The sequence below is a fragment of the Petromyzon marinus genome, unplaced genomic scaffold, assembly GCF_048934315.1.
Source record: "Petromyzon marinus isolate PM22_M1 ecotype Great Lakes invasive population unplaced genomic scaffold, UKy_Petmar_22M1.pri1.0 PM_G_Scaffold_1, whole genome shotgun sequence".
Lineage (NCBI taxonomy): Eukaryota > Metazoa > Chordata > Hyperoartia > Petromyzontiformes > Petromyzontidae > Petromyzon > Petromyzon marinus.
In genome coordinates, this window is record NW_027422650.1 from 3,464,643 (window position 1) to 3,536,731 (window position 72,089).

Below are 72,089 nucleotides of genomic sequence, written 5' to 3' on the forward strand. Positions count from 1 at the left end.
AATAAGCCTAAGTTGCTGAAATAAGCCTATTTAATAAGTCTAAGTTGCTGAAATAAGGCTATTTAATAAGCCTAAGTTGCTGAAATAAGCCTATTTAATAAGCCTAAGTTGCTGAAATAAGGCTATTTAATAAGTCCAAGTTGCTGAAATAAGCAGATTTAATAAGCGTAAGTTGCTGAAATAAGTATATTTAATAAGCATAAGTTGCTGAAATAAGCCTATTTAATAAGTCTAAGTTGCTGAAATAAGCCTTTTTAATCAGCGTAAGTTGCTGAAATAAGCCTATTTAATAAGCCCAAGTTGCTGAAATAAGCCTACTTAATTAGGCTATTTAATAAGCCTAAGTTGCTGAAATAAGCCTATTTAATAAGCGTAAGTTACTGAAATAAGTCTATTTAATAAGCCTATTTAATAAGCCTACGTTGCTGAATAAGCCTATTTAATAAGCCTAAGTTGCTGAAATAAGCCTATTTAATAAGTCTAAGTTGCTGAAATAAGGCTATTTAATAAGCCTAAGTTGCTGAAATAAGCCTATTTAATAAGCCTAAGTTGCTGAAATAAGCCTATTTAATAAGCCTAAGTTGCTGAAATAAGGCTATTTAATAAGTCCAAGTTGCTGAAATAAGCCTATTTAATCAGCGTAAGTTGCTGAAATAAGCCTATTTAATAAGCCCAAGCTGCTGAAATAAGCCTACTTAATTAGGCTATTTAATAAGCCTAAGTTGCTGAAATAAGCCTATTTAATAAGCGTAAGTTGCTGAAATAAGGCTATTTAATAAGTCTAAGTTGCTGAAATAAGCCTATTTAATAAGCCTAAGTTGCTGAAATAAACCTATTTAATAAGCCTGTTTAATAAGCCTAAGTTGCTGAAATAAGCCTATTTAATAAGCCTATTTAATAAGCCTATTTAATAGGCCTATTTAATAAGTCTAAGTTGCTGAATAAGCCTATTTAATAAGCCTAAGTTGCTGAATAAACCTATTTAATAAGTCTAAGTTGCTGAAATAAGCCTATTTAATAAGGCTATTTAATAAGCCTAAGTTGCTGAATAAGCCTATTTAATAAGTCTAAGTTGCTGAAATAAGGCTATTTAATAAGCCTAAGTTGCTGAAATAAGGCTATTTAATAAGTTTATTTTGCTGAAATAAGCCTATTTAATAAGCCTAAGTTGCTGAAATAAGCCTATTTAATAAGGCTATTTAATAAGTCTAAGTTGCAGAAATGAACCTATTTAATAATGCTATTTAATACGCCTAATTTGCCTAAATAAGCATATTTAATAAGCCTAAGTTGCTAAAATAAGCCTATTTAATAGGCCTATCTATTAAGTCTAAGTTGCAGAAATAAGCATATTTCATAAGCATATTTAATGAGCCTTAGTTGCTGAAATAAGCCTATTTAATAAAGCTATTTAATGAGCCTAAGTTGCTGAAATAAGCCTATTTAATAAGCCTAAGTTTCTGAACTAAGCCTATTTAAAAATACTATTTAATAAGCCTAAGTTGCTGAAATAAGCCTATTAAATAAGCATAAGTTACTGAAATAAGGCTATTTAATAAGCCTATTTAATAAGCCTACGTTGCTGAATAAGCCTATTTAATAAGCCTAAGTTGCTGAAATAAGCCTATTTAATACGTCTAAGTTGCTGAAATAAGGCTATTTAATAAGCCTAAGTTGCTGAAATAAGCCTATTTAATAAGCCTAAGTTGCTGAAATAAGGCTATTTAATAAGTTTATTTTGCTGAAATAAGCCTATTTAATAAGCCTAAGTTGCTGAAATAAGCCTATTTAATAAGGCTATTTAATAAGTCTAAGTTGCAGAAATGAACCTATTTAATAATGCTATTTAATACGCCTAATTTGCCTAAATAAGCATATTTAATAAGCCTAAGTTGCTAAAATAAGCCTATTTAATAGGCCTATCTATTAAGTCTAAGTTGCAGAAATAAGCATATTTCATAAGCATATTTAATGAGCCTTAGTTGCTGAAATAAGCCTATTTAATAAAGCTATTTAATGAGCCTAAGTTGCTGAAATAAGCCTATTTAATAAGCCTAAGTTTCTGAACTAAGCCTATTTAAAAATACTATTTAATAAGCCTAAGTTGCTGAAATAAGCCTATTAAATAAGCATAAGTTACTGAAATAAGGCTATTTAATAAGCCTATTTAATAAGCCTACGTTGCTGAATAAGCCTATTTAATAAGCCTAAGTTGCTGAAATAAGCCTATTTAATACGTCTAAGTTGCTGAAATAAGGCTATTTAATAAGCCTAAGTTGCTGAAATAAGCCTATTTAATAAGCCTAAGTTGCTGAATAAGGCTATTTAATAAGTCCAAGTTGCTGAAATAAGCAGATTTAATAAGCCTAAGTTGCTGAAATAAGTATATTTAATAAGCATAAGTTGCTGAAATAAGCCTATTTAATAAGTCTAAGTTGCTGAAATAAGCCTTTTTAATCAGCGTAAGTTGCTGAAATAAGCCTATTTAATAAGCCCAAGTTGCTGAAATAAGCCTATTTAATAAGCGTAAGTTACTGAAATAAGGATATTTAATAAGCCTATTTAATAAGCCTACGTTGCTGAATAAGCCTATTTAATAAGCCTAAGTTGCTGAAATAAGCCTATTTAATAAGTCTAAGTTGCTGAAATAAGGTTATTTAATAAGCCTAAGTTGCTGAAATAAGCCTATTTAATAAGCCTAAGTTGCTGAAATAAGCCTATTTAATAAGCCTAAGTTGCTGAAATAAGGCTATTTAATAAGTTCAAGTTGCTGAAATAAGCCTATTTAATAAGCCTAAGTTGCTGAAATAAGTATATTTAATAAGCATAAGTTGCTGAAATAAGCCTATTTAATAAGTCTAAGTTGCTGAAATAAGGCTATTTAATAAGTCTAAGTTGCTGAAATAAGCCTTTTTAATCAGCGCAAGTTGCTGAAATAAGCCTATTTAATAAGCCCAAGCTGCTGAAATAAGCCTACTTAATTAGGCTATTTAATAAGCCTAAGTTGCTGAAATAAGCCTATTTAATAAGCGTAAGTTGCTGAAATAAGGCTATTTAATAAGTCTAAGTTGCTGAAATAAGCCTATTTAATAAGCCTAAGTTGCTGAAATAAACCTATTTAATAAGCCTGTTTAATAAGCCTAAGTTGCTGAAATAAGCCTATTTAATAAGCCTAAGTTGCTGAAATAAACCTATTTAATAAGCCTGTTTAATAAGCCTAAGTTGCTGAAATAAGCCTATTTAATAAGCCTATTTAATAAGCCTATTTAATAGGCCTATTTAATAAGTCTAAGTTGCTGAATAAGCCTATTTAATAAGCCTAAGTTGCTGAATAAACCTATTTAATAAGTCTAAGTTGCTGAAATAAGCCTATTTAATAAGGCTATTTAATAAGCCTAAGTTGCTGAATAAGCCTATTTAATAAGTCTAAGTTGCTGAAATAAGGCTATTTAATAAGCCTAAGTTGCTGAAATAAGGCTATTTAATAAGTTTATTTTGCTGAAATAAGCCTATTTAATAAGCCTAAGTTGCTGAAATAAGCCTATTTAATAAGGCTATTTAATAAGTCTAAGTTGCAGAAATGAACCTATTTAATAATGCTATTTCATACGCCTAATTTGCCTAAATAAGCATATTTAATAAGCCTAAGTTGCTAAAATAAGCCTATTTAATAGGCCTATCTATTAAGTCTAAGTTGCAGAAATAAGCATATTTCATAAGCATATTTAATGAGCCTTAGTTGCTGAAATAAGCCTATTTAATAAAGCTATTTAATGAGCCTAAGTTGCTGAAATAAGCCTATTTAATAAGCCTAAGTTTCTGAACTAAGCCTATTTAAAAATACTATTTAATAAGCCTAAGTTGCTGAAATAAGCCTATTAAATAAGCATAAGTTACTGAAATAAGGCTATTTAATAAGCCTATTTAATAAGCCTACGTTGCTGAATAAGCCTATTTAATAAGCCTAAGTTGCTGAAATAAGCCTATTTAATAAGTCTAAGTTGCTGAAATAAGGCTATTTAATAAGCCTAAGTTGCTGAAATAAGCCTATTTAATAAGCCTAAGTTGCTGAAATAAGGCTATTTAATAAGTCCAAGTTGCTGAAATAAGCCTATTTAATGAGCTATTTAATAAGTCTATTTAATAAGCCTATTTAATAAGCCTATTTAATAAGCCTATTTAATAAGCCTATGTAATAAGTCTATTTAATAAGTCTATTTAATAAGTATTTAATGAGCCTATTTAATAAGCCTATTTATTGAGCCTATTTAATAAGCCTATTTATTGAGCCTATTTAATAAGCCTATTTATTGAGCCTATTTAATAAGCCTATTTAATAAGTCTATTTAATAAGCCTATTTAATAAGCCTATTTATTGAGCCTATTTAATATGCCTATTTAATAAGCCTATTTATTGAGCCTATTTAATAAGTCTATTTAATAAGCCTATTTAATAAGCCTATTTAATAAGTATTTAATGAGCCTATTTAATAAGTCTATTTAATAAGCCTATTTAATAGGCCTATTTAATAAGTCTAAGTTGCTGAAATAAGCCTATTTAATAAGCCTATTTAATAGGCCTATTTAATAAGTCTAAGTTGCTGAAATAAGCCTATTTAATAAGCAAAAGTTTCTGAATGAGCCTATTTAATAAGCCTAAGTTGCTGAAATAAGCCTATTTAATAAGCCTAAGTTGCTGAATAAGCCTATTTAATAAGCCTAAGTTGCTGAAATAAGCCTATTTAATAAGTCTAAGTTGCTGAAATAAGGCTATTTAATAAGCCTAAGTTGCTGAAATAAGCCTATTTAATAAGCCTAAGTTGCTGAAATAAGGCTATTTAATAAGTCTAAGTTGCTGAAATAAGCCTATTTAATAAGCCTAAGTTGCTGAAATAAGTATATTTAATAAGCATAAGTTGCTGAAATAAGCCTATTTAATGAGTCTAGGTTGCTGAAATAAGGCTATTTAATAAGTCTAAGTTGCTGAAATAAGCCTTTTTAATCAGCGTAAGTTGCTGAAACAAGCCTATTTAATAAGCCCAAGTTGCTGAAATAAGCCTACTTAATTAGGCTATTTAATAAGCCTAAGTTGCTGAAATAAACCTGTTTAATAAGGCTATTTAATAAGAATAAGTTGCTGAAATAAGCTTATTTAATAAGCCTAAGTTGCTGAAATAAGCTTATTTAATAAGGCTCTTTAATAAGTCCAAGTTGCTGAAATAAACCTATTTAATAAGCCTAAGTTGCTAAAAAAGGCCTATTTAATGAGGCTATTTAATACGTCTATTTAATAAGCCTATTTAATGAGTCTATTTAATAAGTCTATTTAATAAGTATTTAATGAGCCTATTTAATACGCCTATTTATTGAGCCTATTTAATAAGCCTATTTATTGAGCCTATTTAATAAGCCTATTTATTGAGCCTATTTAATAAGCCTATTTATTGAGCCTATTTAATAAGCCTATTTAATAAGTTTATTTAATAAGCCTATTTAATAAGCCTATTTAATAAGCCTATTTATTGTGCCTATTTAATAATCCTATTTAATAAGCCTATTTATTGAGCCTATTTAATAAGTCTATTTAATAAGCCTATTTAATAAGTCTATTTAATAAGCCTATTTAATAGGCCTATTTAATAAGTCTAAGTTGCTGAAATAAGCCTATTTAATAAGCCTATTTAATAGGCCTATTTAATAAGTCTAAGTTGCTGAAATAAGCCTATTTAATAAGCAAAAGTTTCTGAATGAGCCTATTTAATAAGCCTAAGTTGCTGAAATAAGCCTATTTAATAAGCCTAAGTTGCTGAATAAGCCTATTTAATAAGCCTAAGTTGCTGAAATAAGCCTATTTAATAAGTCTAAGTTGCTGAAATAAGGCTATTTAATAAGCCTAAGTTGCTGAAATAAGCCTATTTAATAAGCCTAAGTTGCTGAAATAAGGCTATTTAATAAGTCTAAGTTGCTGAAATAAGCCTATTTAATAAGCCTAAGTTGCTGAAATAAGTATATTTAATAAGCATAAGTTGCTGAAATAAGCCTATTTAATGAGTCTAGGTTGCTGAAATAAGGCTATTTAATAAGTCTAAGTTGCTGAAATAAGCCTTTTTAATCAGCGTAAGTTGCTGAAACAAGCCTATTTAATAAGCCCAAGTTGCTGAAATAAGCCTACTTAATTAGGCTATTTAATAAGCCTAAGTTGCTGAAATAAACCTGTTTAATAAGGCTATTTAATAAGAATAAGTTGCTGAAATAAGCTTATTTAATAAGCCTAAGTTGCTGAAATAAGCTTATTTAATAAGGCTCTTTAATAAGTCCAAGTTGCTGAAATAAACCTATTTAATAAGCCTAAGTTGCTAAAAAAGGCCTATTTAATGAGGCTATTTAATACGTCTATTTAATAAGCCTATTTAATGAGTCTATTTAATAAGTCTATTTAATAAGTATTTAATGAGCCTATTTAATACGCCTATTTATTGAGCCTATTTAATAAGCCTATTTATTGAGCCTATTTAATAAGCCTATTTATTGAGCCTATTTAATAAGCCTATTTATTGAGCCTATTTAATAAGCCTATTTAATAAGTTTATTTAATAAGCCTATTTAATAAGCCTATTTAATAAGCCTATTTATTGTGCCTATTTAATAAGCCTATTTAATAAGCCTATTTATTGAGCCTATTTAATAAGTCTATTTAATAAGCCTATTTTCAAGCCTATTTAATAATTATTTAATGAGCCTGTTTAATCAGTATATTTAATAAGCCTATTTAATAGGCCTATTTAATAAGTCTAAGTTGCTGAAATAAGCCTATTTAATAAGTCTATTTAATAGGCCTATTTAATAAGTCTAAGTTGCTGAAATAAGCCTATTTAATAAGCCTAAGTTTCTGAATGAGCCTATTTAATAAGCCTAAGTTGCCGAAATAAGCCTATTTAGTAAGTCTAAGTTGCTGAAATAAGCCTATTTAATAAGCCTAAGTTGCTGAAATAAGCCTATTTAATAAGCCTAAGTTGCTGAAATAAGGCTATTTAATAAGTCTAAGTTGCTGAAATAAGCCTATTTAATAAGCCTAAGTTGCTGAAATAAGTATATTTAATAAGCATAAGTTGCTGAAATAAGCCTATTTAATGAGTCTAGGTTGCTGAAATAAGGCTATTTAATAAGTCTAAGTTGCTGAAATAAGCCTTTTTAATCAGCGTAAGTTGCTGAAATAAGCCTATTTAATAAGCCCAAGTTGCTGAAATAAGCCTACTTAATTAGGCTATTTAATAAGCCTAAGTTGCTGACATAAGCCTATTTAATAAGCGTAAGTTGCTGAAATAAGGCTATTTAAAAAGCCTAAGTTGCTGAAATAAGCCTATTTAATGAGCTATTTAATAAGTCTATTTAATAAGCCTATTTAATAAGCCTATTTAATAAGCCTATTTAATAAGCCTATGTAATAAGTCTATTTAATAAGTCTATTTAATAAGTATTTAATGAGCCTATTTAATAAGCCTATTTAATAAGCCTATTTATTGTGCCTATTTAATAAGCCTATTTAATAAGCCTATTTATTGAGCCTATTTAATAAGTCTATTTAATAAGCCTATTTAACAAGCCTATTTAATAATTATTTAATGAGCCTGTTTAATAAGTATATTTAATAAGCCTATTTAATAGGCCTATTTAATAAGTCTAAGTTGCTGAAATAAGCCTATTTAATAAGTCTATTTAATAGGCCTATTTAATAAGTCTAAGTTGCTGAAATAAGCCTATTTAATAAGCCTAAGTTTCTGAATGAGCCTATTTAATAAGCCTAAGTTGCCGAAATAAGCCTATTTAGTAAGTCTAAGTTGCTGAAATAAGCCTATTTAATAAGCCTAAGTTGCTGAAATAAGCATATTTAATAAGCCTAAGTTGCTGAAATAAGGCTATTTAATAAGTCTAAGTTGCTGAAATAAGCCTATTTAATAAGCCTAAGTTGCTGAAATAAGTATATTTAATAAGCATAAGTTGCTGAAATAAGCCTATTTAATGAGTCTAGGTTGCTGAAATAAGGCTATTCAATAAGTCTAAGTTGCTGAAATAAGCCTTTTTAATCAGCGTAAGTTGCTGAAATAAGCCTATTTAATAAGCCCAAGTTGCTGAAATAAGCCTACTTAATTAGGCTATTTAATAAGCCTAAGTTGCTGACATAAGCCTATTTAATAAGCGTAAGTTGCTGAAATAAGGCTATTTAATAAGCCTAAGTTGCTGAAATAAGCCTATTTAATGAGCTATTTAATAAGTCTATTTAATAAGCCTATTTAATAAGCCTATTTAATAAGCCTATTTAATAAGCCTATGTAATAAGTCTATTTAATAAGTCTATTTAATAAGTATTTAATGAGCCTATTTAATAAGCCTATTTATTGAGCCTATTTAATAAGCCTATTTATTGAGCCTATTTAATAAGCCTATTTATTGAGCCTATTTAATAAGCCTATTTAATAAGTCTATTTAATAAGCCTATTTAATAAGCCTATTTATTGAGCCTATTTATTGAGCCTATTTAATAAGCCTATTTAATAAGTCTATTTAATAAGTCTATTTAATAAGCCTATTTAATAAGCCTATTTAATAAGTATTTAATGAGCCTATTTAATAAGTCTATTTAATAAGCCTATTTAATAGGCCTATTTAATAAGTCTAAGTTGCTGAAATAAGCCTATTTAATAAGCCTATTTAATAGGCCTATTTAATAAGTCTAAGTTGCTGAAATAAGCCTATTTAATAAGCCTAAGTTTCTGAATAAGCCTATTTAATAAGCCTAAGTTGCTGAAATAAGCCTATTTAATAAGCCTAAGTTGCTGAAATAAGGCTATTTAATAAGTCTAAGTTGCTGAAATAAGCCTATTTAATAAGCCTAAGTTGCTGAAATAAGTATATTTAATAAGCATAAGTTGCTGAAATAAGCCTATTTAATAAGGCTCTTTAATAAGTCTAAGTTGCTGAAATAAGCCTATTTAATAAGCCTATTTAATAAGCCTATTTAATAAGCCTATGTAATAAGTCTATTTAATAAGTCTATTTAATAAGTATTTAATGAGCCTATTTAATAAGCCTATTTAATAAGCCTATTTATTGTGCCTATTTAATAAGCCTATTTAATAAGCCTATTTATTGAGCCTATTTAATAAGTCTATTTAATAAGCCTATTTAACAAGCCTATTTAATAATTATTTAATGAGCCTGTTTAATAAGTATATTTAATAAGCCTATTTAATAGGCCTATTTAATAAGTCTAAGTTGCTGAAATAAGCCTATTTAATAAGTCTATTTAATAGGCCTATTTAATAAGTCTAAGTTGCTGAAATAAGCCTATTTAATAAGCCTAAGTTTCTGAATGAGCCTATTTAATAAGCCTAAGTTGCCGAAATAAGCCTATTTAGTAAGTCTAAGTTGCTGAAATAAGCCTATTTAATAAGCCTAAGTTGCTGAAATAAGCATATTTAATAAGCCTAAGTTGCTGAAATAAGGCTATTTAATAAGTCTAAGTTGCTGAAATAAGCCTATTTAATAAGCCTAAGTTGCTGAAATAAGTATATTTAATAAGCATAAGTTGCTGAAATAAGCCTATTTAATGAGTCTAGGTTGCTGAAATAAGGCTATTCAATAAGTCTAAGTTGCTGAAATAAGCCTTTTTAATCAGCGTAAGTTGCTGAAATAAGCCTATTTAATAAGCCCAAGTTGCTGAAATAAGCCTACTTAATTAGGCTATTTAATAAGCCTAAGTTGCTGACATAAGCCTATTTAATAAGCGTAAGTTGCTGAAATAAGGCTATTTAATAAGCCTAAGTTGCTGAAATAAGCCTATTTAATGAGCTATTTAATAAGTCTATTTAATAAGCCTATTTAATAAGCCTATTTAATAAGCCTATTTAATAAGCCTATGTAATAAGTCTATTTAATAAGTCTATTTAATAAGTATTTAATGAGCCTATTTAATAAGCCTATTTATTGAGCCTATTTAATAAGCCTATTTATTGAGCCTATTTAATAAGCCTATTTATTGAGCCTATTTAATAAGCCTATTTAATAAGTCTATTTAATAAGCCTATTTAATAAGCCTATTTATTGAGCCTATTTATTGAGCCTATTTAATAAGCCTATTTAATAAGTCTATTTAATAAGTCTATTTAATAAGCATTTATTTAATAAGCCTATTTAATAAGTATTTAATGAGCCTATTTAATAAGTCTATTTAATAAGCCTATTTAATAGGCCTATTTAATAAGTCTAAGTTGCTGAAATAAGCCTATTTAATAAGCCTATTTAATAGGCCTATTTAATAAGTCTAAGTTGCTGAAATAAGCCTATTTAATAAGCCTAAGTTTCTGAATAAGCCTATTTAATAAGCCTAAGTTGCTGAAATAAGCCTATTTAATAAGTCTAAGTTGCTGAAATAAGGCTATTTAATAAGCCTAAGTTGCTGAAATAAGCCTATTTAATAAGCCTAAGTTGCTGAAATAAGGCTATTTAATAAGCCTAAGTTGCTGAAATAAGTATATTTAATAAGCATAAGTTGCTGAAATAAGCCTATTTAATAAGGCTCTTTAATAAGTCTAAGTTGCTGAAATAAACCTATTTAATAAGCCTAAGTTGCTAAAATAAGCCTATTTCATGAGGCTATTTAATACGTCTATTTAATAAGTCTATTTAATAAGTCTATTTAATAAGTCTATTTAATAAGCCTATTTAATAAGCCTATTTAATAGGCCTATTTAATAAGTCTAAGTTGCTGAAATAAGCCTATTTAATAAGCCTATTTAATAGGCCTATTTAATAAGTCTAAGTTGCTGAAATAAGCCTATTTAATAAGCCTAAGTTGCTGAATAAGCCTATTTAATAAGCCTAAGTTGCTGAAATAAGCCTATTTAATAAGTCTAAGTTGATGAAATAAGGCTATTTAATAAGCCTAAGTTGCTGAAATAAGCCTATTTAATAAGCCTAAGTTGCTGAAATAAGGCTATTTAATAAGTCTAAGTTGCTGAAATAAGCCTATTTAATAAGCCTAAGTTGCTGAAATAAGTATATTTAATAAGCCTAAGTTGCTGAAATAAGCCTATTTCATGAGGCTATTTAATAAGTCTATTTAATAAGTCTGTTTAATAAGTCTATTTAATAAGTCTATTTAATAAGCCTATTTCATGAGGCTATTTAATAAGCCTAATTAATACACCTATTTAATAAACATATTTAATAAGTATTTAATGAGCCTATTTAATAAGTCTATTTAATAAGCCTTTTTAATAAGACTATTTAATAAGTCTATTTAATAAGACTATTTAATAAGTCTATTTAATAAGTCTATTTAATAAGCCTATTTAATAAGTATTTAATGAGCCTATTTAATAAGCCTATTTATTGAGCCTATTTTTTGAGACTATTTAATAAGCATATTTATTGAGCCTATTTAATAAGCCTATTTATTGAGCCTATTTAATAAGCCGATTTAATAAGTCTATTTAATAAGCCTATTTAATAAGCCTATTTAATATGCCTATTTATTGAGCCTATTTAATAAGCCTATTTAATAAGCCGATTTATTGAGCCTATTTAATAAGTCTATTTAATAAGCCTATTTAATAAGCCTATTTAATAAGTATTTAATGAGCCTATTTAATATCTCTATTTAATAAGCCTGTTTTTAATAGGCCTATTTAATAAGTCTAAGTTGCTGAAATAAGCCTATTTAATAAACCTATTTAATAGGCCTATTTAATAAGTCTAAGTTGCTGAAATAAGCCTATTTAATAAGCCTAAGTTGCTGAATAAGCCTATTTAATAAGCCTAAGTTGCTGAATAAACCTATTTAATAAGTCTAAGTTGCTAAAATAAGCCTATTTAATACGGCTATTTAATAAGCCTAAGTTGCTGAAATAAGCCTATTTCATAAGGCTATTTAATGAGCCTAAGTTGCTGAAATAAGACTATTTAATAAGCTTAAGTTTCTGAACTAAGCCTATTTAAAAAGGTATATTTAATAAGTCTAAGTTGCTGAAATAAACCTATTTAAAAATGCTATTTAATAAGCCTAAGTTGCTGAAATAAACCTGTTTAATAAGGCTATTTAATAAGCATAAGTTGCTGAAATAAGCTTATTTAATAAGCCTAAGTTGCTGAAATAAGCCTATTTAATAAGGCTCTTTAATAAGTCTAAGTTGCAGAAATAAACCTATTTAATAAGCCTAAGTTGCTAAAATAAGCCTATTTCATGAGGCTATTTAATAAGCCTAATTAATACACCTATTTAATAAACATATTTAATAAGTCTATTTAATAAGCCTATTTAATAAGTATTTAATGAGCCTATTTAATAAGCCTATTTATTGAGCCTATTTAATAAGCCTATTTATTGAGCCTATTTAATAAGCAGATTTATTGAGCCTATTTAATAAGCCTATTTATTGAGCCTATTTAATAAGCCGATTTAATAAGTCTATTTAATAAGCCTATTTAATAAGCCTATTTAATAAGCCTATTTAATAAGCCTATTTAATAAGCCGATTTATTGAGCCTATTTAATAAGTCTATTTAATAAGCCTATTTAATAAGCCTATTTATTGAGCCTATTTAATAAGTCTATTTAATAAGCCTATTTAATAAGCCTATTTAATAAGTATTTAATGAGCCTATTTAATAAGTCTATTTAATAAGCCTATTTAATAGGCCTTTTTTAATAAATCTAAGTTGCTGAAATAAGACTATTTAATAAGCCTATTTAATATGCCTATTTAATAAGTCTAAGTTGCTGAAATAAGCTTATTTAATAAGCCTAAGTTTCTGAATGAGCCTATTTAATAAGCCTAAGTTGCTGAAATAAGCCTATTAAATAAGCCTAAGTTGCTGAATAAGCCTATTTAATAAGCCTAAGTTGCTGAATAAACCTATTTAATAAGTCTAAGTTGCTGAAATAAGTATATTTAATAAGGCTATTTAATTAGCCTAAGTTGCTGAATAAGCCTATTTAATAAGGCTATTTAATGAGCCTAAGTTGCTGAAATAAGACCATTTAATGAGCCTAAGTTTCTGAACTAAGCCTATTTTAAAAGGTATATTTAATAAGTCTAAGTTGCTGAAATAAACCTATTTAAAAATGCTATTTAATAAGCCTAAGTTGCTGAAATAAACCTGTTTAATAAGGCTATTTAATAAGAATAAGTTGCTGAAATAAGCTTATTTAATAAGCCTAAGTTGCTGAAATAAGCCTATTTAATAAGGCTCTTTAATAAGTCTAAGTTGCTGAAATAAACCTATTTAATAAGCCTAAGTTGCTAAAATAAGCCTATGTAATGAGGCTATTTAATACGTCTATTTAATAAGCCTATTTAATAAGCCTATTTAATAAGCCTATTTAATAAGCCTATTTAATGAGTCTATTTAATAAGTCTATTTAATAAGTATTTAATGAGCCTATTTAATAAGCCTATTTATTGAGCCTATTTAATAAGCCTATTTATTGAGCCTATTTAATAAGCCTATTTATTGAGCCTATTTAATAAGCCTTTTTATTGAGCCTATTTAATAAGCCTATTTAATAAGTCTATTTAATAAGCCTGTTTAATAAGCCTATTTAATAAGCCTATTTATTGAGCCAATTTTTTAAGCCTATTTAATGAGCCTATTTATTGAGCCTATTTAATAAGTCTAAGTTGCTGAAATAAGCCTATTTAATAAGCCTAAGTTTCTGAATGAGCCTATTTAATAAGCCTAAGTTGCTGAAATAAGCCTATTTAATAAGCCTAAGTTGCTGAATAAACCTATTTAATAAGCCTAAGTTGCTGAAATAAGGCTATTTAATAAGCCTAAGTTGCTGAAATAAGCCTATTTAATAAGCCTAAGTTGCTGAATAAGCCTATTTAATAAGTCTAAGTTGCTGAAATAAGGCTATTTAATAAGCCTAAGTTGCTGAAATAAGCCTATTTAATAAGCCTAAGTTGCTGAAATAAGGCTATTTAATAAGTCTAAGTTGCTGAAATAAGCCTATTTAATAAGCCTAAGTTGCTGAAATAAGTATATTTAATAAGCATAAGTTGCTGAAATAAGCCTATTTAATAAGGCTCTTTAATAAGTCTAAGTTGCTGAAATAAACCTATTTAATAAGCCTAAGTTGCTAAAATAAGCCTATTTCATGAGGCTATTTAATAAGTCTATTTAATAAGTCTATTTAATAAGTCTATTTAATAAGTCTATTTAATAAGTCTATTTAATAAGCCTATTTAATAAGCCTATTTAATAGGCCTATTTAATAAGTCTAAGTTGCTGAAATAAGCCTATTTAATAAGCCTATTTAATAGGCCTATTTAATAAGTCTAAGTTGCTGAAATAAGCCTATTTAATAAGCCTAAGTTTCTGAATGAGCCTATTTAATAAGCGTAAGTTGCTGAAATAAGCCTATTTAATAAGCCTAAGTTGCTGAATAAGCCTATTTAATAAGCCTAAGTTGCTGAAATAAGCCTATTTAATAAGTCTAAGTTGATGAAATAAGGATATTTAATAAGCCTAAGTTGCTGAAATAAGCCTATTTAATAAGCCTAAGTTGCTGAAATAAGGCTATTTAATAAGTCTAAGTTGCTGAAATAAGCCTATTTAATAAGCCTAAGTTGCTGAAATAAGTATATTTAATAAGCCTAAGTTGCTGAAATAAGCCTATTTCATGAGGCTATTTAATAAGTCTATTTAATAAGTCTGTTTAATAAGTCTATTTAATAAGTCTATTTAATAAGCCTATTTCATGAGGCTATTTAATAAGCCTAATTAATACACCTATTTAATAAACATATTTAATAAGTATTTAATGAGCCTATTTAATAAGTCTATTTAATAAGCCTTTTTAATAAGACTATTTAATAAGTCTATTTAATAAGACTATTTAATAAGTCTATTTAATAAGTCTATTTAATAAGCCTATTTAATAAGTATTTAATGAGCCTATTTAATAAGCCTATTTATTGAGCCTATTTTTGAGCCTATTTAATAAGCATATTTATTGAGCCTATTTAATAAGCCTATTTATTGAGCCTATTTAATAAGCCTATTTAATAAGCCTATTTAATAAGTATTTAATGAGCCTATTTAATATCTCTATTTAATAAGCCTGTTTTTAATAGGCCTATTTAATAAGTCTAAGTTGCTGAAATAAGCCTATTTAATAAACCTATTTAATAGGCCTATTTAATAAGTCTAAGTTGCTGAAATAAGCCTATTTAATAAGCCTAAGTTGCTGAATAAGCCTATTTAATAAGCCTAAGTTGCTGAATAAACCTATTTAATAAGTCTAAGTTGCTGAAATAAGCCTATTTCATAAGGCTATTTAATGAGCCTAAGTTGCTGAAATAAGACTATTTAATAAGCTTAAGTTTCTGAACTAAGCCTATTTAAAAAGGTATATTTAATAAGTCTAAGTTGCTGAAATAAACCTATTTAAAAATGCTATTTAATAAGCCTAAGTTGCTGAAATAAACCTGTTTAATAAGGCTATTTAATAAGCATAAGTTGCTGAAATAAGCTTATTTAATAAGCCTAAGTTGCTGAAATAAGCCTATTTAATAAGGCTCTTTAATAAGTCTAAGTTGCTGAAATAAACCTATTTAATAAGCCTAAGTTGCTAAAATAAGCCTATTTCATGAGGCTATTTAATAAGCCTAATTAATACACCTATTTAATAAACATATTTAATAAGTCTATTTAATAAGCCTATTTAATAAGTATTTAATGAGCCTATTTAATAAGCCTATTTATTGAGCCTATTTAATAAGCCTATTTATTGAGCCTATTTAATAAGCAGATTTATTGAGCCTATTTAATAAGCCTATTTATTGAGCCTATTTAATAAGCCGATTTAATAAGTCTATTTAATAAGCCTATTTAATAAGCCTATTTAATAAGCCTATTTAATAAGCCTATTTAATAAGCCGATTTATTGAGCCTATTTAATAAGTCTATTTAATAAGCCTATTTAATAAGCCTATTTATTGAGCCTATTTAATGAGTCTATTTAATAAGCCTATTTAATAAGCCTATTTAATAAGTATTTAATGAGCCTATTTAATAAGTCTATTTAATAAGCCTATTTAATAGGCCTTTTTTAATAAATCTAAGTTGCTGAAATAAGACTATTTAATAAGCCTATTTAATATGCCTATTTAATAAGTCTAAGTTGCTGAAATAAGCTTATTTAATAAGCCTAAGTTTCTGAATGAGCCATATTAATAAGCCTAAGTTGCTGAAATAAACCTATTAAATAAGCCTAAGTTGCTGAATAAGCCTATTTAATAAGCCTAAGTTGCTGAATAAACCTATTTAATAAGTCTAAGTTGCTGAAATAAGTATATTTAATAAGGCTATTTAATTAGCCTAAGTTGCTGAATAAGCCTATTTAATAAGGCTATTTAATGAGCCTAAGTTGCTGAAATAAGACCATTTAATAAGCCTCATTTTCTGAACTAAGCCTATTTTAAAAGGTATATTTAATAAGTCTAAGTTGCTGAAATAAACCTATTTAAAAATGCTATTTAATAAGCCTAAGTTGCTGAAATAAACCTGTTTAATAAGGCTATTTAATAAGCATAAGTTGCTGAAATAAGCTTATTTAATAAGCCTAAGTTGCTGAAATAAGCCTATTTAATAAGGCTCTTTAATAAGTCTAAGTTGCTGAAATAAACCTATTTAATAAGCCTAAGTTGCTAAAATAAGCCTATTTCATGAGGCTATTTAATAAGCCTAATTAATACACCTATTTAATAAACATATTTAATAAGTCTATTTAATAAGCCTATTTAATAAGTATTTAATGAGCCTATTTAATAAGCCTATTTATTGAGCCTATTTAATAAGCCTATTTATTGAGCCTATTTAATAAGCAGATTTATTGAGCCTATTTAAAAAGCCTATTTATTGAGCCTATTTAATAAGCCGATTTAATAAGTCTATTTAATAAGCCTATTTAATAAGCCTATTTAATAAGCCTATTTAATAAGCCTATTTAATAAGCCGATTTATTGAGCCTATTTAATAAGTCTATTTAATAAGCCTATTTAATAAGCCTATTTATTGAGCCTATTTAATAAGTCTATTTAATAAGCCTATTTAATAAGCCTATTTAATAAGTATTTAATGAGCCTATTTAATAAGTCTATTTAATAAGCCTATTTAATAGGCCTTTTTTTAATAAATCTAAGTTGCTGAAATAAGACTATTTAATAAGCCTATTTAATATGCCTATTTAATAAGTCTAAGTTGCTGAAATAAGCTTATTTAATAAGCCTAAGTTTCTGAATGAGCCTATTTAATAAGCCTAAGTTGCTGAAATAAGCCTATTAAATAAGCCTAAGTTGCTGAATAAGCCTATTTAATAAGCCTAAGTTGCTGAATAAACCTATTTAATAAGTCTAAGTTGCTGAAATAAGTATATTTAATAAGGCTATTTAATTAGCCTAAGTTGCTGAATAAGCCTATTTAATAAGGCTATTTAATGAGCCTAAGTTGCTGAAATAAGACCATTTAATAAGCCTAAGTTTCTGAACTAAGCCTATTTTAAAAGGTATATTTAATAAGTCTAAGTTGCTGAAATAAACCTATTTAAAAATGCTATTTAATAAGCCTAAGTTGCTGAAATAAACCTGTTTAATAAGGCTATTTAATAAGAATAAGTTGCTGAAATAAGCTTATTTAATAAGCCTAAGTTGCTGAAATAAGCCTATTTAATAAGGCTCTTTAATAAGTCTAAGTTGCTGAAATAAACCTATTTAATAAGCCTAAGTTGCTAAAATAAGCCTATTTAATGAGGGTATTTAATATGTCTATTTAATAAGCCTATTTAATAAGCCTATTTAATAAGCCTATTTAATAAGCCTATTTAATGAGTCTATTTAATAAGTCTATTTAATAAGTATTTAATGAGCCTATTTAATAAGCCTATTTATTGAGCCTATTTAATAAGCCTATTTATTGAGCCTATTTAATAAGCCTATTTATTGAGCCTATTTAATAAGCCTTTTTATTGAGCCTATTTAATAAGCCTATTTAATAAGTCTATTTAATAAGCCTATTTAATAAGCCTATTTAATAAGCCTATTTATTGAGCCTATTTTTTAAGCCTATTTAATAAGCCTATTTATTGAGCCTATTTAATAAGTCTAAGTTGCTGAAATAAGCCTATTTAATAAGCCTAAGTTTCTGAATGAGCCTATTTAATAAGCCTAAGTTGCTGAAGTAAGCCTATTTAATAAGCCTAAGTTGCTGAATAAGCCTATTTAATAAGCCTAAGTTGCTGAAATAAGGCTATTTAATAATCCTAAGTTGCTGAATAAGCCTATTTAATAAGTCTAAGTTGCTGAAATAAGGCTATTTAAAAAGCCTAAGTTGCTGAAATAAGCCTATTTAATAAGCCTAAGTTGCTGAAATAAGCCTATTTAATAAGCCTAAGTTGCTGAAATAAGGCTATTTAATAAGTCTAAGTTGCTGAAAAAAGCCTATTTAATAAGGCTATTTAATGAGCCTAAGTTGCTGAAATAAGACCATTTAATAAGCCTCATTTTCTGAACTAAGCCTATTTTAAAAGGTATATTTAATAAGTCTAAGTTGCTGAAATAAACCTATTTAAAAATGCTATTTAATAAGCCTAAGTTGCTGAAATAAACCTGTTTAATAAGGCTATTTAATAAGCATAAGTTGCTGAAATAAGCTTATTTAATAAGCCTAAGTTGCTGAAATAAGCCTATTTAATAAGGCTCTTTAATAAGTCTAAGTTGCTGAAATAAACCTATTTAATAAGCCTAAGTTGCTAAAATAAGCCTATTTCATGAGGCTATTTAATAAGCCTAATTAATACACCTATTTAATAAACATATTTAATAAGTCTATTTAATAAGCCTATTTAATAAGTATTTAATGAGCCTATTTAATAAGCCTATTTATTGAGCCTATTTAATAAGCCTATTTATTGAGCCTATTTAATAAGCAGATTTATTGAGCCTATTTAAAAAGCCTATTTATTGAGCCTATTTAATAAGCCGATTTAATAAGTCTATTTAATAAGCCTATTTAATAAGCCTATTTAATAAGCCTATTTAATAAGCCTATTTAATAAGCCGATTTATTGAGCCTATTTAATAAGTCTATTTAATAAGCCTATTTAATAAGCCTATTTATTGAGCCTATTTAATAAGTCTATTTAATAAGCCTATTTAATAAGCCTATTTAATAAGTATTTAATGAGCCTATTTAATAAGTCTATTTAATAAGCCTATTTAATAGGCCTTTTTTTAATAAATCTAAGTTGCTGAAATAAGACTATTTAATAAGCCTATTTAATATGCCTATTTAATAAGTCTAAGTTGCTGAAATAAGCTTATTTAATAAGCCTAAGTTTCTGAATGAGCCTATTTAATAAGCCTAAGTTGCTGAAATAAGCCTATTAAATAAGCCTAAGTTGCTGAATAAGCCTATTTAATAAGCCTAAGTTGCTGAATAAACCTATTTAATAAGTCTAAGTTGCTGAAATAAGTATATTTAATAAGGCTATTTAATTAGCCTAAGTTGCTGAATAAGCCTATTTAATAAGGCTATTTAATGAGCCTAAGTTGCTGAAATAAGACCATTTAATAAGCCTAAGTTTCTGAACTAAGCCTATTTTAAAAGGTATATTTAATAAGTCTAAGTTGCTGAAATAAACCTATTTAAAAATGCTATTTAATAAGCCTAAGTTGCTGAAATAAACCTGTTTAATAAGGCTATTTAATAAGAATAAGTTGCTGAAATAAGCTTATTTAATAAGCCTAAGTTGCTGAAATAAGCCTATTTAATAAGGCTCTTTAATAAGTCTAAGTTGCTGAAATAAACCTATTTAATAAGCCTAAGTTGCTAAAATAAGCCTATTTAATGAGGGTATTTAATACGTCTATTTAATAAGCCTATTTAATAAGCCTATTTAATAAGCCTATTTAATAAGCCTATTTAATGAGTCTATTTAATAAGTCTATTTAATAAGTATTTAATGAGCCTATTTAATAAGCCTATTTATTGAGCCTATTTAATAAGCCTATTTATTGAGCCTATTTAATAAGCCTATTTATTGAGCCTATTTAATAAGCCTTTTTATTGAGCCTATTTAATAAGCCTATTTAATAAGTCTATTTAATAAGCCTATTTAATAAGCCTATTTAATAAGCCTATTTATTGAGCCTATTTTTTAAGCCTATTTAATAAGCCTATTTATTGAGCCTATTTAATAAGTCTAAGTTGCTGAAATAAGCCTATTTAATAAGCCTAAGTTTCTGAATGAGCCTATTTAATAAGCCTAAGTTGCTGAAATAAGCCTATTTAATAAGCCTAAGTTGCTGAATAAGCCTATTTAATAAGCATAAGTTGCTGAAATAAGGCTATTTAATAAGCCTAAGTTGCTGAAATAAGCCTATTTAATAATCCTAAGTTGCTGAATAAGCCTATTTAATAAGTCTAAGTTGCTGAAATAAGGCTATTTAAAAAGCCTAAGTTGCTGAAATAAGCCTATTTAATAAGCCTAAGTTGCTGAAATAAGCCTATTTAATAAGCCTAAGTTGCTGAAATAAGGCTATTTAATAAGTCTAAGTTGCTGAAAAAAGCCTATTTAATAAGCCTAAGTTGCTGAAATAAGTATATTTAATAAGCATAAGTTGCTGAAATAAGCCTATTTAATAAGGCTCTTTAATAAGTCTAAGTTGCTGAAATAAACCTATTTAATAAGCCTAAGTTGCTAAAATAAGCCTATTTCATGAGGCTATTTAATAAGTCTATTTAATAAGTCTATTTAATAAGTCTATTTAATAAGTCTATTTAATAAGCCTATTTAATAAGCCTATTTAATAGGCCTATTTAATAAGTCTAAGTTGCTGAAATAAGCCTATTTAATAAGCCTATTTAATAGGCCTATTTAATAAGTCTAAGTTGCTGAAATAAGCCTATTTAATAAGCCTAAGTTTCTGAATGAGCCTATTTAATAAGCGTAAGTTGCTGAAATAAGCCTATTTAATAAGCCTAAGTTGCTGAATAAGCCTATTTAATAAGCCTAAGTTGCTGAAATAAGCCTATTTAATAAGTCTAAGTTGATGAAATAAGGCTATTTAATAAGCCTAAGTTGCTGAAATAAGCCTATTTAATAAGCCTAAGTTGCTGAAATAAGGCTATTTAATAAGTCTAAGTTGCTGAAATAAGCCTATTTAATAAGCCTAAGTTGCTGAAATAAGTATATTTAATAAGCCTAAGTTGCTGAAATAAGCCTATTTCATGAGGCTATTTAATAAGTCTATTTAATAAGTCTGTTTAATAAGTCTATTTAATAAGTCTATTTAATAAGCCTATTTCATGAGGCTATTTAATAAGCCTAATTAATACACATATTTAATAAACATATTTAATAAGTATTTAATGAGCCTATTTAATAAGTCTATTTAATAAGCCTTTTTAATAAGACTATTTAATAAGTCTATTTAATAAGACTATTTAATAAGTCTATTTAATAAGTCTATTTAATAAGCCTATTTAATAAGTATTTAATGAGCCTATTTAATAAGCCTATTTATTGAGCCTATTTTTTGAGCCTATTTAATAAGCATATTTATTGAGCCTATTTAATAAGCCTATTTATTGAGCCTATTTAATAAGCCGATTTAATAAGTCTATTTAATAAGCCTATTTAATAAGCCTATTTAATATGCCTATTTATTGAGCCTATTTAATAAGCCTATTTAATAAGCCGATTTATTGAGCCTATTTAATAAGTCTATTTAATAAGCCTATTTAATAAGCCTATTTAATAAGTATTTAATGAGCCTATTTAATATCTCTATTTAATAAGCCTGTTTTTAATAGGCCTATTTAATAAGTCTAAGTTGCTGAAATAAGCCTATTTAATAAACCTATTTAATAGGCCTATTTAATAAGTCTAAGTTGCTGAAATAAGCCTATTTAATAAGCCTAAGTTGCTGAATAAGCCTATTTAATAAGCCTAAGTTGCTGAATAAACCTATTTAATAAGTCTAAGTTGCTAAAATAAGCCTATTTAATACGGCTATTTAATAAGCCTAAGTTGCTGAAATAAGCCTATTTCATAAGGCTATTTAATGAGCCTAAGTTGCTGAAATAAGACTATTTAATAAGCTTAAGTTTCTGAACTAAGCCTATTTAAAAAGGTATATTTAATAAGTCTAAGTTGCTGAAATAAACCTATTTAAAAATGCTATTTAATAAGCCTAAGTTGCTGAAATAAACCTGTTTAATAAGGCTATTTAATAAGCATAAGTTGCTGAAATAAGCTTATTTAATAAGCCTAAGTTGCTGAAATAAGCCTATTTAATAAGGCTCTTTAATAAGTCTAAGTTGCTGAAATAAACCTATTTAATAAGCCTAAGTTGCTAAAATAAGCCTATTTCATGAGGCTATTTAATAAGCCTAATTAATACACCTATTTAATAAACATATTTAATAAGTCTATTTAATAAGCCTATTTAATAAGTATTTAATGAGCCTATTTAATAAGCCTATTTATTGAGCCTATTTAATAAGCCTATTTATTGAGCCTATTTAATAAGCAGATTTATTGAGCCTATTTAATAAGCCTATTTATTGAGCCTATTTAATAAGCCAATTTAATAAGTCTATTTAATAAGCCTATTTAATAAGCCTATTTAATAAGCCTATTTAATAAGCCTATTTAATAAGCCGATTTATTGAGCCTATTTAATAAGTCTATTTAATAAGCCTATTTAATAAGCCTATTTATTGAGCCTATTTAATAAGTCTATTTAATAAGCCTATTTAATAATGCCTATTTAATAAGTATTTAATGAGCCTATTTAATAAGTCTATTTAATAAGCCTATTTAATAGGCCTTTTTTAATAAATCTAAGTTGATGAAATAAGACTATTTAATAAGCCTATTTAATATGCCTATTTAATAAGTCTAAGTTGCTGAAATAAGCTTATTTAATAAGCCTAAGTTTCTGAATGAGCCTATTTAATAAGCCTAAGTTGCTGAAATAAACCTATTAAATAAGCCTAAGTTGCTGAATAAGCCTATTTAATAAGCCTAAGTTGATGAATAAACCTATTTAATAAGTCTAAGTTGCTGAAATAAGTATATTTAATAAGGCTATTTAATTAGCCTAAGTTGCTGAATAAGCCTATTTAATAAGGCTATTTAATGAGCCTAAGTTGCTGAAATAAGACCATTTAATAAGCCTAAGTTTCTGAACTAAGCCTATTTTAAAAGGTATATTTAATAAGTCTAAGTTGCTGAAATAAACCTATTTAAAAATGCTATTTAATAAGCCTAAGTTGCTGAAATAAACCTGTTTAATAAGGCTATTTAATAAGAATAAGTTGCTGAAATAAGCTTATTTAATAAGCCTAAGTTGCTGAAATAAGCCTATTTAATAAGGCTCTTTAATAAGTCTAAGTTGCTGAAATAAACCTATTTAATAAGCCTAAGTTGCTAAAATAAGCCTATTTAATGAGGGTATTTAATACGTCTATTTAATAAGCCTATTTAATAAGCCTATTTAATAAGCCTATTTAATAAGCCTATTTAATGAGTCTATTTAATAAGTCTATTTAATAAGTATTTAATGAGCCTATTTAATAAGCCTATTTATTGAGCCTATTTAATAAGCCTATTTATTGAGCCTATTTAATAAGCCTATTTATTGAGCCTATTTAATAAGCCTTTTTTTTAAGCCTATTTAATAAGCCTATTTATTGAGCCTATTTAATAATTATTTAATGAGCCTGTTTAATAAGTCTATTTAATAAGCCTATTTAATAGGCCTATTTAATAAGTCTAAGTTGCTGAAATAAGCCTATTTAATAAGTCTATTTAATAGGCCTATTTAATAAGCCTATTTAATAAGCCTAATTAATACACCTATTTAATAAACATATTTAATGAGTATTTAATGAGCCTATTTAATAAGTCTATTTAATAAGCCTTTTTAATAAGACTATTTAATAAGTCTATTTAATAAGCCTATTTAATAAGTCTATTTAATAAGCCTATTTAATAAGTATTTAATGAGCCTATTTAATAAGCCTATTTATTGAGCCTATTTAATAAGCCTATTTATTGAGCCTATTTAATAAGTCTATTTAATAAGCCTATTTAATAAGCCTATTTAATAAGCCTATTTAATAAGCCTATTTATTGAGCCTATTTAATAAGCCGATTTATTGAGCCTATTTAATAAGTCTATTTAATAAGCCTATTTAATACGCCTATTTATTGAGCCTATTTAATAAGTCTATTTAATAAGCCTATTTAATAAGCCTATTTAATAAGTATTTAATGAGCCTATTTAATAAGTCTATTTAATAAGCCTATTTAATAGGCCTTTTTTAATAAATCTAAGTTGCTGAAATAAGCCTATTTAATAAGCCTATTTAATAGGCCTATTTAATAAGTCTAAGTTGCTGAAATAAGCTTATTTAATAAGCCTAAGTTTCTGAATGAGCCTATTTAATAAGCCTAAGTTGCTGAAATAAGCCTATTAAATAAGCCTAAGTTGCTGAATAAGCCTATTTAATAAGCCTAAGTTGCTGAATAAACCTATTTAATAAGTCTAAGTTGCTGAAATAAGCATATTTAATAAGGCTATTTAATAAGCCTAAGTTGCTGAATAAGCCTATTTAATAAGGCTATTTAATGAGCCTAAGTTGCTGAAATAAGACTATTTAATAAGCCTAAGTTTCTGAACTAAGCCTATTTTAAAAGGTATATTTAATAAGTCTAAGTTGCTGAAATAAACCTATTTAAAAATGCTATTTAATAAGCCTAAGTTGCTGAAATAAACCTGTTTAATAAGGCTATTTAATAAGAATAAGTTGCTGAAATAAGCTTATTTAATAAGCCTAAGTTGCTGAAATAAGCCTATTTAATAAGGCTCTTTAATAAGTCTAAGTTGCTGAAATAAACCTATTTAATAAGCCTAAGTTGCTAAAATAAGCCTATTTAATTAGGCTATTTAATACGTCTATTTAATATGCCTATTTAATAAGCCTATTTAATAAGCCTATTTAATAAGCCTATTTAATGAGTCTATTTAATAAGTCTATTTAATAAGTATTTAATGAGCCTATTTAATAAGCCTATTTATTGAGCCTGTTTAATAAGCCTATTTATTGAGCCTATTTAATAAGCCTATTTATTGAGCCTATTTAATAAGCCTATTTATTGAGCCTATTTAATAAGCCTATTTAATAAGTCTATTTAATAAGCCTATTTAATAAGCCTATTTAATAAGCCTATTTATTGTGCCTATTTAATAAGCCTATTTAATAAGCCTATTTATTGAGCCTATTTAATAAGTCTATTTAATAAGCCTATTTAACAAGCCTATTTAATAATTATTTAATGAGCCTGTTTAATAAGTATATTTAATAAGCCTATTTAATAGGCCTATTTAATAAGTCTAAGTTGCTGAAATAAGCCTATTTAATAAGTCTATTTAATAGGCCTATTTAATAAGTCTAAGTTGCTGAAATAAGCCTATTTAATAAGCCTAAGTTTCTGAATGAGCCTATTTAATAAGCCTAAGTTGCCGAAATAAGCCTATTTAATAAGCCTAAGTTGCTGAATAAGCCTATTTAATAAGCCTAAGTTGCTGAAATAAGCCTATTTAGTAAGTCTAAGTTGCTGAAATAAGCCTATTTAATAAGCCTAAGTTGCTGAAATAAGCCTATTTAATAAGCCTAAGTTGCTGAAATAAGGCTATTTAATAAGTCTAAGTTGCTGAAATAAGCCTATTTAATAAGCCTAAGTTGCTGAAATAAGTATATTTAATAAGCATAAGTTGCTGAAATAAGCCTATTTAATGAGTCTAGGTTGCTGAAATAATGCTATTTAATAAGTCTAAGTTGCTGAAATAAGCCTTTTAAATCAGCGTAAGTTGCTGAAATAAGCCTATTTAATAAGCCCAAGTTGCTGAAATAAGCCTACTTAATTAGGCTATTTAATAAGCCTAAGTTGCTGAAATAAGCCTATTTAATAAGCGTAAGTTGCTGAAATAAGGCTATTTAATAAGCCTAAGTTGCTGAAATAAGCCTATTTAATGAGCTATTTAATAAGTCTATTTAATAAGCCTATTTAATAAGCCTATTTAATAAGCCTATTTAATAAGCCTATGTAATAAGTCTATTTAATAAGTCTATTTAATAAGTATTTAATGAGCCTATTTAATAAGCCTATTTATTGAGCCTATTTAATAAGCCTATTTATTGAGCCTATTTAATAAGCCTATTTAATAAGTCTATTTAATAAGTCTATTTAATAAGCCTATTTAACAAGCCTATTTAATAAGTATTTAATGAGCCTATTTAATAAGCCTATTTAATAGGCCTATTTAATAAGTCTAAGTTGCTGAAATAAGCCTATTTAATAAGCCTATTTAATAGGCCTATTTAATAAGTCTAAGTTGCTGAAATTAGCCTATTTAATAAGCCTAAGTTTCTGAATGAGCCTATTTAATAAGCCTAAGTTGCTGAAATAAGCCTATTTAATAACCCTAAGTTGCTGAATAAGCCTATTTAATAAGCCTAAGTTGCTGAAATAAGCCTATTTAATAAGTCTAAGTTGCTGAAATAAGGCTATTTAATAAGCCTAAGTTGCTGAAATAAGCCTATTTAATAAGCCTAAGTTGCTGAAATAAGGCTATTTAATAAGTCTAAGTTGCTGAAATAAGCCTATTTAATAAGCCTAAGTTGCTGAAATAAGTATATTTAATAAGCCTAAGTTGCTTAAATAAGCCTATTTAATAAGGCACTTTAATAAGTCTAAGTTGCTGAAATAAACCTATTTAATAAGCCTAAGTTGCTAAAATAAGCCTATTTCATGAGGCTATTTAATAAGTCTATTTAATAAGTCTATTTAATAAGTCTATTTAATAAGTCTATTTAATAAGCCTATTTAATAAGCCTATTTAATAAGCCTAATTAATACACCTATTTAATAAACATATTTAATGAGTATTTAATGAGCCTATTTAATAAGTCTATTTAATAAGCCTTTTTAATAAGACTATTTAATAAGTCTATTTAATAAGACTATTTAATAAGTCTATTTAATAAGTCTATTTAATAAGCCTATTTAATAAGTATTTAATGAGCCTATTTAATAAGCCTATTTATTGAGCCTATTTAATAAGCCTATTTATTGAGCCTATTTAATAAGCATATTTATTGAGCCTATTTAATAAGCCTATTTATTGAGCCTATTTAATAAGCCGATTTAATAAGTCTATTTAATAAGCCTATTTAATAAGCCTATTTAATAAGCCTATTTATTGAGCCTATTTAATAAGCCTATTTAATAAGCCTATTTATTGAGCCTATTTAATAAGTCTATTTAATAAGCCTATTTAATAAGCCTATTTAATAAGTATTTAATGAGCCTATTTAATAAGTCTATTTAATAAGCCTATTTAATAGGCCTATTTAATAAGTCTAAGTTGCTGAAATAAGCCTATTTAATAAGCCTATTTAATAGGCCTATTTAATAAGTCTAAGTTGCTGAAATAAGCCTATTTAATAAGCCTAAGATTCTGAATGAGCCTATTTAATAAGCGTAAGTTGTTGAAATAAGCCTATTTAATACGCCTAAGTTGCTGAATAAGCCTATTTAATAAGCCTAAGTTGCTGAAATAAGCCTATTTAATAAGTCTAAGTTTATGAAATAAGGCTATTGAATAAGCCTAAGTTGCTGAAATAAGCCTATTTAATAAGCCTAAGTTGCTGAAATAAGGCTATTTAATAAGTCTAAGTTGCTGAAATAAGCCTATTTAATAAGCCTAAGTTGCTGAAATAAGTATATTTAATAAGCCTAAGTTGCTGAAATAAGCCTATTTCATGAGGCTATTTAATAAGTCTATTTAATAAGTCTGTTTAATAAGTCTATTTAATAAGTCTATTTAATAAGCCTATTTTATAAGCCTATTTAATAAGCCTAATTAATACACCTATTTAATAAACATATTTAATAAGTATTTAATGAGCCTATTTAATAAGTCTATTTAATAAGCCTTTTTAATAAGACTATTTAATAAGTCTATTTAATAAGACTATTTAATAAGTCTATTTAATAAGTCTATTTAATAAGCCTATTTAATAAGTATTTAATGAGCCTATTTAATAAGCCTATTTATTGAGCCTATTTATTGAGCCTATTTAATAAGCATATTTATTGAGCCTATTTAATAAGCCTATTTATTGAGCCTATTTAATAAGCCGATTTAATAAGTCTATTTAATAAGCCTATTTAATAAGCCTATTTAATATGCCTATTTATTGAGCCTATTTAATAAGCCTATTTAATAAGCCGATTTATTGAGCCTATTTAATAAGTCTATTTAATAAGCCTATTTAATAAGCCTATTTAATAAGTATTTAATGAGCCTATTTAATATCTCTATTTAATAAGCCTGTTTTTAATAGGCCTATTTAATAAATCTAAGTTGCTGAAATAAGCCTATTTAATAAACCTATTTAATAGGCCTATTTAATAAGTCTAAGTTGCTGAAATAAGCCTATTTAATAAGCCTAAGTTGCTGAATAAGCCTATTTAATAAGCCTAAGTTGCTGAATAAACCTATTTAATAAGTCTAAGTTGCTAAAATAAGCCTATTTAATACGGCTATTTAATAAGCCTAAGTTGCTGAAATAAGCCTATTTCATAAGGCTATTTAATGAGCCTAAGTTGCTGAAATAAGACTATTTAATAAGCCTAAGTTTCTGAACTAAGCCTATTTAAAAAGGTATATTTAATAAGTCTAAGTTGCTGAAATAAACCTATTTAAAAATGCTATTTAATAAGCCTAAGTTGCTGAAATAAACCTGTTTAATAAGGCTATTTAAAAAGCATAAGTTGCTGAAATAAGCTTATTTAATAAGCCTAAGTTGCTGAAATAAGCCTATTTAATAAGGCTCTTTAATAAGTCTAAGTTGCTGAAATAAACCTATTTAATAAGCCTAAGTTGCTAAAATAAGCCTATTTCATGAGGCTATTTAATAAGTCTATTTAATAAGTCTATTTAATAAGTCTATTTAATAAGTCTATTTAATAAGCCTATTTAATAAGCCTATTTAATAAGCCTAATTAATACACCTATTTAATAAACATATTTAATAAGTCTATTTAATAAGCCTATTTATTGAGCCTATTTAATAAGCCTATTTATTGAGCCTATTTAATAAGCAGATTTATTGAGCCTATTTAATAAGCCTATTTATTGAGCCTATTTAATAAGCTGATTTAATAAGTCTATTTAATAAGCCTATTTAATAAGCCTATTTAATAAGCCTATTTAATAAGCCGATTTATTGAGCCTATTTAATAAGTCTATTTAATAAGCCTATTTAATAAGCCTATTTATTGAGCCTATTTAATAAGTCTATTTAATAAGCCTATTTAATAAGCCTATTTAATAAGTATTTAATGAGCCTATTTAATAAGTCTATTTAATAAGCCTATTTAATAGGCCTTTTTAAATAAATCTAAGTTGCTGAAATAAGACTATTTAATAAGCCTATTTAATAGGCCTATTTAATAAGTCTAAGTTGCTGAAATAAGCTTATTTAATAAGCCTAAGTTTCTGAATGAGCCTATTTAATAAGCCTAAGTTGCTGAAATAAGCCTATTAAATAAGCCTAAGTTGCTGAATAAGCCTATTTAATAAGCCTAAGTTGCTGAATAAACCTATTTAATAAGTCTAAGTTGCTGAAATAAGTATATTTAATAAGGCTATTTAATAAGCCTAAGTTGCTGAATAAGCCTATTTAATAAGGCTATTTAATGAGCCTAAGTTGCTGAAATAAGACCATTTAATAAGCCTAAGTTTCTGAACTAAGCCTATTTTAAAAGGTATATTTAATAAGTCCAAGTTGCTGAAATAAACCTATTTAAAAATGCTATTTAATAAGCCTAAGTTGCTGAAATAAACATGTTTAATAAGGCTATTTAATAAGAATAAGTTGCTGAAATAAGCTTATTTAATAAGCCTAAGTTGCTGAAATAAGCCTATTTAATAAGGCTCTTTAATAAGTCTAAGTTGCTGAAATAAACCTATTTAATAAGCCTAAGTTGCTAAAATAAGCCTATTTAATGAGGGTATTTAATACGTCTATTTAATAAGCCTATTTAATAAGCCTATTTAATAAGCCTATTTAATAAGCCTATTTAATGAGTCTATTTAATAAGTCTATTTAATAAGTATTTAATGAGCCTATTTAATAAGCCTATTTATTGAACCTATTTAATAAGCCTATTTATTGAGCCTATTTAATAAGCCTATTTATTGAGCCTATTTAATAAGCCTTTTTATTGAGCCTATTTAATAAGCCTATTTAATAAGTCTATTTAATAAGCCTATTTAATAAGCCTATTTAATAAGCCTATTTATTGAGCCTATTTTTTAAGCCTATTTAATAAGCCTATTTATTGAGCCTATTTAATAATTATTTAATGAGCCTGTTTAATAAGTCTATTTAATAAGCCTATTTAATAGGCCTATTTAATAAGTCTAAGTTGCTGAAATAAGCCTATTTAATAAGTCTATTTAATAGGCCTATTTAATAAGCCTATTTAATAAGCCTAATTAATACACCTATTTAATAAACATATTTAATGAGTATTTAATGAGCCTATTTAATAAGTCTATTTAATAAGCCTTTTTAATAAGACTATTTAATGAGCCTATTTAATAAGCCTATTTATTGAGCCTATTTAATAAGCCTATTTTTTTAGCCTATTTAATAAGCATATTTATTGAGCCTATTTAATAAGCCTATTTATTTAGCCTATTTAATAAGCCGATTTAATAAGTCTATTTAATAAGCCTATTTAATAAGCCTATTTAATAAGCCTATTTATTGAGCCTATTTAATAAGCCTATTTAATAAGCCGATTTATTGAGCCTATTTAATAAGTCTATTTAATAAGCCTATTTAATAAGCCTATTTAATAAGTATTTAATGAGCCTATTTAATAAGTCTATTTAATAAGCCTATTTAATAGGCCTATTTAATAAGTCTAAGTTGCTGAAATAAGCCTATTTAATAAGCCTATTTAATAGGCCTATTTAATAAGTATAAGTTGCTGAAAAAGCCTATTTAATAAGCCTAAGTTGCTGAATAAGCCTATTTAATAAGCCTAAGTTGCTGAATAAACCTATTTAATAAGTCTAAGTTGCTGAAATAAGCCTATTTAATACGGCTATTTAATAAGCCTAAGTTGCTGAAGTAAGCCTATTTCATAAGGCTATTTAATGAGCCTAAGTTGCTGAAATAAGACTATTTAATAAGCCTAAGTTTCTGAACTAAGCCTATTTAGAAAGGTATATTTAATAAGTCTAAGTTGCTGAAATAAACCTATTTAAAAATGCTATTTAATAAGCCTAAGTTGCTGAAATAAACCTGTTTAATAAGGCTATTTAATAAGCATAAGTTGCTGAAATAAGCTTATTTAATAAGCATAAGTTGCTGAAATAAGCCTATTTAATAAGGCTCTTTAATAAGTCTAAGTTGCTGAAATAAACCTATTTAATAAGCCTAAGTTGCTAAAATAAGCCTATTTCATGAGGCTATTTAATAAGTCTATTTAATAAGTCTATTTAATAAGTCTATTTAATAAGTCTATTTAATAAGCCTATTTAATAAGCCTATTTAATAAGCCTAATTAATACACCAATTTAATAAACATATTTAATGAGTATTTAATGAGCCTATTTAATAAGTCTATTTAATATGCCTTTTTAATAAGACTATTTAATAAGTCTATTTAATAAGCCTATTTAATAAGTATTTAATGAGCCTATTTAATAAGCCTATTTATTGAGCCTATTTAATAAGCCTATTTATTGAGCCTATTTAATAAGCCTATTTATTGAGCCTATTTAATAAGCCTATTTATTGAGCCTATTTAATAAGCCGATTTAATAAGTCTATTTAATAAGCCTATTTAATAAGCCTATTTAATAAGCCTATTTATTGAGCCTATTTAATAAGCCTATTTAATAAGCCGATTTATTGAGCCTATTTAATAAGTCTATTTAATAAGCCTATTTAATAAGCCTATTTATTGAGCCTATTTAATAAGTCTATTTAATAAGCCTATTTAATAAGCCTATTTAATAAGTATTTAATGAGCCTATTTAATAAGTCTATTTAATAAGCCTATTTAATAGGCCTTTTTTAATAAATCTAAGTTGCTGAAATAAGCCTATTTAATAAGCATATTTAATAGGCCTATTTAATAAGTCTAAGTTGCTGAAATAAGCTTATTTAATAAGCCTAAGTTTCTGAATGAGCCTATTTAATAAGCCTAAGTTGCTGAAATAAGCCTATTAAATAAGCCTAAGTTGCTGAATAAGCCTATTTAATAAGCCTAAGTTGCTGAATAAACCTATTTAATAAGTCTAAGTTGCTGAAATAAGCATATTTAATAAGGCTATTTAATAAGCCTAAGTTGCTGAATAAGCCTATTTAATAAGGCTATTTAATGAGCCTAAGTTGCTGAAATAAGACCATTTAATAAGCCTAAGTTTCTGAACTAAGCCTATTTTAAAAGGTATATTTAATAAGTCTAAGTTGCTGAAATAAACCTATTTAAAAATGCTATTTAATAAGCCTAAGTTGCTGAAATAATCCTGTTTAATAAGGCTATTTAATAAGAATAAGTTGCTGAAATAAGCTTATTTAATAAGCCTAAGTTGCTGAAATAAGCCTATTTAATAAGGCTCTTTAATAAGTTTAAGTTGCTGAAATAAACCTATTTAATAAGCCTAAGTTGCTAAAATAAGCCTATTTAATGAGGCTATTTAATACGTCTATTTAATAAGCCTATTTAATAAGCCTATTTAATAAGCCTATTTAATAAGCCTATTTAATGAGTCTATTTAATAAGTCTATTTAATAAGTATTTAATGAGCCTATTTAATAAGCCTATTTATTGAGCCTATTTAATAAGCCTATTTATTGAGCCTATTTAATAAGCCTATTTATTGAGCCTATTTAATAAGCCTATTTATTGAGCCTATTTAATAAATCTATTTAATAAGTCTATTTAATAAGTCTATTTAATAAGCCTATTTAATAAGCTTATTTAATAAGCCTAATTAATACACCTATTTAATAAACATATTTAATAAGTATTTAATGAGCCTATTTAATAAGTCTATTTAATAAGCCTTTTTAATAAGACTATTTAATAAGTCTATTTAATAAGACTATTTAATAAGTCTATTTAATAAGTCTATTTAATAAGCCTATTTAATAAGCCTATTTAATAAGCCGATTTATTGAGCCTATTTAATAAGTCTATTTAATAAGCCTATTTAATAAGCCTATTTAATAAGTATTTAATGAGCCTATTTAATAAGCCTATTTATTGAGCCTATTTAATAAGCCTATTTATTGAGCCTATTTAATAAGCCGATTTAATAAGTCTATTTAATAAGCCTATTTAATAAGCCTATTTAATAAGCCTATTTATTGAGCCTATTTAATAAGCCTATTTAATAAGCCGATTTATTGAGCCTATTTAATAAGTCTATTTAATAAGCCTATTTAATAAGCCTATTTAATAAGTATTTAATGAGCCTATTTAATAAGTCTATTTAATAAGCGTATTTAATAGGCCTATTTAATAAGTCTAAGTTGCTGAAATAAGCCTATTTAATAAGCCTATTTAATAGGCCTATTTAATAAGTCTAAGTTGCTGAAATAAGCCTATTTAATAAGCCTTATTTGCTGAAATAAGCCTATTTAATAAGCCTAAGTTGCTGAATAAACCTATTTAATAAGTCTAAGTTGCTGAAATAAGCCTATTTAATACGGCTATTTAATAAGCCTAAGTTGCTGAAATAAGCCTATTTCATAAGGCTATTTAATGAGCCTAAGTTGCTGAAATAAAACTATTTAATAAGCCTAAGTTTCTGAACTAAGCCTATTTAAAAAGGTATATTTAATAAGTCTAATTTGCTGAAATAAACCTATTTAAAAATGCTATTTAATAAGCCTAAGTCGCTGAAATAAACCTGTTTAATAAGGCTATTCAATAAGCATAAGTTGCTGAAATAAGCTTATTTAATAAGCCTAAGTTGCTGCAATAAGCCTATTTAATAAGGCTCTTTAATAAGTTTAAGTTGCTGAAATAAACCTATTTAATAAGCCTAAGTTGCTAAAATAAGCCTATTTAATGAGGCTATTTAATACGTCTATTTAATAAGCCTATTTAATAAGCCTATTTAATAAGCCTATTTAATAAGCCTATTTAATGAGTCTATTTAATAAGTCTATTTAATAAGTATTTAATGAGCCTATTTAATAAGTCTATTTAATAAGTCTATTTAATAAGTCTATTTAATAAGCCTATTTAATAAGCCTATTTAATACGCCTAATTAATACACCTATTTAATAAACATATTTAATGAGTATTTAATGAGCCTATTTAATAAGTCTATTTAATAAGCCTTTTTAATAAGACTATTTAATAAGTCTATTTAATAAGCCCATTTAATAAGTCTATTTAATAAGTCTATTTAATACGCCTATTTAATAAGGATTTAATGAGCCTATTTAATAAGCCTATTTATTGAGCCTATTTAATAAGCCTATTTATTGAGCCTATTTAATAAGCATATTTATTGAGCCTATTTAATAAGCCTATTTATTGCGCCTATTTAATAAGCCTATTTAATAAGTCTATTTAATAAGCCTATTTAATAAGTATTTAATGAGCCTATTTAATAAGCCTATTTATTGAGCCTATTTTAATAAGCCTATTTAATAAGCCTAAGTTGCTGAATAAGCCTATTTAATAAGCCTAAGTTGCTGAAATAAGGCTATTTAATAAGTCTAAGTTGCTGAAATAAGCCTTTTTAATCAGCATAAGTTGCTGAAATAAGGCTATTTAATAAGTCTAAGTTGCTGAAATAAGCCTATTTAATAAGCCTAAGTTGCTGAAATAAGCCTATTTAATAAGCCTGTTTAATAAGCCTAAGTTGCTGAAATAAGCCTATTTAATAAGCCTAAGTTTCTGAATGGGCCTATTTAATAAGCCTAAGTTGCTGAAATAAGCCTATTAAATAAGCCTAAGTTGCTGAATAAGCCTATTTAATAAGCCTAAGTTGCTGAATAAACCTATTTAATAAGTCTAAGTTGCTGAAATAAGCATATTTAATAAGGCTATTTAATAAGCCTAAGTTGCTGAATAAGCCTATTTAATAAGCCTAAGTTGCTGAATAAACCTATTTAATAAGTCTAAGTTGCTGAAATAAGCATATTTAATAAGGCTATTTAATGAGCCTAAGTTGCTGAAATAAGACTATTTAATAAGCCTAAGTTTCTGAACTAAGCCTATTTTAAAAGGTATATTTAATAAGTCTAAGTTGCTGAAATAAACCTATTTAAAAATGCTATTTAATAAGCCTAAGTTGCTGAAATAAACCTGTTTAATAAGGCTATTTAATAAGAATAAGTTGCTGAAATAAGCTTATTTAATAAGCCTAAGTTGCTGAAATAAGCCTATTTTATAAGGCTCTTTAATAAGTCTAAGTTGCTGAAATAAACCTATTTAATAAGCCTAAGTTGCTAAAATAAGCCTATTTAATGAGGCTATTTAATACGTCTATTTAATAAGCCTATTTAATAAGCCTATTTAATAAGCCTATTTAATAAGCCTATTTAATGAGTCTATTTAATAAGTCTATTTAATAAGTATTTAATGAGCTTATTTAATAAGCCTATTTATTGAGCCTATTTAATAAGCCTATTTATTGAGCCTATTTAATAAGCCTATTTATTGAGCCTATTTAATAAGCCTTTTTATTGAGCCTATTTAATAAGCCTATTTAATAAGTCTATTTAATAAGCCTATTTAATAAGCCTATTTAATAAGCCTATTTATTGAGCCTATTTAATAAGCCTATTTAATAAGTCTATTTAATAAGCCTATTTAATAAGTATTTAATGAGCCTATTTAATAAGCCTATTTATAGAGCCTATTTTAATAAGCCTATTTAATAAGCCTAAGTTGCTGAATAAGCCTATTTAATAAGCCTAAGTTGCTGAAATAAGGCTATTTAATAAGTCTAAGTTGCTGAAATAAGCCTTTTTAATCAGCATAAGTTGCTGAAATAAGGCTATTTAATAAGTCTAAGTTGCTGAAATAAGCCTATTTAATAAGCCTAAGTTGCTGAAATATGCTTATTTAATAAGCCTGTTTAATAAGCCTAAGTTGCTGAAATAAGCCTATTTAATAAGCCTATTTAATAGGCCTATTTAATAAGTCTAAGTTGCTGAAATAAGCTTATTTAATAAGCCCAAGTTTCTGAATGGGCCTATTTAATAAGCCTAAGTTGCTGAAATAAGCCTATTAAATAAGCCTAAGTTGCTGAATAAGCCTATTTAATAAGCCTAAGTTGCTGAATAAACCTATTTAATAAGTCTAAGTTGCTGAAATAAGCATATTTAATAAGGCTATTTAATAAGCCTAAGTTGCTGAATAAGCCTATTTAATAAGGCTATTTAATGAGCCTAAGTTGCTGAAATAAGACTATTTAATAAGCCTAAGTTTCTGAACTAAGCCTATTTTAAAAGGTATATTTAATAAGTCTAAGTTGCTGAAATAAACCTATTTAAAAATGCTATTTAATAAGCTTAAGTTGCTGAAATAAACCTGTTTAATAAGGCTATTTAATAAGAATAAGTTGCTGAAATAAGCCTATTTAATAAGGCTCTTTAATAAGTCTAAGTTGCTGAAATAAACCTATTTAATAAGCCTAAGTTGCTAAAATAAGCCTATTTAATGAGTCTATTTAATAAGTCTATTTAATAAGTATTTAATGAGCTTATTTAATAAGCCTATTTATTGAGCATATTTAATAAGCCTATTTATTGAGCCTATTTAATAAGCCTATTTATTGAGCCTATTTAATAAGCCTTTTTATTGAGCCTATTTAATAAGCCTATTTAATAAGCCTATTTAATAAGCCTATTTAATAAGCCTATTTATTGAGCCTATTTAATAAGCCTATTTAATAAGCATATTTATTGAGCCTATTTAATAAGCCTATTTATTGAGCCTATTTAATAAGCCTATTTAATAAGTCTATTTAATAAGCCTATTTAATAAGTATTTAATGAGCCTATTTAATAAGCCTATTTATTGAGCCTATTTTAATAAGCCTATTTAATAAGCCTAAGTTGCTGAATAAGCCTATTTAATAAGCCTAAGTTGCTGAAATACGGCTATTTAATAAGTCTAAGTTGCTGAAATAAGCCTTTTTAATCAGCATAAGGTGCTGAAATAAGGCTATTTAATAAGTCTAAGTTGCTGAAATAAGCCTATTTAATAAGCCTAAGTTGCTGAAATAAGCCTATTTAATAAGCCTGTTTAATAAGTCTAAGTTGCTGAAATAAGCTTATTTAATAAGCCTAAGTTTCTGAATGGGCCTATTTAATAAGCCTAAGTTGCTGAAATAAGCCTATAAAATAAGCCTAAGTTGCTGAATAAGCCTATTTAATAAGCCTAAGTTGCTGAAATAAGGCTATTTAATAAGTCTAAGTTGCTGAAATAAGCCTATTTAATAAGCCTAAGTTGCTGAAATAAGCCTATTTAATAAGCCTGTTTAATAAGCCTAAGTTGCTGAAATAAGCCTATTTAATAAGCCTATTTAATAGGCCTATTTAATAAGTCTAAGTTGCTGAAATAAGCTTATTTAATTAGCCCAAGTTTCTGAATGGGCCTATTTAATAAGCCTAAGTTGCTGAAATAAGCCTATTAAATAAGCCTAAGTTGCTGAATAAGCCTATTTAATAAGCCTAAGTTGCTGAATAAACCTATTTAATAAGTCTAAGTTGCTGAAATAAGCATATTTAATAAGGCTATTTAATAAGCCTAAGTTGCTGAATAAGCCTATTTAATAAGGCTATTTAATGAGCCTAAGTTGCTGAAATAAGACTATTTAATAAGCCTAAGTTTCTGAACTAAGCCTATTTTAAAAGGTATATTTAATAAGTCTAAGTTGCTGAAATAAACCTATTTAAAAATGCTATTTAATAAGCCTAAGTTGCTGAAATAAACCTGTTTAATAAGGCTATTTAATAAGAATAAGTTGCTGAAATAAGCTTATTTAATAAGCCTAAGTTGCTGAAATAAGCCTATTTAATAAGGCTCTTTAATAAGTCTAAGTTGCTGAAATAAACCTATTTAATAAGCCTAAGTTGCTAAAATAAGCCTATTTAATGAGGCTATTTAATACGTCTATTTAATAAGCCTATTTAATAAGCCTATTTAATAAGCCTAGTTAATAAGCCTATTTAATGAGTCTATTTAATAAGTCTATTTAATAAGTATTTAATGAGCTTATTTAATAAGCCTATTTATTGAGCCTATTTAATAAGCCTATTTATTGAGCCTATTTAATAAGCCTATTTATTGAGCCTATTTAATAAGCCTTTTTATTGAGCCTATTTAATAAGCCTATTTAATAAGTCTATTTAATAAGCCTATTTAATAAGCCTATTTAATAAGCCTATTTATTGAGCCTATTTAATAAGCCTATTTAATAAGCCTATTTATTGAGCCTATTTAATAAGTCTATTTAATAAGCCTATTTAACAAGCCTATTTAATAATTATTTAATGAGCCTGTTTAATAAGTCTATTTAATAAGCCTATTTAACAAGCCTATTTAATAATTATTTAATGAGCCTGTTTAATAAGTCTATTTAATAAGCCTATTTAATAGGCCTATTTTTATAAGTCTAAGTTGCTGAAATAAGCCTATTTAATAAGTCTATTTAATAGGCCTATTTAATAAGTCTAAGTTGCTGAAATAAGCCTATTTAATAAGCCTAAGTTTCTGAATGAGCCTATTTAATAAGCCTAAGTTGCCGAAATAAGCCTATTTAATAAGCCTAAGTTGCTGAATAAGCCTATTTAATAAGCCTAAGTTGCTGAAATAAGCCTATTTAGTAAGTCTAAGTTGCTGAAATAAGCCTATTTAATAAGCCTAAGTTGCTGAAATAAGCCTATTTAATAAGCCTAAGTTGCTGAAATAAGGCTATTTAATAAGTCTAAGTTGCTGAAATAAGCCTATTTAATAAGCCTAAGTTGCTGAAATAAGTATATTTAATAAGCATAAGTTGCTGAAATAAGCCTATTTAATGAGTCTAGGTTGCTGAAATAAGGCTATTTAATAAGTCTAAGTTGCTGAAATAAGCCTTTTTAATCAGCGTAAGTTGCTGAAATAAGCCTATTTAATAAGCCCAAGTTGCTGAAATAAGCCTCCTTAATTAGGCTATTTAATAAGCCTAAGTTGCTGAAATAAGCCTATTTAATAAGCGTAAGTTGCTGAAATAAGGCTATTTAATAAGCCTAAGTTGCTGAAATAAGCCTATTTAATGAGCTATTTAATAAGTCTATTTAATAAGCCTATTTAATAAGCCTATTTAATAAGCCTATTTAATAAGCCTATGTAATAAGTCTATTTAATAAGTCTATTTAATAAGTATTTAATGAGCCTATTTAATAAGCCTATTTATTGAGCCTATTTAATAAGCCTATTTATTGAGCCTATTTAATAAGCCTATTTATTGAGCCTATTTAATAAGCCTATTTAATACGTCTATTTAATAAGCCTATTTAATAAGCCTATTTATTGAGCCTATTTAATAAGCCTATTTAATAAGCCTATTTATTGAGCCTATTTAATAAGCCTTTTTATTGAGCCTATTTAATAAGCCTATTTAATAAGCCTATTTAATAAGCCTATTTAATAAGCCTATTTATTGAGCCTATTTAATAAGCCTATTTAATAAGCATATTTATTGAGCCTATTTAATAAGCCTATTTATTGAGCCTATTTAATAAGCCTATTTAATAAGTCTATTTAATAAGCCTATTTAATAAGTATTTAATGAGCCTATTTAATAAGCCTATTTATTGAGCCTATTTTAATAAGCCTATTTAATAAGCCTAAGTTGCTGAATAAGCCTATTTAATAAGCCTAAGTTGCTGAAATAAGGCTATTTAATAAGTCTAAGTTGCTGAAATAAGCCTTTTTAATCAGCATAAGTTGCTGAAATAAGGCTATTTAATAAGTCTAAGTTGCTGAAATAAGCCTATTTAATAAGCCTAAGTTGCTGAAATAAGCCTATTTAATAAGCCTGTTTAATAAGTCTAAGTTGCTGAAATAAGCTTATTTAATAAGCCTAAGTTTCTGAATGGGCCTATTTAATAAGCCTAAGTTGCTGAAATAAGCCTATTAAATAAGCCTAAGTTGCTGAATAAGCCTATTTAATAAGCCTAAGTTGCTGAATAAACCTATTTAATAAGTCTAAGTTGCTGAAATAAGCATATTTAATAAGGCTATTTAATAAGCCTAAGTTGCTGAATAAGCCTATTTAATAAGGCTATTTAATGAGCCTAAGTTGCTGAAATAAGACTATTTAATAAGCCTAAGTTTCTGAACTAAGCCTATTTTAAAAGGTATATTTAATAAGTCTAAGTTGCTGAAATAAACCTATTTAAAAATGCTATTTAATAAGCCTAAGTTGCTGAAATAAACCTGTTTAATAAGGCTATTTAATAAGAATAAGTTGCTGAAATAAGCTTATTTAATAAGCCTAAGTTGCTGAAATAAGCCTATTTAATAAGGCTCTTTAATAAGTCTAAGTTGCTGAAATAAACCTATTTAATAAGCCTAAGTTGCTAAAATAAGCCTATTTAATGAGGCTATTTAATACGTCTATTTAATAAGCCTATTTAATAAGCCTATTTAATAAGCCTATTTAACAAGCCTATGTAATAAGTCTATTTAATAAGTCTATTTAATAAGTATTTAATGAGCCTATTTAATAAGCCTATTTATTGAGCCTATTTAATAAGCCTATTTATTGAGCCTATTTAATAAGCCTATTTATTGAGCCTATTTAATAAGCCTATTTAATACGTCTATTTAATAAGCCTATTTAATAAGCCTATTTATTGAGCCTATTTAATAAGCCTATTTAATAAGCCTATTTATTGAGCCTATTTAATAAGCCTTTTTATTGAGCCTATTTAATAAGCCTATTTAATAAGCCTATTTAATAAGCCTATTTAATAAGCCTATTTATTGAGCCTATTTAATAAGCCTATTTAATAAGCATATTTATTGAGCCTATTTAATAAGCCTATTTATTGAGCCTATTTAATAAGCCTATTTAATAAGTCTATTTAATAAGCCTATTTAATAAGTATTTAATGAGCCTATTTAATAAGCCTATTTATTGAGCCTATTTTAATAAGCCTATTTAATAAGCCTAAGTTGCTGAATAAGCCTATTTAATAAGCCTAAGTTGCTGAAATAAGGCTATTTAATAAGTCTAAGTTGCTGAAATAAGCCTTTTTAACCAGCATAAGTTGCTGAAATAAGGCTATTTAATAAGTCTAAGTTGCTGAAATAAGCCTATTTAATAAGCCTAAGTTGCTGAAATAAGCCTATTTAATAAGCCTGTTTAATAAGTCTAAGTTGCTGAAATAAGCTTATTTAATAAGCCTAAGTTTCTGAATGGGCCTATTTAATAAGCCTAAGTTGCTGAAATAAGCCTATTAAATAAGCCTAAGTTGCTGAATAAGCCTATTTAATAAGCCTAAGTTGCTGAATAAACCTATTTAATAAGTCTAAGTTGCTGAAATAAGCATATTTAATAAGGCTATTTAATAAGCCTAAGTTGCTGAATAAGCCTATTTAATAAGGCTATTTAATGAGCCTAAGTTGCTGAAATAAGACTATTTAATAAGCCTAAGTTTCTGAACTAAGCCTATTTTAAAAGGTATATTTAATAAGTCTAAGTTGCTGAAATAAACCTATTTAAAAATGCTATTTAATAAGCCTAAGTTGCTGAAATAAACCTGTTTAATAAGGCTATTTAATAAGAATAAGTTGCTGAAATAAGCTTATTTAATAAGCCTAAGATGCTGAAATAAGCCTATTTAATAAGGCTCTTTAATAAGTCTAAGTTGCTGAAATAAACCTATTTAATAAGCCTAAGTTGCTAAAATAAGCCTATTTAATGAGGCTATTTAATACGTCTATTTAATAAGCCTATTTAATAAGCCTATTTAATAAGCCTATTTAATAAGCCTATTTAATGAGTCTATTTAATAAGTCTATTTAATAAGTATTTAATGAGCTTATTTAATAAGCCTATTTATTGAGCCTATTTAATAAGCCTATTTATTGAGCCTATTTAATAAGCCTATTTATTGAGCCTATTTAATAAGCCTTTTTATTGAGCCTATTTAATAAGCCTATTTAACAAGTCTATTTAATAAGCCTATTTAATAAGCCTATTTAATAAGCCTATTTATTGAGCCTATTTAATAAGCCTATTTAATAAGTCTATTTAATAAGCCTATTTAATAAGTATTTAATGAGCCTATTTAATAAGCCTATTTATAGAGCCTATTTTAATAAGCCTATTTAATAAGCCTAAGTTGCTGAATAAGCCTATTTAATAAGCCTAAGTTGCTGAAATAAGGCTATTTAATAAGTCTAAGTTGCTGAAATAAGCCTTTTTAATCAGCATAAGTTGCTGAAATAAGGCTATTTAATAAGTCTAAGTTGCTGAAATAAGCATATTTAATAAGCCTAAGTTGCTGAAATAAGCCTATTTAATAAGCCTGTTTAATAATCCTAAGTTGCTGAAATAAGCCTATTTAATAAGCCTATTTAATAGGCCTATTTAATAAGTCTAAGTTGCTGAAATAAGCTTATTTAATAAGCCCAAGTTTCTGAATGGGCCTATTTAATAAGCCTAAGTTGCTGAAATAAGCCTATTAAATAAGCCTAAGTTGCTGAATAAGCCTATTTAATAAGCCTAAGTTGCTGAATAAACCTATTTAATAAGTCTAAGTTGCTGAAATAAGCATATTTAATAAGGCTATTTAATAAGCCTAAGTTGCTGAATAAGCCTATTTAATAAGGCTATTTAATGAGCCTAAGTTGCTGAAATAAGACTATTTAATAAGCCTAAGTTTCTGAACTAAGCCTATTTTAAAAGGTATATTTAATAAGTCTAAGTTGCTGAAATAAACCTATTTAAAAATGCTATTTAATAAGCCTAAGTTGCTGAAATAAACCTGTTTAATAAGGCTATTTAATAAGAATAAGTTGCTGAAATAAGCTTATTTAATAAGCCTAAGTTGCTGAAATAAGCCTATTTAATAAGGCTCTTTAATAAGTCTAAGTTGCTGAAATAAACCTATTTAATAAGCCTAAGTTGCTAAAATAAGCCTATTTAATGAGGCTATTTAATACGTCTATTTAATAAGCCTATTTAATAAGCCTATTTAATAAGCCTATTTAATAAGCCTATTTAATGAGTCTATTTAATAAGTCTATTTAATAAGTATTTAATGAGCTTATTTAATAAGCCTATTTATTGAGCCTATTTAATAAGCCTATTTATTGAGCCTATTTAATAAGCCTATTTATTGAGCCTATTTAATAAGCCTTTTTATTGAGCCTATTTAATAAGCCTATTTAATAAGTCTATTTAATAAGCCTATTTAATAAGCCTATTTAATAAGCCTATTCATTGAGCCTATTTAATAAGCCTATTTAATAAGCCTATTTATTGAGCCTATTTAATAAGTCTATTTAATAAGCCTATTTAACAAGCCTATTTAATAATTATTTAATGAGCCTGTTTAATAAGTCTATTTAATAAGCCTATTTAACAAGCCTATTTAATAATTATTTAATGAACCTGTTTAATAAGTCTATTTAATAAGCCTATTTAATAGGCCTATTTTTATAAGTCTAAGTTGCTGAAATAAGCCTATTTAATAAGTCTATTTAATAGGCCTATTTAATAAGTCTAAGTTGCTGAAATAAGCCTATTTAATAAGCCTAAGTTTCTGAATGAGCCTATTTAATAAGCCTAAGTTGCCGAAATAAGCCTATTTAATAAGCCTAAGTTGCTGAATAAGCCTATTTAATAAGCCTAAGTTGCTGAAATAAGCCTATTTAGTAAGTCTAAGTTGCTGAAATAAGCCTATTTAATAAGCCTAAGTTGCTGAAATAAGCCTATTTAATAAGCCTAAGTTGCTGAAATAAGGCTATTTAATAAGTCTAAGTTGCTGAAATAAGCCTATTTAATAAGCCTAAGTTGCTGAAATAAGTATATTTAATAAGCATAAGTTGCTGAAATAAGCCTATTTAATGAGTCTAGGTTGCTGAAATAAGGCTATTTAATAAGTCTAAGTTGCTGAAATAAGCCTTTTTAATCAGCGTAAGTTGCTGAAATAAGCCTATTTAATAAGCCCAAGTTGCTGAAATAAGCCTATTTAATGAGCTATTTAATAAGTCTATTTAATAAGCCTATTTAATAAGCCTATTTAATAAGCCTATTTAATAAGCCTATGTAATAAGTCTATTTAATAAGTCTATTTAATAAGTATTTAATGAGCCTATTTAATAAGCCTATTTATTGAGCCTATTTAATAAGCCTATTTATTGAGCCTATTTAATAAGCCTATTTATTGAGCCTATTTAATAAGCCTATTTAATACGTCTATTTAATAAGCCTATTTAATAAGCCTATTTATTGAGCCTATTTAATAAGCCTATTTAATAAGCCTATTTATTCAGCCTATTTAATAAGTCTATTTAATAAGCCTATTTAATAAGCCTATTTAATAAGTATTTAATGAGCCTATTTAATAAGTCTATTTAATACGCCTATTTAATAGGCCTATTTAATAAGTCTAAGTTGCTGAAATAAGCCTATTTAATAAGCCTAAGTTTCTGAATGAGCCTATTTAATAAGCCTAAGTTGCTGAAATAAGCCTATTTAATAAGCCTAAGTTGCTGAATAAGCCTATTTAATAAGCCTAAGTTGCTGAAATAAGCCTATTTAATAAGTCTAAGTTGCTGAAATAAGGCTATTTAATAAACCTAAGTTGCTGAAATAAGCCTATTTAATAAGCCTAAGTTGCTGAAATAAGGCTATTTAATAAGTCTAAGTTGCTGAAATAAGCCTATTTAATAAGCCTAAGTTGCTGAAATAAGTATATTTAATAAGCATAAGTTGCTGAAATAAGCCTATTTAATGAGTCTAAGTTGCTGAAATAAGGCTATTTAATAAGTCTAAGTTGCTGAAATAAGTATTTTTAATCAGCGTAAGTTGCTGAAATAAGCCTACTTAATAAGCCTATTTAATAAGCCTACGTTGCTGAATAAGCCTATTTAATAAGCCTAAGTTGCTGAAATAAGCCTATTTAATAAGTCTAAGTTGCTGAAATAAGGCTATTTAATAAGCCTAAGTTGCTGAAATAAGCCTATTTAATAAGCCTAAGTTGCTGAAATAAGGCTATTTAATGAGTCCAAGTTGCTGAAATAAGCCGATTTAATAAGCCTAAGTTGCTGAAATAAGTATATTTAATAAGCATAAGTTGCTGAAATAAGCCTATTTAATAAGTCTAAGTTGCTGAAATAAGCCTTTTTAATCAGCGTAAGTTGCTGAAATACGCCTATTTAATTAGCCCAAGTTGCTGAAATAAGCCTACTTAATTAGGCTATTTAATAAGCCTAAGTTGCTGAAATAAGCCTATTTAATAAGCGTAAGTTACTGAAATAAGGCTATTTAATAAGTCTAAGTTGCTGAAATAAGCCTATTTAATAAGCCTAAGTTGCTGAAATAAGCCTATTTAATAAGCCTGTTTAATAAGCCTAAGTTGCTGAAATAAGCCTATTTAATAAACCTATTTAATAAGCCTATTTAATAGGCCTATTTAATAAGTCTAAGTTGCTGAATAAGCCTATTTAATAAGCCTAAGTTGCTGAATAAACCTATTTAATAAGCCTAAGTTGCTGAAATAAGGCTATTTAATAAGCCTAAGTTGCTGAATAAGCCTATTTAATAAGTCTAAGTTGCTGAAATAAGGGTATTCAATAAGCCTAAGTTGCTAAAATAAGGCTATTTAATAAGTTTAAGTTGCTGAAATAAGCCTATTTAATAAGCCTAAGTTGCTGAAATAAGCCTATTTAATAAGGCTATTTAATGAGCCTAAGTTGCTGGAATATGCCTATTTAATAAGCCTAAGTTTCTGAACTAAGCCTATTTAAAAAGGTATATTTAATAAGTCTAAGTTGCTGAAATAAACCTATTTAAAATGCTATTTAATAAGCCTAAGTTGCTGAAATAAACCTGTTTAATAAGGCTATTTAATAAGCATAAGTTGCTGAAATAAGCCTATTTAATAAGCATAAGTTGCTGAATAAGCGTATTTCATAAGTCTAAGTTGCTGAAATAAGCCTTTTTAATATGTCTCAATTGCTAAAATAAGCCTATTTAATAAGCCTAAGTTGCTGAAATAAGCCTATTTAAATAGGCTATTTAATAAGCCTAAGTTGCTGAATAAGCCTATTTAATAAGTCTAAGTTGCTGAAATAAGGCTATTTAATAAGCCTAAGTTGCTGAAATAAGCCTATTTAATAAGCCTACGTTGGTGAACTAAGCCTATATAAAAAGGTATATTTAATAAGTCTAAGTTGCTGAAAAAAACCTATTTAAAAATGCTATTTAATAAGCCTAAATTGCTAGAAATAAACCTGTTTAATAAGGCTATTTAATAAGCATAAGTTGCTGAAATAAGCCTATTTAATAAGCCTAAGTTGCTGAAATAAGCCTATTTAATAAGGCTATTTAATAAGTCTAAGTTGCAGAAATGAACCTATTTAATAATGCTATTTAATACGCCTAATTTGCCTAAATAAGCATATTTAATAAGCCTAAGTTGCTAAAATAAGCCTATTTAATAGGCCTATCTATTAAGTCTAAGTTGCAGAAATAAGCATATTTCATAAGCATATTTAATGAGCCTTAGTTGCTGAAATGTCTATTTAATAAGTCGGTTTAATAAGTCTAAGTTGCTAAAATAAGCCTATTTAATAAGGCTATTTAATAAGCCTAAGTTGCTGAAATAAGCCTATTTAATAAGGCTATTTAATGAGCCTAAGTTGCTGAAATAAGCCTATTTAATAAGCCTAAGTTTCTGAACTAAGCCTATTTAAAAATACTATTTAATAAGCCTAAGTTGCTGAAATAAGCCTATTAAATAAGCGTAAGTTACTGAAATAAGGCTATTTAATAAGCCTATTTAATAAGCCTACGTTGTTGAATAAGCCTATTTAATAAGCCTAAGTTGCTGAAATAAGCCTATTTAATAAGTCTAAGTTGCTGAAATAAGGCTATTTAATAAGCCTAAGTTGCTGAAATAAGCCTATTTAATAAGCCTAAGTTGCTGAAATAAGGCTATTTAATAAGTCCAAGTTGCTGAAATAAGCAGATTTAATAAGCCTAAGTTGCTGAAATAAGTATATTTAATAAGCATAAGTTGCTGAAATAAGCCTTTTTAATCAGCGTAAGTTGCTGAAATAAGCCTATTTAATAAGCCCAAGTTGCTGAAATAAGCCTACTTAATTAGGCTATTTAATAAGCCTAAGTTGATGAAATAAGCCTATTTAATAAGCGTAAGTTACAGAAATAAGGCTATTTAATAAGCCTATTTAATAAGCCTACGTTGCTGAATAAGCCTATTTAATAAGCCTAAGTTGCTGAAATAAGCCTATTTAATAAGTCTAAGTTGCTGAAATAAGGTTATTTAATAAGCCTAAGTTGCTGAAATAAGCCTATTTAATAAGCCTAAGTTGCTGAAATAAGCCTATTTAATAAGCCTAAGTTGCTGAAATAAGGCTATTTAATAAGTCCAAGTTGCTGAAATAAGCCTATTTAATAAGCCTAAGTTGCTGAAATAAGTATATTTAATAAGCATAAGTTGCTGAAATAAGCCTATTTAATAAGTCTAAGTTGCTGAAATAAGGCTATTTAATAAGTCTAAGTTGCTGAAATAAGCCTTTTTAATCAGCGTAAGTTGATGAAATAAGCCTATTTAATAAGCCCAAGCTGCTGAAATAAGCCTACTTAATTAGGCTATTTAATAAGCCTAAGTTGCTGAAATAAGCCTATTTAATAAGCGTAAGTTGCTGAAATAAGGCTATTTAATAAGTCTAAGTTGCTGAAATAAGCCTATTTAATAAGCCTAAGTTGCTGAAATAAACCTATTTAATAAGCCTGTTTAATAAGCCTAAGTTGCTGAAATAAGCCTATTTAATAAGCCTATTTAATAAGCCTATTTAATAGGCCTATTTAATAAGTCTAAGTTGCTGAATAAGCCTATTTAATAAGCCTAAGTTGCTGAATAAACCTATTTAATAAGTCTAAGTTGCTGAAATAAGCCTATTTAATAAGGCTATTTAATAAGCCTAAGTTGCTGAATAAGCCTATTTAATAAGTCTAAGTTGCTGAAATAAGGCTATTTAATAAGCCTAAGTTGCTGAAATAAGGCTATTTAATAAGTTTAAGTTGCTGAAATAAGCCTATTTAATAAGCCTAAGTTGCTGAAATAAGCCTATTTAATAAGGCTATTTAATAAGTCTAAGTTGCAGAAATGAACCTATTTAATAATGCTATTTAATACGCCTAATTTGCCTAAATAAGCATATTTAATAAGCCTAAGTTGCTAAAATAAGCCTATTTAATAGGCCTATCTATTAAGTCTAAGTTGCAGAAATAAGCATATTTCATAAGCATATTTAATGAGCCTTAGTTGCTGAAATGTCTATTTAATAAGTCGGTTTAATAAGTCTAAGTTGCTAAAATAAGCCTATTTAATAAGGCTATTTAATAAGCCTAAGTTGCTGAAATAAGCCTATTTAATAAAGCTATTTAATGAGCCTAAGTTGCTGAAATAAGCCTATTTAATAAGCCTAAGTTTCTGAACTAAGCCTATTTAAAAATACTATTTAATAAGCCTAAGTTGCTGAAATAAGCCTATTAAATAAGCGTAAGTTACTGAAATAAGGCTATTTAATAAGCCTATTTAATAAGCCTACGTTGCTGAATAAGCCTATTTAATAAGCCTAAGTTGCTGAAATAAGCCTATTTAATAAGTCTAAGTTGCTGAAATAAGGCTATTTAATAAGCCTAAGTTGCTGAAATAAGCCTATTTAATAAGCCTAAGTTGCTGAAATAAGACTATTTAATAAGTCCAAGTTGCTGAAATAAGCAGATTTAATAAGCCTAAGTTGCTGAAATAAGTATATTTAATAAGCATAAGTTGCTGAAATAAGCCTATTTAATAAGTCTAAGTTGCTGAAATAAGCCTTTTTAATCAGCGTAAGTTGCTGAAATAAGCCTATTTAATAAGCCCAAGTTGCTGAAATAAGCCTACTTAATTAGGCTATTTAATAAGCCTAAGTTGCTGAAATAAGCCTATTTAATAAGCGTAAGTTACTGAAATAAGGCTATTTAATAAGCCTATTTAATAAGCCTACGTTGCTGAATAAGCCTATTTAATAAGCCTAAGTTGCTGAAATAAGCCTATTTAATAAGTCTAAGTTGCTGAAATAAGGTTATTTAATAAGCCTAAGTTGCTGAAATAAGCCTATTTAATAAGCCTAAGTTGCTGAAATAAGCCTATTTAATAAGCCTAAGTTGCTGAAATAAGGCTATTTAATAAGTCCAAGTTGCTGAAATAAGCCTATTTAATACGCCTAATTTGCCTAAATAAGCATATTTAATAAGCCTAAGTTGCTAAAATAAGCCTATTTAATAGGCCTATCTATTAAGTCTAAGTTGCAGAAATAAGCATATTTCATAAGCATATTTAATGAGCCTTAGTTGCTGAAATGTCTATTTAATAAGTCGGTTTAATAAGTCTAAGTTGCTAAAATAAGCCTATTTAATAAGGCTATTTAATAAGCCTAAGTTGCTGAAATAAGCCTATTTAATAAAGCTATTTAATGAGCCTAAGTTGCTGAAATAAGCCTATTTAATAAGCCTAAGTTTCTGAACTAAGCCTATTTAAAAATACTATTTAATAAGCCTAAGTTGCTGAAATAAGCCTATTAAATAAGCGTAAGTTACTGAAATAAGGCTATTTAATAAGCCTATTTAATAAGCCTACGTTGCTGAATAAGCCTATTTAATAAGCCTAAGTTGCTGAAATAAGCCTATTTAATAAGTCTAAGTTGCTGAAATAAGGCTATTTAATAAGCCTAAGTTGCTGAAATAAGCCTATTTAATAAGCCTAAGTTGCTGAAATAAGACAATTTAATAAGTCCAAGTTGCTGAAATAAGCAGATTTAATAAGCCTAAGTTGCTGAAATAAGTATATTTAATAAGCATAAGTTGCTGAAATAAGCCTATTTAATAAGTCTAAGTTGCTGAAATAAGCCTTTTTAATCAGCGTAAGTTGCTGAAATAAGCCTATTTAATAAGCCCAAGTTGCTGAAATAAGCCTACTTAATTAGGCTATTTAATAAGCCTAAGTTGCTGAAATAAGCCTATTTAATAAGCGTAAGTTACTGAAATAAGGCTATTTAATAAGCCTATTTAATAAGCCTACGTTGCTGAATAAGCCTATTTAATAAGCCTAAGTTGCTGAAATAAGCCTATTTAATAAGTCTAAGTTGCTGAAATAAGGTTATTTAATAAGCCTAAGTTGCTGAAATAAGCCTATTTAATAAGCCTAAGTTGCTGAAATAAGCCTATTTAATAAGCCTAAGTTGCTGAAATAAGGCTATTTAATAAGTCCAAGTTGCTGAAATAAGCCTATTTAATAAGCCTAAGTTGCTGAAATAAGTATATTTAATAAGCATAAGTTGCTGAAATAAGCCTATTTAATAAGTCTAAGTTGCTGAAATAAGGCTATTTAATAAGTCTAAGTTGCTGAAATAAGCCTTTTTAATCAGCGTAAGTTGCTGAAATAAGCCTATTTAATAAGCCCAAGCTGCTGAAATAAGCCTACTTAATTAGGCTATTTAATAAGCCTTAGTTGCTGAAATAAGCCTATTTAATAAGCGTAAGTTGCTGAAATAAACCTATTTAATAAGCCTGTTTAATAAGCCTAAGTTGCTGAAATAAGCCTATTTAATAAGCCTATTTAATAAGCCTATTTAATAGGCCTATTTAATAAGTCTAAGTTGCTGAATAAGCCTATTTAATAAGCCTAAGTTGCTGAATAAACCTATTTAATAAGTCTAAGTTGCTGAAATAAGCCTATTTAATAAGGCTATTTAATAAGCCTAAGTTGCTGAATAAGCCTATTTAATAAGTCTAAGTTGCTGAAATAAGGCTATTTAATAAGCCTAAGTTGCTGAAATAAGGCTATTTAATAAGTTTAAGTTGCTGAAATAAGCCTATTTAATAAGCCTAAGTTGCTGAAATAAGCCTATTTAATAAGGCTATTTAATAAGTCTAAGTTGCAGAAATGAACCTATTTAATAATGCTATTTAATACGCCTAATTTGCCTAAATAAGCATATTTAATAAGCTTAAGTTGCTAAAATAAGCCTATTTAATAGGCCTATCTAATAAGTCTAAGTTGCAGAAATAAGCATATTTCATAAGCATATTTAATGAGCCTAAGTTGCTGAAATGTCTATTTAATAAGTCGGTTTAATAAGTCTAAGTTGCTAAAATAATCCTATTTAATAAGGCTATTTAATAAGCCTAAGTTGCTGAAATAAGCCTATTTAATAAGGTTTTTTAATGAGCCTAAGTTGCTGAAAAAAGCCTATTTAATAAGGCTATTTAATGAGCCTAAGTTGCTGAAATAAGCCTATTTAATAAGCCTAAGTTTCTGAACTAAGCCTATTTAAAAATACTATTTAATAAGCCTAAGTTGCTGAAATAAGCCTATTAAATAAGCGTAAGTTACTGAAATAAGGCTATTTAATAAGCCTATTTAATAAGCCTACGTTGCTGAATAAGCCTATTTAATAAGCCTAAGTTGCTGAAATAAGCCTATTTAATAAGTCTAAGTTGCTGAAATAAGGCTATTTAATAAGCCTAAGTTGCTGAAATGAGCCTATTTAATAAGCCTAAGTTGCTGAAATAAGGCTATTTAATAAGTCCAAGTTGCTGAAATAAGCAGATTTAATAAGCCTAAGTTGCTGAAATAAGTATATTTAATAAGCATAAGTTGCTGAAATAAGCCTATTTAATAAGTCTAAGTTGCTGAAATAAGCCTTTTTAATCAGCGTAAGTTGCTGAAATAAGCCTATTTAATAAGCCCAAGTTGCTGAAATAAGCCTACTTAATTAGGCTATTTAATAAGCCTAAGTTGCTGAAATAAGCCTATTTAATAAGCCTAAGTTACTGAAATAAGGCTATTTAATAAGCCTATTTAATAAGCCTACGTTGCTGAATAAGCCTATTTAATAAGCCTAAGTTGCTGAAATGAGCCTATTTAATAAGTCTAAGTTGCTGAAATAAGGCTATTTAATAAGCCTAAGTTGCTGAAATAAGCCTATTTAATAAGCCTAAGTTGCTGAAATAAGCCTATTTAATAAGCCTAAGTTGCTGAAATAAGGCTATTTAATAAGTCCAAGTTGCTGAAATAAGCCTATTTAATCAGCGTAAGTTGCTGAAATAAGCCTATTTAATAAGCCCAAGCTGCTGAAATAAGCCTACTTAATTAGGCTATTTAATAAGCCTAAGTTGCTGAAATAAGCCTATTTAATAAGCGTAAGTTGCTGAAATAAGGCTATTTAATAAGTCTAAGTTGCTGAAATAAGCCTATTTAATAAGTCTAAGTTGCTGAAATAAGGCTATTTAATAAGCCTAAGTTGCTGAAATAAGGCTATTTAATAAGTTTAAGTTGCTGAAATAAGCCTATTTAATAAGCCTAAGTTGCTGAAATAAGCCTATTTAATAAGGCTATTTAATAAGTCTAAGTTGCAGAAATGAACCTATTTAATAATGCTATTTAATACGCCTAATTTGCCTAAATAAGCATATTTAATAAGCCTAAGTTGCTAAAATAAGCCTATTTAATAGGCCTATCTAATAAGTCTAAGTTGCAGAAATAAGCATATTCAATAAGCATATTTAATGAGCCTAAGTTGCTGAAATGTCTATTTAATAAGTCGGTTTAATAAGTCTAAGTTGCTAAAATAATCCTATTTAATAAGGCTATTTAATAAGCCTAAGTTGCTGAAATAAGCCTATTTAATAAGGTTATTTAATGAGCCTAAGTTGCTGAAAAAAGCCTATTTAATAAGGCTATTTAATGAGCCTAAGTTGCTGAAATAAGCCTATTTAATAAGCCTAAGTTTCTGAACTAAGCCTATTTAAAAATACTATTTAAAAAGCCTAAGTTGCTGAAATAAGCCTATTAAATAAGCGTAAGTTACTGAAATAAGGCTATTTAATAAGCCTATTTAATAAGCCTACGTTGCTGAATAAGCCTATTTAATAAGCCTAAGTTGCTGAAATAAGCCTATTTAATAAGTCTAAGTTGCTGAAATAAGGCTATTTAATAAGCCTAAGTTGCTGAAATAAGCCTATTTAATAAGCCTAAGTTGCTGAAATAAGGCTATTTAATAAGTCCAAGTTGCTGAAATAAGCAGATTTAATAAGCCTAAGTTGCTGAAATAAGTATATTTAATAAGCATAAGTTGCTGAAATAAGCCTATTTAATAAGTCTAAGTTGCTGAAATAAGCCTTTTTAATCAGCATAGTTGCTTAAATAAGCCTATTTAATAAGCCCAAGTTGCTGAAATAAGCCTACTTAATTAGGCTATTTAATAAGCCTAAGTTGCTGAAATAAGCCTATTTAATAAGCGTAAGTTACTGAAATAAGGCTATTTAATAAGCCTATTTAATAAGCCTACGTTGCTGAATAAGCCTATTTAATAAGCCTAAGTTGCTGAAATAAGCCTATTTAATAAGTCTAAGTTGCTGAAATAAGGCTATTTAATAAGCCTAAGTTGCTGAAATAAGCCTATTTAATAAGCCTAAGTTGCTGAAATAAGCCTATTTAATAAGCCTAAGTTGCTGAAATAAGGCTATTTAATAAGTCCAAGTTGCTGAAATAAGCCTATTTAATCAGCGTAAGTTGCTGAAATAAGCCTATTTAATAAGCCCAAGCTGCTGAAATAAGCCTACTTAATTAGGCTATTTAATAAGCCTAAGTTGCTGAAATAAGCCTATTTAATAAGCGTAAGTTGCTGAAATAAGGCTATTTAATAAGTCTAAGTTGCTGAAATAAGCCTATTTAATAAGTCTAAGTTGCTGAAATAAGGCTATTTAATAAGCCTAAGTTGCTGAAATAAGGCTATTTAATAAGTTTAAGTTGCTGAAATAAGCCTATTTAATAAGCCTAAGTTGCTGAAATAAGCCTATTTAATAAGGCTATTTAATAAGTCTAAGTTGCAGAAATGAACCTATTTAATAATGCTATTTAATACGCCTAATTTGCCTAAATAAGCATATTTAATAAGCCTAAGTTGCTAAAATAAGCCTATTTAATAGGCCTATCTAATAAGTCTAAGTTGCAGAAATAAGCATATTCAATAAGCATATTTAATGAGCCTAAGTTGCTGAAATGTCTATTTAATAAGTCGGTTTAATAAGTCTAAGTTGCTAAAATAATCCTATTTAATAAGGCTATTTAATAAGCCTAAGTTGCTGAAATAAGCCTATTTAATAAGGTTATTTAATGAGCCTAAGTTGCTGAAAAAAGCCTATTTAATAAGGCTATTTAATGAGCCTAAGTTGCTGAAATAAGCCTATTTAATAAGCCTAAGTTTCTGAACTAAGCCTATTTAAAAATACTATTTAATAATCCTAAGTTGCTGAAATAAGCCTATTAAATAAGCGTAAGTTACTGAAATAAGGCTATTTAATAAGCCTATTTAATAAGCCTACGTTGCTGAATAAGCCTATTTAATAAGCCTAAGTTGCTGAAATAAGCCTATTTAATAAGTCTAAGTTGCTGAAATAAGGCTATTTAATAAGCCTAAGTTGCTGAAATAAGCCTATTTAATAAGCCTAAGTTGCTGAAATAAGGCTATTTAATAAGTCCAAGTTGCTGAAATAAGCAGATTTAATAAGCCTAAGTTGCTGAAATAAGTATATTTAATAAGCATAAGTTGCTGAAATAAGCCTATTTAATAAGTCTAAGTTGCTGAAATAAGCCTTTTTAATCAGCGTAAGTTGCTGAAATAAGCCTATTTAATAAGCCCAAGTTGCTGAAATAAGCCTACTTAATTAGGCTATTTAATAAGCCTAAGTTGCTGAAATAAGCCTATTTAATAAGCGTAAGTTACTGAAATAAGTCTATTTAATAAGCCTATTTAATAAGCCTACGTTGCTGAATAAGCCTATTTAATAAGCCTAAGTTGCTGAAATAAGCCTATTTAATAAGTCTAAGTTGCTGAAATAAGGCTATTTAATAAGCCTAAGTTGCTGAAATAAGCCTATTTAATAAGCCTAAGTTGCTGAAATAAGCCTATTTAATAAGCCTAAGTTGCTGAAATAAGGCTATTTAATAAGTCCAAGTTGCTGAAATAAGCCTATTTAATCAGCGTAAGTTGCTGAAATAAGCCTATTTAATAAGCCCAAGCTGCTGAAATAAGCCTACTTAATTAGGCTATTTAATAAGCCTAAGTTGCTGAAATAAGCCTATTTAATAAGCGTAAGTTGCTGAAATAAGGCTATTTAATAAGTCTAAGTTGCTGAAATAAGCCTATTTAATAAGCCTAAGTTGCTGAAATAAACCTATTTAATAAGCCTGTTTAATAAGCCTAAGTTGCTGAAATAAGCCTATTTAATAAGCCTATTTAATAAGCCTATTTAATAGGCCTATTTAATAAGTCTAAGTTGCTGAATAAGCCTATTTAATAAGCCTAAGTTGCTGAATAAACCTATTTAATAAGTCTAAGTTGCTGAAATAAGCCTATTTAATAAGGCTATTTAATAAGCCTAAGTTGCTGAATAAGCCTATTTAATAAGTCTAAGTTGCTGAAATAAGGCTATTTAATAAGCCTAAGTTGCTGAAATAAGGCTATTTAATAAGTTTATTTTGCTGAAATAAGCCTATTTAATAAGCCTAAGTTGCTGAAATAAGCCTATTTAATAAGGCTATTTAATAAGTCTAAGTTGCAGAAATGAACCTATTTAATAATGCTATTTAATACGCCTAATTTGCCTAAATAAGCATATTTAATAAGCCTAAGTTGCTAAAATAAGCCTATTTAATAGGCCTATCTATTAAGTCTAAGTTGCAGAAATAAGCATATTTCATAAGCATATTTAATGAGCCTTAGTTGCTGAAATAAGCCTATTTAATAAAGCTATTTAATGAGCCTAAGTTGCTGAAATAAGCCTATTTAATAAGCCTAAGTTTCTGAACTAAGCCTATTTAAAAATACTATTTAATAAGCCTAAGTTGCTGAAATAAGCCTATTAAATAAGCATAAGTTACTGAAATAAGGCTATTTAATAAGCCTATTTAATAAGCCTACGTTGCTGAATAAGCCTATTTAATAAGCCTAAGTTGCTGAAATAAGCCTATTTAATACGTCTAAGTTGCTGAAATAAGGCTATTTAATAAGCCTAAGTTGCTGAAATAAGCCTATTTAATAAGCCTAAGTTGCTGAAATAAGGCTATTTAATAAGTCCAAGTTGCTGAAATAAGCAGATTTAATAAGCCTAAGTTGCTGAAATAAGTATATTTAATAAGCATAAGTTGCTGAAATAAGCCTATTTAATAAGTCTAAGTTGCTGAAATAAGCCTTTTTAATCAGCGTAAGTTGCTGAAATAAGCCTATTTAATAAGCCCAAGTTGCTGAAATAAGCCTATTTAATAAGCGTAAGTTACTGAAATAAGGATATTTAATAAGCCTATTTAATAAGCCTACGTTGCTGAATAAGCCTATTTAATAAGCCTAAGTTGCTGAAATAAGCCTATTTAATAAGTCTAAGTTGCTGAAATAAGGTTATTTAATAAGCCTAAGTTGCTGAAATAAGCCTATTTAATAAGCCTAAGTTGCTGAAATAAGCCTATTTAATAAGCCTAAGTTGCTGAAATAAGGCTATTTAATAAGTTCAAGTTGCTGAAATAAGCCTATTTAATAAGCCTAAGTTGCTGAAATAAGTATATTTAATAAGCATAAGTTGCTGAAATAAGCCTATTTAATAAGTCTAAGTTGCTGAAATAAGGCTATTTAATAAGTCTAAGTTGCTGAAATAAGCCTTTTTAATCAGCGCAAGTTGCTGAAATAAGCCTATTTAATAAGCCCAAGCTGCTGAAATAAGCCTACTTAATTAGGCTATTTAATAAGCCTAAGTTGCTGAAATAAGCCTATTTAATAAGCGTAAGTTGCTGAAATAAGGCTATTTAATAAGTCTAAGTTGCTGAAATAAGCCTATTTAATAAGCCTAAGTTGCTGAAATAAACCTATTTAATAAGCCTGTTTAATAAGCCTAAGTTGCTGAAATAAGCCTATTTAATAAGCCTAAGTTGCTGAAATAAACCTATTTAATAAGCCTGTTTAATAAGCCTAAGTTGCTGAAATAAGCCTATTTAATAAGCCTATTTAATAAGCCTATTTAATAGGCCTATTTAATAAGTCTAAGTTGCTGAATAAGCCTATTTAATAAGCCTAAGTTGCTGAATAAACCTATTTAATAAGTCTAAGTTGCTGAAATAAGCCTATTTAATAAGGCTATTTAATAAGCCTAAGTTGCTGAATAAGCCTATTTAATAAGTCTAAGTTGCTGAAATAAGGCTATTTAATAAGCCTAAGTTGCTGAAATAAGGCTATTTAATAAGTTTATTTTGCTGAAATAAGCCTATTTAATAAGCCTAAGTTGCTGAAATAAGCCTATTTAATAAGGCTATTTAATAAGTCTAAGTTGCAGAAATGAACCTATTTAATAATGCTATTTCATACGCCTAATTTGCCTAAATAAGCATATTTAATAAGCCTAAGTTGCTAAAATAAGCCTATTTAATAGGCCTATCTATTAAGTCTAAGTTGCAGAAATAAGCATATTTCATAAGCATATTTAATGAGCCTTAGTTGCTGAAATAAGCCTATTTAATAAAGCTATTTAATGAGCCTAAGTTGCTGAAATAAGCCTATTTAATAAGCCTAAGTTTCTGAACTAAGCCTATTTAAAAATACTATTTAATAAGCCTAAGTTGCTGAAATAAGCCTATTAAATAAGCATAAGTTACTGAAATAAGGCTATTTAATAAGCCTATTTAATAAGCCTACGTTGCTGAATAAGCCTATTTAATAAGCCTAAGTTGCTGAAATAAGCCTATTTAATAAGTCTAAGTTGCTGAAATAAGGCTATTTAATAAGCCTAAGTTGCTGAAATAAGCCTATTTAATAAGCCTAAGTTGCTGAAATAAGGCTATTTAATAAGTCCAAGTTGCTGAAATAAGCAGATTTAATAAGCCTAAGTTGCTGAAATAAGTATATTTAATAAGCATAAGTTGCTGAAATAAGCCTATTTAATAAGTCTAAGTTGCTGAAATAAGCCTTTTTAATCAGCGTAAGTTGCTGAAATAAGCCTATTTAATAAGCCCAAGTTGCTGAAATAAGCCTATTTAATAAGCGTAAGTTACTGAAATAAGGATATTTAATAAGCCTATTTAATAAGCCTACGTTGCTGAATAAGCCTATTTAATAAGCCTAAGTTGCTGAAATAAGCCTATTTAATAAGTCTAAGTTGCTGAAATAAGGTTATTTAATAAGCCTAAGTTGCTGAAATAAGCCTATTTAATAAGCCTAAGTTGCTGAAATAAGCCTATTTAATAAGCCTAAGTTGCTGAAATAAGGCTATTTAATAAGTTCAAGTTGCTGAAATAAGCCTATTTAATAAGCCTAAGTTGCTGAAATAAGTATATTTAATAAGCATAAGTTGCTGAAATAAGCCTATTTAATAAGTCTAAGTTGCTGAAATAAGGCTATTTAATAAGTCTAAGTTGCTGAAATAAGCCTTTTTAATCAGCGCAAGTTGCTGAAATAAGCCTATTTAATAAGCCCAAGCTGCTGAAATAAGCCTACTTAATTAGGCTATTTAATAAGCCTAAGTTGCTGAAATAAGCCTATTTAATAAGCGTAAGTTGCTGAAATAAGGCTATTTAATAAGTCTAAGTTGCTGAAATAAGCCTATTTAATAAGCCTAAGTTGCTGAAATAAACCTATTTAATAAGCCTGTTTAATAAGCCTAAGTTGCTGAAATAAGCCTATTTAATAAGCCTATTTAATAAGCCTATTTAATAGGCCTATTTAATAAGTCTAAGTTGCTGAATAAGCCTATTTAATAAGCCTAAGTTGCTGAATAAAACTATTTAATAAGTCTAAGTTGCTGAAATAAGCCTATTTAATAAGGCTATTTAATAAGCCTAAGTTGCTGAATAAGCCTATTTAATAAGTCTAAGTTGCTGAAATAAGGCTATTTAATAAGCCTAAGTTGCTGAAATAAGGCTATTTAATAAGTTTAAGTTGCTGAAATAAGCCTATTTAATAAGCCTAAGTTGCTGAAATAAGCCTATTTAATAAGGCTATTTAATAAGTCTAAGTTGCAGAAATGAACCTATTTAATAATGCTATTTAATACGCCTAATTTGCCTAAATAAGCATATTTAATAAGCTTAAGTTGCTAAAATAAGCCTATTTAATAGGCCTATCTAATAAGTCTAAGTTGCAGAAATAAGCACATTTCATAAGCATATTTAATGAGCCTAAGTTGCTGAAATGTCTATTTAATAAGTCGGTTTAATAAGTCTAAGTTGCTAAAATAATCCTATTTAATAAGGCTATTTAATAAGCCTAAGTTGCTGAAATAAGCCTATTTAATAAGGTTATTTAATGAGCCTAAGTTGCTGAAAAAAGCCTATTTAATAAGGCTATTTAATGAGCCTAAGTTGCTGAAATAAGCCTATTTAATAAGCCTAAGTTTCTGAACTAAGCCTATTTAAAAATACTATTTAATAAGCCTAAGTTGCTGAAATAAGCCTATTAAATAAGCGTAAGTTACTGAAATAAGGCTATTTAATAAGCCTATTTAATAAGCCTACGTTGCTGAATAAGCCTATTTAATAAGCCTAAGTTGCTGAAATAAGCCTATTTAATAAGTCTAAGTTGCTGAAATAAGGCTATTTAATAAGCCTAAGTTGCTGAAATGAGCCTATTTAATAAGCCTAAGTTGCTGAAATAAGGCTATTTAATAAGTCCAAGTTGCTGAAATAAGCAGATTTAATAAGCCTAAGTTGCTGAAATAAGTATATTTAATAAGCATAAGTTGCTGAAATAAGCCTATTTAATAAGTCTAAGTTGCTGAAATAAGCCTTTTTAATCAGCGTAAGTTGCTGAAATAAGCCTATTTAATAAGCCCAAGTTGCTGAAATAAGCCTACTTAATTAGGCTATTTAATAAGCCTAAGTTGCTGAAATAAGCCTATTTAATAAGCCTAAGTTACTGAAATAAGGCTATTTAATAAGCCTATTTAATAAGCCTACGTTGCTGAATAAGACTATTTAATAAGCCTAAGTTGCTGAAATGAGCCTATTTAATAAGTCTAAGTTGCTGAAATAAGGCTATTTAATAAGCCTAAGTTGCTGAAATAAGCCTATTTAATAAGCCTAAGTTGCTGAAATAAGCCTATTTAATAAGCCTAAGTTGCTGAAATAAGGCTATTTAATAAGTCCAAGTTGCTGAAATAAGCCTATTTAATCAGCGTAAGTTGCTGAAATAAGCCTATTTAATAAGCCCAAGCTGCTGAAATAAGCCTACTTAATTAGGCTATTTAATAAGCCTAAGTTGCTGAAATAAGCCTATTTAATAAGCGTAAGTTGCTGAAATAAGGCTATTTAATAAGTCTAAGTTGCTGAAATAAGCCTATTTAATAAGTCTAAGTTGCTGAAATAAGGCTATTTAATAAGCCTAAGTTGCTGAAATAAGGCTATTTAATAAGTTTAAGTTGCTGAAATAAGCCTATTTAATAAGCCTAAGTTGCTGAAATAAGCCTATTTAATAAGGCTATTTAATAAGTCTAAGTTGCAGAAATGAACCTATTTAATAATGCTATTTAATACGCCTAATTTGCCTAAATAAGCATATTTAATAAGCCTAAGTTGCTAAAATAAGCCTATTTAATAGGCCTATCTAATAAGTCTAAGTTGCAGAAATAAGCATATTCAATAAGCATATTTAATGAGCCTAAGTTGCTGAAATGTCTATTTAATAAGTCGGTTTAATAAGTCTAAGTTGCTAAAATAATCCTATTTAATAAGGCTATTTAATAAGCCTAAGTTGCTGAAATAAGCCTATTTAATAAGGTTATTTAATGAGCCTAAGTTGCTGAAAAAAGCCTATTTAAAAAGGCTATTTAATGAGCCTAAGTTGCTGAAATAAGCCTATTTAATAAGCCTAAGTTTCTGAACTAAGCCTATTTAAAAATACTATTTAATAAGCCTAAGTTGCTGAAATAAGCCTATTAAATAAGCGTAAGTTACTGAAATAAGGCTATTTAATAAGCCTATTTAATAAGCCTACGTTGCTGAATAAGCCTATTTAATAAGCCTAAGTTGCTGAAATAAGCCTATTTAATAAGTCTAAGTTGCTGAAATAAGGCTATTTAATAAGCCTAAGTTGCTGAAATAAGCCTATTTAATAAGCCTAAGTTGCTGAAATAAGGCTATTTAATAAGTCCAAGTTGCTGAAATAAGCAGATTTAATAAGCCTAAGTTGCTGAAATAAGTATATTTAATAAGCATAAGTTGCTGAAATAAGCCTATTTAATAAGTCTAAGTTGCTGAAATAAGCCTTTTTAATCAGCGTAAGTTGCTGAAATAAGCCTATTTAATAAGCTCAAGTTGCTGAAATAAGCCTACTTAATTAGGCTATTTAATAAGCCTAAGTTGCTGAAATAAGCCTATTTAATAAGCGTAAGTTACTGAAATAAGGCTATTTAATAAGCCTATTTAATAAGCCTACGTTGCTGAATAAGCCTATTTAATAAGCCTAAGTTGCTGAAATAAGCCTATTTAATAAGTCTAAGTTGCTGAAATAAGGCTATTTAATAAGCCTAAGTTGCTGAAATAAGCCTATTTAATAAGCCTAAGTTGCTGAAATAAGCCTATTTAATAAGCCTAAGTTGCTGAAATAAGGCTATTTAATAAGTCCAAGTTGCTGAAATAAGCCTATTTAATCAGCGTAAGTTGCTGAAATAAGCCTATTTAATAAGCCCAAGCTGCTGAAATAAGCCTACTTAATTAGGCTATTTAATAAGCCTAAGTTGCTGAAATAAGCCTATTTAATAAGCGTAAGTTGCTGAAATAAGGCTATTTAATAAGTCTAAGTTGCTGAAATAAGCCTATTTAATAAGCCTAAGTTGCTGAAATAAACCTATTTAATAAGCCTGTTTAATAAGCCTATTTAATAGGCCTATTTAATAAGTCTAAGTTGCTGAATAAGCCTATTTAATAAGCCTAAGTTGCTGAATAAACCTATTTAATAAGTCTAAGTTGCTGAAATAAGCCTATTTAATAAGGCTATTTAATAAGCCTAAGTTGCTGAATAAGCCTATTTAATAAGTCTAAGTTGCTGAAATAATGCTATTTAATAAGCCTAAGTTGCTGAAATAAGCCTATTTAATAAGCCTAAGTTTCTGAACTAAGCCTATTTAAAAAAGGTATATTTAATAAGTCTAAGTTGCTGAAATAAACCTATTTAAAAATGCTATTTAATAAGCCTAAGTTGCTGAACTAAACCTGTTTAATAAGGCTATTTAATAAGCATAAGTTGCTGAAATAAGCCTATTTAATAAGCCTAAGTTGCTGAATAAGCCTATTTCATAAGCCTAAGTTGCTGAAATAAGCCTTTTTAATATGTCTCAGTTGCTGAAATAAGCCTATTTAATAAGCCTAAGTTGCTGAAATAAGCCTATTTAAATAGGCTATTTAATAAGCCTAAGTTGCTGAATAAGCTATTTAATAAGCCTAAGTTGCTGAAATAAGTATATTTAATAAGCATAAGTTGCTGAAATAAGCCTATTTAATAAGTCTAAGTTGCTGAAATAAGCCTTTTTAATCAGCGTAAGTTGCTGAAATAAGCCTATTTAATAAGCCCAAGTTGCTGAAATAAGCCTACTTAATTAGGCTATTTAATAAGCCTAAGTTGCTGAAATAAGCCTATTTAATAAGCCTAAGTTGCTGAAATAAGCCTATTTAATAAGTCTAAGTTGCTGAAATAAGGCTATTTAATAAGCCTAAGTTGCTGAAATAAGCCTATTTAATAAGCCTAAGTTGCTGAAATAAGCCTATTTAATAAGTCTAAGTTACTGAAATAAGGCTATTTAATAAGCCTATTTAATAAGCCTACGTTGCTGAATAAGCCTATTTAATAAGCCTAAGTTGCTGAAATAAGCCTATTTAATAAGTCTAAGTTGCTGAAATAAGGCTATTTAATAAGCCTAAGTTGCTGAAATAAGCCTATTTAATAAGCCTAAGTTGCTGAAATAAGCCTATTTAATAAGCCTAAGTTGCTGAAATAAGGCTATTTAATAAGTCCAAGTTGCTGAAATAAGCCTATTTAATCAGCGTAAGTTGCTGAAATAAGCCTATTTAATAAGCCCAAGCTGCTGAAATAAGCCTACTTAATTAGGCTATTTAATAAGCCTAAGTTGCTGAAATAAGCCTATTTAATAAGCGTAAGTTGCTGAAATAAGGCTATTTAATAAGTCTAAGTTGCTGAAATAAGCCTATTTAATAAGCCTAAGTTGCTGAAATAAACCTATTTAATAAGCCTGTTTAATAAGCCTAAGTTGCTGAAATAAGCCTATTTAATAAGCCTATTTAATAAGCCTATTTAATAGGCCTATTTAATAAGTCTAAGTTGCTGAATAAGCCTATTTAATAAGCCTAAGTTGCTGAATAAACCTATTTAATAAGTCTAAGTTGCTGAAATAAGCCTATTTAATAAGGCTATTTAATAAGCCTAAGTTGCTGAATAAGCCTATTTAATAAGTCTAAGTTGCTGAAATAAGGCTATTTAATAAGCCTAAGTTGCTGAAATAAGGCTATTTAATAAGTTTATTTTGCTGAAATAAGCCTATTTAATAAGCCTAAGTTGCTGAAATAAGCCTATTTAATAAGGCTATTTAATAAGTCTAAGTTGCAGAAATGAACCTATTTAATAATGCTATTTAATACGCCTAATTTGCCTAAATAAGCATATTTAATAAGCCTAAGTTGCTAAAATAAGCCTATTTAATAGGCCTATCTATTAAGTCTAAGTTGCAGAAATAAGCATATTTCATAAGCATATTTAATGAGCCTAAGTTGCTGAAATGTCTATTTAATAAGTCGGTTTAATAAGTCTAAGTTGCTAAAATAATCCTATTTAATAAGGCTATTTAATAAGCCTAAGTTGCTGAAATAAGCCTATTTAATAAGGTTATTTAATGAGCCTAAGTTGCTGAAAAAAGCCTATTTAATAAGGCTAATTAATGAGCCTAAGTTGCTGAAATAAGCCTATTTAATAAGCCTAAGTTTCTGAACTAAGCCTATTTAAAAATACTATTTAATAAGCCTAAGTTGCTGAAATAAGCCTATTAAATAAGCGTAAGTTACTGAAATAAGGCTATTTAATAAGCCTATTTAATAAGCCTACGTTGCTGAATAAGCCTATTTAATAAGCCTAAGTTGCTGAAATAAGCCTATTTAATAAGTCTAAGTTGCTGAAATAAGGCTATTTAATAAGCCTAAGTTGCTGAAATGAGCCTATTTAATAAGCCTAAGTTGCTGAAATAAGGCTATTTAATAAGTCCAAGTTGCTGAAATAAGCAGATTTAATAAGCCTAAGTTGCTGAAATAAGTATATTTAATAAGCATAAGTTGCTGAAATAAGCCTATTTAATAAGTCTAAGTTGCTGAAATAAGCCTTTTTAATCAGCGTAAGTTGCTGAAATAAGCCTATTTAATAAGCCCAAGTTGCTGAAATAAGCCTACTTAATTAGGCTATTTAATAAGCCTAAGTTGCTGAAATAAGCCTATTTAATAAGCCTAAGTTACTGAAATAAGGCTATTTAATAAGCCTATTTAATAAGCCTACGTTGCTGAATAAGCCTATTTAATAAGCCTAAGTTGCTGAAATGAGCCTATTTAATAAGTCTAAGTTGCTGAAATAAGGCTATTTAATAAGCCTAAGTTGCTGAAATAAGCCTATTTAATAAGCCTAAGTTGCTGAAATAAGCCTATTTAATAAGCCTAAGTTGCTGAAATAAGGCTATTTAATAAGTCCAAGTTGCTGAAATAAGCCTATTTAATCAGCGTAAGTTGCTGAAATAAGCCTATTTAATAAGCCCAAGCTGCTGAAATAAGCCTACTTAATTAGGCTATTTAATAAGCCTAAGTTGCTGAAATAAGCCTATTTAATAAGCGTAAGTTGCTGAAATAAGGCTATTTAATAAGTCTAAGTTGCTGAAATAAGCCTATTTAATAAGTCTAAGTTGCTGAAATAAGGCTATTTAATAAGCCTAAGTTGCTGAAATAAGGCTATTTAATAAGTTTAAGTTGCTGAAATAAGCCTATTTAATAAGCCTAAGTTGCTGAAATAAGCCTATTTAATAAGGCTATTTAATAAGTCTAAGTTGCAGAAATGAACCTATTTAATAATGCTATTTAATACGCCTAATTTGCCTAAATAAGCATATTTAATAAGCCTAAGTTGCTAAAATAAGCCTATTTAATAGGCCTATCTAATAAGTCTAAGTTGCAGAAATAAGCATATTCAATAAGCATATTTAATGAGCCTAAGTTGCTGAAATGTCTATTTAATAAGTCGGTTTAATAAGTCTAAGTTGCTAAAATAATCCTATTTAATAAGGCTATTTAATAAGCCTAAGTTGCTGAAATAAGCCTATTTAATAAGGTTATTTAATGAGCCTAAGTTGCTGAAAAAAGCCTATTTAATAAGGCTATTTAATGAGCCTAAGTTGCTGAAATAAGCCTATTTAATAAGCCTAAGTTTCTGAACTAAGCCTATTTAAAAATACTATTTAATAAGCCTAAGTTGCTGAAATAAGCCTATTAAATAAGCGTAAGTTACTGAAATAAGGCTATTTAATAAGCCTATTTAATAAGCCTACGTTGCTGAATAAGCCTATTTAATAAGCCTAAGTTGCTGAAATAAGCCTATTTAATAAGTCTAAGTTGCTGAAATAAGGCTATTTAATAAGCCTAAGTTGCTGAAATAAGCCTATTTAATAAGCCTAAGTTGCTGAAATAAGGCTATTTAATAAGTCCAAGTTGCTGAAATAAGCAGATTTAATAAGCCTAAGTTGCTGAAATAAGTATATTTAATAAGCATAAGTTGCTGAAATAAGCCTATTTAATAAGTCTAAGTTGCTGAAATAAGCCTTTTTAATCAGCGTAAGTTGCTGAAATAAGCCTATTTAATAAGCCCAAGTTGCTGAAATAAGCCTACTTAATTAGGCTATTTAATAAGCCTAAGTTGCTGAAATAAGCCTATTTAATAAGCGTAAGTTACTGAAATAAGGCTATTTAATAAGCCTATTTAATAAGCCTACGTTGCTGAATAAGCCTATTTAATAAGCCTAAGTTGCTGAAATAAGCCTATTTAATAAGTCTAAGTTGCTGAAATAAGGCTATTTAATAAGCCTAAGTTGCTGAAATAAGCCTATTTAATAAGCCTAAGTTGCTGAAATAAGCCTATTTAATAAGCCTAAGTTGCTGAAATAAGGCTATTTAATAAGTCCAAGTTGCTGAAATAAGCCTATTTAATCAGCGTAAGTTGCTGAAATAAGCCTATTTAATAAGCCCAAGCTGCAGAAATAAGCCTACTTAATTAGGCTATTTAATAAGCCTAAGTTGCTGAAATAAGCCTATTTAATAAGCGTAAGTTGCTGAAATAAGGCTATTTAATAAGTCTAAGTTGCTGAAATAAGCCTATTTAATAAGCCTAAGTTGCTGAAATAAACCTATTTAATAAGCCTGTTTAATAAGCCTAAGTTGCTGAAATAAGCCTATTTAATAAGCCTATTTAATAAGCCTATTTAATAGGCCTATTTAATAAGTCTAAGTTGCTGAATAAGCCTATTTAATAAGCCTAAGTTGCTGAATAAACCTATTTAATAAGTCTAAGTTGCTGAAATAAGCCTATTTAATAAGGCTATTTAATAAGCCTAAGTTGCTGAATAAGCCTATTTAATAAGTCTAAGTTGCTGAAATAATGCTATTTAATAAGCCTAAGTTGCTGAAATAAGGCTATTTAATAAGTTTAAGTTGCTGAAATAAGCCTATTTAATAAGCCTAAGTTGCTGAAATAAGCCTATTTAATAAGCCTAAGTTTCTGAACTAAGCCTATTTAAAAAAGGTATATTTAATAAGTCTAAGTTGCTGAAATAAACCTATTTAAAAATGCTATTTAATAAGCCTAAGTTGCTGAACTAAACCTGTTTAATAAGGCTATTTAATAAGCATAAGTTGCTGAAATAAGCCTATTTAATAAGCCTAAGTTGCTGAATAAGCCTATTTCATAAGCCTAAGTTGCTGAAATAAGCCTTTTTAATATGTCTCAGTTGCTGAAATAAGCCTATTTAATAAGCCTAAGTTGCTGAAATAAGCCTATTTAAATAGGCTATTTAATAAGCCTAAGTTGCTGAATAAGCCTATTTAATAAGTCTAAGTTGCTGAAATAAGGCTATTTAATAAGCCTAAGTTGCTGAAATTAGCCTATTCAATAAGCCTACGTTGGTGAACTAAGCCTATATAAAAAGGTCTATTTAATAAGTCTAAGTTGCTGAAAAAAACCTATTTAAAAATGCTATTTAATAAGCCTAAATTGCTAGAAATAAAACTGTTTAATAAGGCTATTTAATAAGCATAAGTTGCTGAAATAAGCCTATTTAATAAGCCTAAGTTGCTGAAATAAGCCTATTTAATAAGGCTATTTAATAAGTCTAAGTTGCAGAAATGAACCTATATAATAATGCTATTTAATACGCCTAATTTGCTTAAATAAGCATATTTAATAAGCCTAAGTTGCTAAAATAAGCCTATTTAATAGCCCTATCTAATAAGTCTAAGTTGCAGAAATAAGCATATTTCATAAGCATATTTAATGAGCCTAAGTTGCTGAAATGTCTATTTAATAAGTCGGTTTAATAAGTCTAAGTTGCTAAAATAAGCCTATTTAATAAGGCTATTTAATAAGCCTAAGTTGCTGAAATAAGCCTATTTAATAAGGTTATTTAATGAGCCTAAGTTGCTGAAAAAAGCCTATTTAATAAGGCTATTTAATGAGCCTAAGTTGCTGAAATAAGCCTATTTAATAAGCCTAAGTTTCTGAACTAAGCCTATTTAAAAATACTATTTAATAAGCCTAAGTTGCTGAAATAAGCCTATTAAATAAGCGTAAGTTACTGAAATAAGGCTATTTAATAAGGCTATTTAATAAGCCTACGTTGCTGAATAAGCCTATTTAATAAGCCTAAGTTGCTGAAATAAGCCTATTTAATAAGTCTAAGTTGCTGAAATAAGGCTATTTAATAAGCCTAAGTTGCTGAAATAAGCCTATTTAAAAAGCCTAAGTTGCTGAAATAAGGCTATTTAATAAGTCCAAGTTGCTGAAATAAGCAGATTTAATAAGCCTAAGTTGCTGAAATAAGTATATTTAATAAGCATAAGTTGCTGAAATAAGCCTATTTAATAAGTCTAAGTTGCTGAAATAAGCCTTTTTAATCAGCGTAAGTTGCTGAAATAAGCCTATTTAATAAGCCCAAGTTGCTGAAATAAGCCTACTTAATTAGGCTATTTAATAAGCCTAAGTTGCTGAAATAAGCCTATTTAATAAGCGTAAGTTACTGAAATAAGGCTATTTAATAAGCCTATTTAATAAGCCTACGTTGCTGAATAAGCCTATTTAATAAGCCTAAGTTGCTGAAATAAGCCTATTTAATAAGTCTAAGTTGCTGAAATAAGGCTATTTAATAAGCCTAAGTTGCTGAAATAAGCCTATTTAATAAGCCTAAGTTGCTGAAATAAGCCTATTTAATAAGCCTAAGTTGCTGAAATAAGGCTATTTAATAAGTCCAAGTTGCTGAAATAAGCCTATTTAATAAGCCTAAGTTGCTGAAATAAGTATATTTAATAAGCATAAGTTGCTGAAATAAGCCTATTTAATAAGTCTAAGTTGCTGAAATAAGGCTATTTAATAAGTCTAAGTTGCTGAAATAAGCCTTTTTAATCAGCGTAAGTTGCTGAAATAAGCCTATTTAATAAGCCCAAGCTGCTGAAATAAGCCTACTTAATTAGGCTATTTAATAAGCCTAAGTTGCTGAAATAAGCCTATTTAATAAGCGTAAGTTGCTGAAATAAGGCTATTTAATAAGTCTAAGTTGCTGAAATAAGCCTATTTAATAAGCCTAAGTTGCTGAAATAAACCTATTTAATAAGCCTGTTTAATAAGCCTAAGTTGCTGAAATAAGCCTATTTAATAAGCCTATTTAATAAGCCTATTTAATAGGCCTATTTAATAAGTCTAAGTTGCTGAAATAAACCTATTTAAAAATGCTATTTAATAAGCCTAAGTTGCTGAAATAAACCTGTTTAATAAGGCTATTTAATAAGCATAAGTTGCTGAAATAAGCCTATTTAATAAGCCTAAGTTGCTGAAATAAGCCTATTTAATAAGGCTATTTAATAAGTCTAAGTTGCAGAAATGAACCTATATAATAATGCTATTTAATACGCCTAATTTGCTTAAATAAGCATATTTAATAAGCCTAAGTTGCTAAAATAAGCCTATTTAATAGGCCTATCTAATAAGTCTAAGTTGCAGAAATAAGCATATTTCATAAGCATATTTAATGAGCCTAAGTTGCTGAAATGTCTATTAAATAAGGCTATTTAATAAGTCCAAGTTGCTGAAATAAGCCTATTTAATAAGCCTAAGTTTCTGAACTAAGCCTATTTAAAAATACTATTTAATAAGCCTAAGTTGCTGAAATAAACCTGTTTAAAAAGGCTATTTAATAAGCATAAGTTGCTGAAATAAGCCTATTTAATAAGCCTGAGTTGCTGAAATAAACCTATTTAATAAGGCTATTTAATAAGTCTAAGTTGAATTTTGATTTAAAGCTTTCGTGACTGCAGTAATTCATATTCTTAGTTTTTTCGGTAAAGTCACGTTGAAGAGAAACAACAAAATAACAAAATATATATAAAACAATAAAAAATTCTCACGACGTTTCGACCATAACTCAAACGGTCATCATCAGGTGTGTCGGTTTGCATAAATTTATTTTGAAAACGGCATATTTATTTATATATATAAAAATAACGTTTGCGTCACGCGCAACGATGGCAGTTTGCCAGGACTAGTCCATCTATTTTTTGAAAAGAGGAGGGGGGAGACGAAATTTGTTTTTATGTATGCTGTCTGAAAGGCACTGTAAGCGTGAACAATCAATCAAGAACTGAAATGATTTATCAAATCTTTCCAATGATTGCTAAGATAGAATCCATCTTCTCGGTTGAAATTGTCTCTGTGTTTGTATATGTGGATAGCCTCATGAACGAATCTCTCATGGAAGCCAGATGGCTTACAAAGAACCTCCGTCTTGGAAAAGTCAATGGCATGTGAGCCTACTGAATTAGAACAATGATCTGCTACGGCCGAGGTGTTGGTCCTACCGTGTTTAAGGTCTGCTTTATGTTCACGAATGCGGTCCGAGATATGGCGTTTGGTTTCTCCAATGTAACTACTACCACAGAGGCAACTTAGTTTGTAGACACCAGGGTATTGTATGTCCGGAATCACATCTTTTACAGACGGAACCAGATCACGGATTTTATGTAATGTGTTGAAACGGACCTGGATCTTGTGTTTATTCAAGATTTTGGAGATCTTTTTTGTGATCCCAGCAATGTAGGGTAAAGTGATGGTTTTGAAAGGCTCCTCAAGAGGGTTCTTCTTCATGGTTTGAGTGATAGCTTTGCGGATTGTATAGTCGGAGTAACCATTAGCCCTAAGAGCTTGGTGTACGTGCTTGAGTTCACTGCTTATGTGTTCCTGGTCGGATATGCATTGGGCTCTATGATACAGAGTCTTGATGAGAGAATTCTTCTGTGATGGATGGTGGTGGGAATCCGGTTTCAGATAAGCATCCGTATGGGTAGCTTTCCTGTAGACAGAGTGGCTCATTGAACCATCAGGTCTCTTTTTAATTAGGACATCCAAAAAAGGTATCTTGCCATCTATTTCGACTTCCATGGTAAATCTGATGGCTGGGTGTATGGAATTGATGTGGTCGAAGAATTTGTCTAGAGCAGGCCGGCCATGTGGCCAGATGACAAAAGTGTCATCCACGTACCTCTTCCATAAGGTTGGGCGCAGAGTGGCAGTCTGGATGGCGTCAGTCTCAAATTTCTCCATGAAAATGTTAGCTATAACTGGAGAAAGGGGGGAGCCCATTGGGGTGCCCTCAGTTTGTTTGTAGAAAGTTCCATTCCAAGTGAAGTATGTATTGGTTAAACAGTGTCTCACCAGGGGGGGTACCTCAGTGTTTAGTCCTTGATGAACCAAGTCTTCAATGATTGCAATGGTGTCAGGTACAGGAACCTTGGTGAATAAGGAAACTACATCAAAACTGACAAGCAGGTCGTCTGGGGACAGGGAAATACCCTTGATTGTTGATACCAGGTGAGTAGAATTTTGTACCGCAGAGGTGGTCTTTCCAGTGAAAGGACGCAGGATTTCAGACAAAAAACGAGCTAGTTTGTAGGTGGGGGAGCTGATAGTAGAGACTATGGGACGAAGAGGTGTATCAACTTTATGTATTTTTGGTAAGCCGTATAATCTTGGTGGCCTGGCAGCAGAAGGTTTCAACGAAAACTGTTTAGATTGATCAATTAATGCGGTTGAATCAGAAATTATTTTGTTGGTTTGTGTGACGAGGCTGTTGGTGGGATCTCTTTTTATTTTTGTATAACTACCATCGTCGAGTAATTCTTTAATTTTGTTGTTGTATTCTATTTTATCCATGATAACAGTAGCATTGCCTTTGTCAGCTGAGAGAACTACAATATCATTCCTCTTTTTTAATTTATATAATTCAAAACGCTCATCTTTGCTGAGGTTGCTAGCTGGCATCTTAGCGTT